Source organism: Pinus tabuliformis, chromosome X (genome assembly GCF_031772625.1).
Source record: "Pinus tabuliformis cultivar Carrire ecotype Pingquan chromosome X, CPIR1, whole genome shotgun sequence".
NCBI classification, from domain to species: domain Eukaryota; kingdom Viridiplantae; phylum Streptophyta; class Pinopsida; order Pinales; family Pinaceae; genus Pinus; species Pinus tabuliformis.
The window spans coordinates 1,543,439,248-1,543,511,336 of record NC_142308.1 but is presented as its reverse complement, the minus strand read 5'-3'; positions in this window follow the sequence as shown (position 1 = coordinate 1,543,511,336).

The following is a 72,089-nucleotide window of genomic DNA, read 5'->3' as shown; positions in this document are numbered from 1 at the left end:
GCAAATCATACAACTTTTCCAATGATACCACACCTTTTGGCATGAGGTTCTCTTTGCTTTCGTAGGTTGCATCCTGCAACGCTTTCTTGTGCTCATCTTCATCGATAACTGCATCTTTGAATACATCAACATTCACCATAAAGTGCAGTATCTACTGGTCATCATTGAAAATGCGTAAATTAGTAATATTATCAAGGACATATGGTTTATAAATAATTTCTATAGAAAAACCGTCCCTAAGCAATGATAACCTAGCAACAACATTTGCTAATGCACCGCAACTGCATTGTGTATTCTAGGAACATAATCTATGTTAAAATCTTGAAAATGCGAAATCAAATGTCATACCTCTTGTTTATAACTTTTTAGATGAGGTGACACACAATGTATAGTATCACGTACCTGTTGTACAACAATTTCTAAGTCACCTACTGCTTTGAGAACTACAACGTTGAGGTTGATGGCTCTTTTCAAACCCAAGATGAGTGCTTCATATTCTGCATTGTTGTTCGTGCACTCAAGTTCCTAGTGGTTGGAGATCACGTGTTTTATCTATCATAGGTCTACTAAAACATAACCATCTCCAGATCCATCCTGTGTTTTGGAACCATCAAAATACAAAGTCTAAAAATCATATGTACAAGAACTGTGTGCTACACTAGTAATGTTATTATTACTACTACTTCTAATTGTACAAATGTTGTTTTCACCAATTGGAGTAGGAAGGAGCTCCAACTGTGTGTCTAGAAGAACTGGGGATGGCTGAGCGAGATAACACCCTAGATCAGTTTCCAAGAAGCAGTTTCCAAAGATGAGATCTGTGAAATCCATTGGCTCATTCTCACTCTCTAAGGGAGTTACTATGTGTTTCATGTACTGCTCTAAGTTCACCCAGATCGGATTTTTTCTTCCCTTATTTGGAAGCCACAAATGTGACCAATCCATCGGAAAATACCCCTGTAACTTGTTGGACCAATATCTGCTCAATAATACACCATATTCTTCTGAACACAATTACTATATTTATACATTGGTAAACTCGTTGATCAGATGATAAACGAATAAACACATTTTTTAGTTCACTGATTGCATGGACAAGAGTCTTATCCAGCTAAATTATTTGTGCATCCATTTTATCCCACTTTGCGTTGATTTTCTTTGCGACAGATAAAGGCATTATGTTTATCGATGCACTAGAATCAACTAAGCAATTGTGTAAATTATAATTTAAAATTTCAAATGTCAACAGAAACGGAGGGCAGAGTGTGTTTACATCAAATGTTAAAGCATTAAGTACAGACTCCATGGAACTAGAAAACTTACCGAATTCATATCCCTTTTGTGAAGACGCATCATTACCTGAGGCGGGTTGTCTGAGTTTGCATAGGAGCATGTCTTGTTGGCTCGCAATTTTCGTCAATTAGAAAAGTGAGATATTCACGCATGCTTTCTTCATCTATTCAACTATATTGTAATCTAGTGTAGGAGAGATTTTCGAAATGTTTGGGGTAGTTGGATCTCTGTTACTTCCACAGTGATGGACTTACTTTTACTGTTTGCGGAAGTACTTTTCGTTGTAACTTCATTTCCAGACTTGTTCTAAGTGTTCTGTGTTGAGTTGATGGGTGGATTGATCTTCCTTAACAAATGTTATTTCAATTTATGCTTCATAAACTCTTGTGTGGGAGTCATCCCTTAGCTTCTTAAGTTGTAACAAGTGTTCTGCTTCTGGGTCGGGTCATCACTCAATGGTTGCTTTTCAACATTTCTCTTTCTAGCTGCGAGTACACAATTGAATGTGTTCACTACATGCCCCATGTTGGGAGTCTCTTCAATCACAATAGTTTCTTCCGCAGGCTTAGTTTGCTCATTAGTAAGCATTGTATCAATAAAATGTGCAACCATAGCATTCATGTTGTGGTTCCATTGTGGGCATGTTTTTTCTGAATGATATTCTTGATGAAATGAACAATATTGATCCATGCCCATACTCTCGATATTCAACACAACGTTCGAGCTTTGTGTAGACTTGGCCGGTTAGTTGTTGTTTTTGCTAGAGTTGGAAGTCCTTCTCAACAAGTTGAACTTGGGAGGCTTTCTTCTCACAGTGGTCTCGCTTGACCTTTGTTTCAATTCTGCTAACTCATTGGACAAATACTTGATAGTGTGGGTCAAGCTCTCAAGATCAATTGATTCTTTTTCCTTGGCCTTGCTTACAGGGCTTGGGACCTTTTCCCCATGTGTTTGGAGTCCTTTGTTGGTTCATCATCTGTGATGACTCCAATTGCACGCAAGTCCTTTTCAATTGTGATCGCCTCTTCAAAAGTTTCAACCAAAGTTGGTTTTGCAGTTCTTTTCACTAACTGCGTAATGCTTTTTAGTAAGGTAGATGTGAAATAGTTGATAGTTATGGAGTCATGAGGGTTTGTGCCTGTTGGAAATATGTTAAAAATGTGGTTAAACCTCTTATTGAAATATTTCACCTTTTCTTTCTACTCACTCTTGATATCTCCCAGCTCTTTTAAAAGCATGGCGAGGGTTTTATCATCAAAGAATTTCCCAAGAAATAGTCTCTTAAACCCCCTCCAATTCTAGATCGAGTTCGGAGGAAGGCTATGATACCATAAAGTTGCTTTTCCATCTAAGGTAAATGGAAATAATCCACATGCAACATCATTGTAACATACCTCAAGTGTTTGCAGATGTAGGTAGAACTTGTCCAGATGGTCCTCTTCTTTAATTTCTTTGTCAGGGTCATACTTTGTTAGTAGATTCTCTGGGTGCCTCAACATTTTTTGTAACACACTCAGCAACGTAAGTGGGCCCTGAGTCATCTAGTCCAGGTCTTGGTCTGCCATGTCTTCATCATTGTTTTCTCGTTCTTATTTAGAATATGATTGGTTTCTTCTTCTTCTTCTTCATCACCTAACCTGCAGAAAGTGTCATTTGAGAGTACCATGCTATCACCAACACCGCCGTTGAAGGTTAGAGGCTGCTATGGCTTTTCTGCATTTTCTTCAGAATCTGCTAACTCTTCAAGGGTGGCGAGAACCAAATCTTCAACTGTTGAGACCACTATCCCAATGGGGTTGGTTTTGTTCTTCTTCAGAAAATATGGAACATTATGTACTCTGAGTATCAATCCAATAGCTCTTGCAAGCTTTCCAGTGATGGGGTGAATGACCCAGATCTAGTTGTAAGATATTTCACAAGTTTGTACAGTCTCGGGCTGAGAAGAATTACTAACTTCAAGAATGTGTGTGAATATTGTTGCCTTGACCAGAGGAAGTAAGATTGGGGTCGGTGAGATTATCAACCATAAAAATCTGGCTACCTCCTTCTAGCACCAGAAATGTTGGTGGTGTTGGACTCGGAAACATTCAAGGGGTCTCCTCAATATTTGGTCCCAATTAGACCTCACATCATTTGGGATAGGAGGCCCACCTGGAATATGGCCAAGTCGATGGTTATCTTAAAGATATGCCTTGGCTCTCGCTATTAGCAAGAGAGAGGAATGCAAATTCACCTTCAAAAAGCAAAGGGGTGTGCCTAGTGAGTGTTCGATCATATGTGTATCAAAGTTCTCTCACTACGGAGGGGAGGAGAAGTGAGCCTCTAAGATATAGGTATTGTTTCCACCCTAGTAGAGACACACATGAACAATAAGGATATGTACAAAATCAAGCGGAATTTTCCATAGAGATGCGATAGTCATTTTAACCAATGTAATAAGGCATATCTGTCTAATATCCAACGGAATGGTCCACGATGATGCAACAATGATAATATAAATTATATCAAATATTCAATATGATATGTACCAAAAAAACTGACATAGTTCAACTACTTTAGCACAGATGAAAGCGAACATGAATTATAAACATTCACATAATAATCTTAAAAAATATCCATAATTCATGCATGAAGAACATGTTGGCCAATAAGGATTCTTATATTAAGTAAAAGTTCTAAGACACATGTATACAATGAACACCACTAGCTCCAATAGTGGAGCATTGGATACACTCCTTGCTCCTCAAAAGAACTAGCTCATCTCTCTACTACCTTGCAGGATGAGCAAAGGTGAAAAGTCCTTTGCTCTTCCAATGAGGGTGTTTATATAACAATGAGGAAGTGATGCTTCACCTTCCTTGTGACTCTTCATCTATCCTCATGACTAATTGACTTCTATAAATTTTCAACTTTACATGACTCTTCGTATTCCATACATGTCCTTTGGACTTTCACTTTACAATACATTTTAAAACATGAATTACATAATCCACCATAATGGTGTGGCATGTGATAACTCATGACATGACACTGCTGACATGGATTGCTTGATGATGTGGCAATGTCAAGCCACTAATGCTACTATGTGTTGAGTGTTTGTTTGAGAATTTTTTTCTTTCCACCAACGCATGGCTTGGTGGTAGGGAATATTCAATGATCTCAAGTTTTGAGTTGTGATCGCAAACTAGTGTCCCTTTGATTTCTCTTGGTTGATCAGCTTGCATACTCAACTATAAATATGTCTTTCAGCATGTTTCCTTCCTTCATCTCCTTCTTCATCATCTCACCATGTTATGATAATGTACCTATATCTACAATTCACTCATGACGAGACGACATCAATCCAAAAAACCCCTAGTCTAAGATAGTGCATATTGATCCATTGTCTAATCCAGAACCAGGGAACAAGCTGGGAGAGGGGCTCAGTGACTGTGCAGTTGTGCAGTTCAAGCAATCAAAGGTGAACCTTGAGCCCTGAGACTGTGCAATGCGCAGTCTAGGCTGGGTTGAGGAAATTGTGCAATTTTGGGAGTTAGGGTGACAAGTTGAGGGGATGAGCACTAGATGAGCCTATTGCGCAGTTTCGGAAGACAAAAGAGGTTGGGCCATTGCGCAATTTTGGAGCTCAGGGTCCCAACGGATGCACTTGAGGCCAGATACTACATAATGTGTAGTTGAGGCTAGGTTTGGCAAATGTATTGTGTAATTATGGGAGTCAGGGTCAGGGCTTGAGCACTAGAACTATGCAATGTGCCAGTCCTGGGAGGCAAGAACTACACATTTTGCAATGTCAAGAGGCAAGGTCATAGATAGATCAATGAGACTACACAATGTGTAGATCAAGGAGGCTGGGTGAAGCTAGGTTGCTTGGTCAGGAAGCTTTTCAGAAAATGGCTAAGTGCGGGATTAGTGACACTGATGTGAACATTGATAAGACTTCGATTGTGATCACACTCTTAGAATGCTTGAAGACACGACAACATATATCATCCGAGAAACATGAATAATGCATTTCGCCTAGTGTGACAACTTTATGACGAGTTACGACAAGTGCGACACCAAAGATACACTTTACAACGACTATGATGACACTTGTGTGACAGTGCTTGAAACTTTGGAAATGAGTGTGACGCATCTCTACATGGTTATAACAACTCATTTACACAAATATGTACTCTTGAAACCACCATAATAGGCTTAAACACATGGTGCGACTTCTAACATGTACGAAGACGACATTTTTCCTATCTTGCAAAGGTGACAAAAACTCCTCAAGAAAACACATTAAATGAGTTTCAATGTTTGCGATGACAATGCACAAGACCAAGGAAAGCTTTGAAATTGAGCATAGGCCAAAATTTTGGAGGGTGTTGTAGCAGTGACAACACCTTGGTAAAGGAAAGAGCATTGAAGAGACTTACATATACAATCTAATTGCTTATCTATAGCCATGATTTCCTCTATAAAATCCAAGAACAAATTGGAAGGAGCCTCAAACTTTAGAACTTGGAAAAAAAGGATTGACCTTATCCTTGTAAAGAATTATGTCTTGGATATTGTGAAGGGAAAAGTTACTAAACTGCCAAATGATGAAGGAAAATCTAATTTTGAGAAGGAATATATCACAGCCAAAAGTATTATTGTAGATTCCATCAGAGATAATTTGATTCCATATGTCATAAATCTTGACACTTCAAAAAAGATGAATGATTCCCTAGTTTGATTATACACCATCAACAACATTGGTCAAGCAACGAGTTTGAAGAATGAGCTTCGTGATGTTAATATTTTAAGGTATGCTACTATAGCCTCATATTTCATGAGGCTCTCTCAAATAAGAGATCAACTTCAAGCAATTGATGAAATCATTTCCGATAAAGAACTTGTGACTACAACAATTAATGGTTTACATAACTCATGGAATTCATTTGCATCTACTATATTTGGCTGGAAGGAGATTTCAAGATTTTAATAACTATGGATCTCATGTACTCACTGAGAAGAATCTAGAATTATATCAAAAGGAATGATTCAAAGATCCGAAGAAGGTGACTCTCAAGCATTTGCTACATGATCCAAGAAGGTTAGAAGAATAAAGAAGTTTGGTTTTCAAAGAATAAATGAAGGTAGAAGACATGCTCCTCAAGGAAAGAAAGATATGTTGAAGATTCAATGTTATCATTGTCATAAATATGGTCATTTTAAAAACCAATGTCCTGAAGGACCGATTGATAGAAAGAAAAAGGGAAAGTAGCATGCTACCACAATAAACATTGATGAACATCCAAAGAAACCTAAGAATGAAGATTCAAGTGACAAATATTTATTCTATTTTTCTACTCTTACAGGTTCTATTGTAGATAGAGATGATTTGTGGCTAGTAGATAGTGGTGCCTCAAGACACATGATAGGAGATCATGACAATCTCATAAGCTTGATGGAAAATAAACTATCTCAAAAGGTAGTGCTTGGAGACAACAATAGTTATGCAATCAAAGGTGTTGGGAAAACATCCATTGAGCTGGAACCAAGTAAAATTGTTCATCTTAGCAACATACTATATGTAACAGTTTAAAAAAAAATGGTTTATATTTCATGTTTGCAAGATAAAGGAGATAGAGTAGCATTTGTTTATGAAAAAGTCCTTGTATGCTCTAAAGGCTCAAGTATAGACTCTGCTAAAGGAACTGGAGTTTGTGAAGGAAGGTTGTATAGACTATTGAAACAACTAGTTCAATCATTAGTAACTAATGATGTTAATTCATGTTATCTATGATACAAAAGATGTGCTCACCTTCACTATAAAGCCTTGCCGGCTTTAAATCAAATGGTTTAAAGTGTTCTAGAATTACAGATGAAGCATGAAGGAGTATGTAAAGGTTATGAACTTTGAAATAATTTCAAGACGTCCTTTACAGGTAGTGAAAGTAGGTCCAAGGAAATCTTGGATCTAGTTCATTTAGATGTATGCAATCCAGTGCCTATGAAATCTCTTGGAGGATCTATACATTGTGTAACTTTTATTGATGAATTCTCACACAAGACATGGATTCACTTCATTTTTTATGGATAAATTCCTTTTGTGGATAGAAGCAATCTCCTTAGACCTAGTGGCTTAATCTAGAAACAACCAAGAAAAAATAGCTTTGCTTTCCTTAGAGAAGTTTGAAATATGGAAGAAAGACTTACTTGGGAACCAATGTGGTCTCACTTCTTCTCCCCCACTTGCAAGCTTTAACTCCAACTCCAAATGATAAAATTGGAACCTACAAATCATATGAAACAAGAAAGAGAACCAAAACATACAAATAGCACATACAAACAACTCCAAACTAGAAGCCAAGGATTCATTTTTCTACACATGCATAATTGAGACATAATGTATAGGAAAACAAGGCACTTTTGTATTAATAAAAGTAGGAGAATATTACAACCCTTGTATGCCTTGACCTTGGAAATCTATCCCATATATCTTGTCCTTCATTTGCAAAAATAGCAAGCCTTCAATCACACCTCAAGCACATGGATGGATTATGGACCTCTAGACACAAATGAGTAGCATGAGGGCATAACTAAGAGTCTCCAAAATCCAACCCAGTCCTAATAGCAAGTAATGCATTTATAGGAGAAATGAGGAGGTTGTAGATCCATTAAACTAGGGTAAGATCCACTTTAGAAGGGGATAAGCTCCATGGGATAAGTGATAAGACCTCATTTGTAGGAATTCGAGGACATCTTTAATAGAGAATGGAAACTTCCATGATAGAAACATTTAGAGGCGAAAGCCTCGAAATTATATTTATTTTTTTCCTCATTTCAAGGTTCATCACAATTGTAGTGAAACAAATATGTGTTGACCAATGCTATTTCCTTTGAGGCAACCTACACCATCGCACTTACTAAACTATGAAAGTGCGATAAGGACCTAAATTATGGTTTTAGCCAATATAATGCAGAATTTCCACAATTCTCGGGAAGATCATACATTTGGATTTGTAGGAGATGATTGAAAAGTGTGAATGGATGATAATTGACTTGGGTTCAAGGCCATTAGATTGGATGCAACAAAATTACCTACAACATTCATGAATACAAAGGATGGAGTCTTCAAAAAGTTTCAATAATTTAAAGCTGAAGTAGAAAATGTGATAGGAAAGAAGATCAAGTTTATGAGATTAGATAATGGAGGAGAATACACTTCCAAGGAACTCATTGTCTTTCTGTAAAGAAGTTGGGATTAAGAGGGAGTTGATAATCCCTTACAATCCACACCAAAATGGAGTTGTTGAAAGAAAGAACAGGACCATCAAAGAATTTGTTAATTCAATGATACATGATCAAGACTGTTAATTTTGCACTGCTCTATGATATTTCAATTACTTTAGCCCAATTCACTTCTTCAGTAAGAACCATTGTCTAGTAACAATTAATTATTCCAATTCAATTCAGTAACTAAAGATAGAACAATGAAATGAAATGACAATAGGAGACAACTAACACATCAACAAGAGACACTGATTTGGTCAAAGAACAGGGGAAAACCCCACAAGGGGGAAAACCCTTCGAAATTCTTCTTCTATTAGGTTGTATTCAAATGTTCAGTGGAGAGTACAATGAGCCCAAATCCATAAATAAGAATCAACGTCAAGTTTTGACTTATCAACAAAACAACTAACCAAAAATCAAAAACATGTGGCAATAATCAAATTTGGTCAATTGTCATAATCTGGCATTCTACCCAAGTTAACATTAGTTCAAGTGTGCCCTAACTAGTCAAAGTCAATAGTTAATTTAGCCTTACAAGGGCTTGGTCATAAATCCTCCAATTCAGCCTCAAATGCTGGTCAAAGTTAGCCTAAAACAATCCAATAATACTCATTCAAACTCGGTCAGAGAGAGAAAAAATTGTGTCCAAGTATTCAATTTCTCTTGCGGTCAAAGTACTCCAAATTCCTCGGTTTTTATGCCAAAAGTGTGGCCTAGAGAGATAGAAATTATCCCAAAAAATCGAACCAAAAATCAGCCCAGAAAGTCAAAGTTAACGTTGGTCAAAGTTGCAGAACAACTTCAAATTTTGGCCACGTGTAATTTTGTCCTTCTTTACCACATGTGTGAAGATAATTATTGCCTTAGATGTGTACGAACCAATCAGATTGAGAGAGAAGAAGAGAAGTTGTTGTGTGATGATGTCCAAATGACCTTGAGGTCACTTGTATTTATAGGTGTTGGAGGAGGGGCAATTTTTCCTTAAGTCGACTTGATCAAATGTGTCATTGTGGGCTTCACTTCAAAAATACACTTTCCCTTATCCAAATCTAGTGCTTCAAAGGTCAATTTTTGTCCTCTCGAAAAGAGGAATCTAGTCCAATGATTGGAATTTATTACCGAGCTTCCAAATTAACACTCCCTCTCATCTAGGAATAAATTTAAATTACACCATGTGATCATCACAAGTATCCTATCATCAGATCATGTCCCATCTCTGCCGACCCTCTACACTGAGCAATAGGTGAGATACAAATTACCGAACAAGGATCACAACAATCCCATTCTGCAATAAATGGGCGAGATACCATTTACTATATAAGAGGTAAGGATCACATCCATCATATTGCCTACCAATCTTCCCAACAATGACCCTCAAGAGTCATGTGGTAGAACACCTGCATCATAATCTGATCTTGGGTGAGATATCTGACTTACTAAAGGTAAGGATGACACAACCCCAAGCCTCATCAATCTGTTGGCCAAATAGGGAGGGAAAATCCCAATAATCCTGACTTGTGGGTATGATGCCAATTGGGGTATACTATGCTAGAAAAAGATAATGGGAGATACATGAATTGTCTAAACAAACAACGATCACGCACACCCTATGGGTGAAAATAGGGGACATACCCGACCTAATGTAAGAGTAGAGATCACACACACATATTGTCCAAAGTTCCCTCAACCCTAGGAGCCCTCAACACTCCATTCCCACCTTGGGAGCTCAATCGATGGGGAAGAGCTATGATCAATGTTCTTGATCAACGAGACCCCTTGTCACCAGGGGTCACATCCATCAGTCCAAGCTGCTATCTTAAGACCAAGAAATTCCGTATCGAGAAAGCCTTGGTGAGAATATTTGTTATATGCTCACCTATCAATATGTGATGGAGTCTACAGCTCCTCTTTGCACCATGTCTCAAATGTAATGATATATAATCTCTATGTGCTTGGAATTGTCATGAAATATGGAATTTTCTACCAATCTAATCCCACTCTTATTATCGTAATATATCACAGTAATTTCTAGGACCTGCTCAAACAACTCTCCAAAGAGTTTCCTCAACCAAACTACCTCACAACTAGCCATGCTAGCAACAATATATTCTTCCTCGGCTTGAATCATATAAATCATCGCTAACATATCCTTGGTACCTACATGGCTTCTTGCTTTCTCTAAAGGTCCCTCTCATGAGAACGTGTCTCTCGTCATCTTATAATGTGTCACAAACCCAAAGTGGCCTCTTCCTAGTAGGGGGATCACATGGAGGAGGATCTAATGGGTCCATGGGCTCCCTAGGATCATCAACAATGTCTCTCTCAGATTTAGGTATGGAAGGACCTTCTAAAATATCCATTTCATCACTTTCCTTCTTAGGAGGAGGAGGAGAAGATAGGTCCCTTGCTTTTCCAAGGGAAACATCTTTATCAAATGTTACATCCCTGCTAATTTCAATCTTCCTTTGAAAAAAAAATATATTCTAAATGCTTTGGAATCTTCAAAATACCCAACAAACATACCTTTTATTCAAGTGGCTTCCATCTTGTTTCTTTGATCTTTTAGCACATTGAAATATACGGGCAACAAAATATTCGGAGATGACCAATGTCAGGCTTGACACCTGTCAATACTTCTTCGGGAGTCTTATTGTCCAATGCTTGATGAGGTACCTTGTTTTTAACATATACCACTATATTTTTTGCTTCACCCCAAAGGAACTTCGGTAGCTTTTGATCATGGAGCATGGCTCGGGCAACTTCCACAATAGACTTGTTCTTTCTCTCAACCACTCCATTTTGTTCAAGATTATAGGGCACAATCATCTCCTTCTTGATACCTTCCTTCTTGCAAAAATATATGAATTCATTTGAAATGTACTCTCCACTGTCGTCAAATCTGAAGATCCTAATTTTCTTCCTTGTTTTCTTTTAACCAAAGCCTTGAAGCCCTTGAACATATCGAAGGCCTCATCCTTATGCTTCAATTAATATATCCATATCTTCCTTCATAAATCATCGATGAAGGTTAAGCAGTAGATATGACCACCAAGGGAATGTACATGCGGCAGTCCACATATGCCAGAATGAATGAGTTAGAGGATGTCATTTGTCTTATTCTTGCTAGAGGGAAGTGGCCCCCTTGTCTTCTTTCTAATGGCACATCTTGTACATACTCCATCATATTGAGCTTGCACATCAAGGATCCTAGAGACCATCTTCTTCAATTTAAGAAGAGCTTCATAATGTAGGCATGCCAATCTTTGATGCCACAACTTGCTTTGATGAATAGTATTATGGACTATTTGTAGAAGAGTTCTTCTAGCGACTCTATAGAGTCCTTCAAATCTAGATCCCAATGTGAAAGTGTGGTGAAAGCATCTCTCATATGGGATCCCACATGCCAAGTAAGTAATTTTCCTTCAATGAAGGTGACTCTAATTCCTTTGTCCTCCAAATCATATATAGATACTGAATTATTCTTCAATCTTAGCACATACATCACATCATGAAGAAAAACAGATTCCCCAGAGTCAAAATGAAATTTAACATAATGAAAACCTTTAACAAGATAAGTGGACTTGTGTTGGGTCCCTATAATACTAGTGATTACCCCATTACTATTGTAGTTATACCCTTATTTATATTGTTGTGCCCCTATTACCCCCATATTGTTATTTCTGTGCCCCATAGAATCCCTCTATTGTTATTTTTGTGGCTTTATATTATTATTGTTAGGTCGGTTGGATTATATTGTGACTCCTTAGACTCCTATATATAGAAAGGAGGTTTTGTCATTTGTATCATCCAAGAATTGTTCATTTATGTAATGTAAAGGAGGTTTCCCCTCGAAGAGGCTGAATTCTAAGGCGTGATCTCTCTTTTCTATCTTTTTGTGAGCTGGTTTCATAACATTTGGTATCAGAGCTTTGGATTCTAGGGTTTCGCTGCTCCAAACAGGTCATCGTGGAATTTTCACTATAACTTTTTTTACGTGGCGTTTCAGAAGTCGCAAAAAAAACCCATTTGAGAAGAATTGGCGCTGAAACTTGGGTCCGAATTTCAGAGCTTTTCGCATGATATTTTCGGAGATATGATCTGAGGAAGTTGGCTTTTTGCAGACTCCTGAATTACATTCAAAATAGGTGACTTGGGGAAAATCGTCATAACTCTCTCTCTGAGGATCGGATTGAAATTTCATAAAAAGGTACAGAAAGAGGACGGACTGTAGTTTCTTGTATGTGTGTTTCAGATTCAAAGGTTGAAACAGTGACTCGTGGTACATCGTACAAGTTCGCTCTACTGAACCAGTCTAAAAGCAAGTCACTGTGGGAGATTTCACATAACTCTTCCTTGGAGAATCCAATTTGGCTTAGACTTGTGGCATTGGAAAGAGGATGCAGAAGGCTACTGTAGGTAGCAATTTCAGAACTGGATGATCCGAAATTACAGAGATACATCAGATTCAATATCAGGCTTCTATAAAGTGAAAAAAAGGTGTGTAGTTTTTTTTTAATTTTTGTGTAAGCTTGGTTTAACGGAATTCAAAGGGCATAGTAAAGCATTATTATCGGTAACTGATGCCCCGAGGAAAGAAAATGCAAACACCTAGTAAGGAACCTGAAAGCTCTAGCATGACTCATGAAGAAGAAGAAGAAATGCTACATGATATATCAAAATTACAAGAACAAGTGCAACAAATGTCACGCTCACAAAAGCTAACAGAAGCTAAGATAAGTGGCGTGGAATCTAAGATAAAGGGCATGGAAGCTAAGATGGATGATTCAAAGACAGATTTGAAGAGAGACATGGTAGATTTGAAGACAGATATGGAAGAATTGAAGAAGTTGCTACAAGAAAGGGTCACTAATGGTGAAAAGGTAGTAAAGGAAACTCATGATGAGAACAAAAGAAATGTTAATCATGATACCATAGATGCTAATGTTGGATCGAAGACTCACCATGTTCCAAAAATCGATATGAGGAAGTTTGATGGCAAGGATCCCGCCACATGGATATTACAGATGGAGCAATTCTTCGATCTCAATAATGTGCAAAACACACAAAAGGTACGTATGGCAACTTTATATTTGGAACCAAATCAGTTTGTATGGTATCAATGGCTTTGTTCTCGTAAACAATTTATCACTTGGGCAATTTTTACGGAAGAATTGATAGCACATTATGAGGATACAAAAAGCAACACTTTTTTTAGCCAATTGATAAGTCTCAAACAAAAGGTTCAATAATGGAGCACATTGAGGAGTTCCAAAAATTGAACATAAGGGTAAAAGATATTCCAGAGGAGCATAGGATTGATGTGTTCATAGGGTCTTTAAAGGATAATATCCAACATGATGTGCGCCTTTGGGAACCTGATTCATTAGAGAAGGCATTCAGGTTAGCAAGAAAAATGGAAAGCAAAATTATGGCAACTAGGAAGCATACCATTCACAACTATAAAGACGGAAGTGTTGTTGCCCATAGTCTTCCACAACCTACAAGGTTGACACCACAACAATTGGAAGAAAAAAGAGCAAAAGGGCTTTGTTACAATTGTGATAGCAAATACACAAAAGGTCATAAGTGTGCTGAGAAGAAATTATTCTACATAGATTGTGAAGAGGAAGAAGAAAAGGAGCAAGAAAGGTCAAAAGAAGAGGATATATTCCAGGAACAAAGCCTAGATGAAGAAAAATAAATCCGACCATATCTTGTAATGCATTGGCGGGAATTACCACTCCTCAAACCATCAAGATAGAAGGACAAATCAAGAAGAAAAAGGTAATAGTGTTGATTGATTCAGGAAGCACCCACAATTTTATTCATTGTAGGGTAGCAAAAGAATTGAATTGCTTCCTATATCCAGCACCAGAGTGTCAAGTGATGATTGCAAATGGAGGAACAATAAATTGCTCTGGAAAGTGCCATAATATCAAGCTATCCATGGGAGAATATGTATTGACTAGCCCAATGCTTTCCATTCCAATGGGAGGTGCTGATGTTGTACTAGGAGTCCAATGGCTACAATCCTTGGGTACAATAGCTTTTAATTTTCAAGAACTTTTCATGAAATTTTTGTGGAAGGAAAGGAAGTTGAATTAAGGGGTATTGCAGGGAAACCAGGAAAGATAATCAGCTCTAATGGCATGACAAAGCTTCTAAAAAAGGAGCAAAGAGGTGTAATTGCACAATTATGTTCGCTAGATGTTTCCACATTGGAATCATCTATTTCTCCAGATCTCCAAAAAGTCCTGGACAATCATTCCAAGGTATTTGAGACTCCCAAAGGTCTCCCACCTATGCGTGATCATGATCATGCTATTCATCTGATTCCAGGAAGTGTTCCTCCAAACATCAGGCCGTACAGATATCCCTATGTCCAAAAAAGTGAAATTGAACGTATGGTTGCAGAAATGCTAGAGGCTGGTATAATTCAACCGAGTCAAAGTTCTTTCTCAGCTCCAGTAGTATTGGTGCACAAGAAGGATGGATCATGGCGCATGTGTCCAGATTATAGGGAGCTCAACAAGCTCACTATTAAAGATAAGTTCCCCATTCCTGTCATTGATGAATTACTGGATGAATTGCATGGATCAATTTACTTCACCAAGTTGGATCTTCGTTCAGGATATCATCAAATCAGAATGAAGATTGAAGACATTCCGAAAACGACATTTAGAACTCATGAGGGTCATTATGAATTTTTGGTCATGCCTTTTGGCCTTACCAATGCACCTTCAACATTTCAAGGTTTGATGAATTCAATTTTCAAACCATTCCTTAGAAAATTTGTGTTAGTATTTTTTGATGATATACTAATCTACAGCAAGTCTTGGAAGGATCATGTTGAACATGTTGACAAGGTGCTACAACTATTGGAGGAGAAACAATTATATGCAAAAAGATCCAAATGTTTCTTTGGAGTCCAGGAGGTGGAATATTTGGGTCATATTGTATCTCATGAAGGAGTTAAGGTAGACCCTAGCAAAATTAAAGCCATTAAGGAATGGAAAATCCCCACATCCATAAAGCATCTGCGAGGATTTCTTGGGTTGACAGGGTATTATCGCAAGTTTGTTAAGAATTATGGGAGAATAGCAGCACCTCTAACAACATTATTGAAGAAAGATTCATTTTCATGGACTCCGGAAGCAACAAAGGCCTTTAAACATCTTAAAGAGGCAATGTGCCAAGCACCGGTCTTAGCTACACCGGACTTCACAAAAACCTTTATTGTGGAATGTGATGCTTCAGGAAATGGAATTGGTGCTGTTCTAATGCAAGATGAAAGACCCATTGCTTTTGAAAGTCGTCCAATCAAGGGAAAGTTTTTAAGCAAAGCTATTTATGAGAAGGAAATGTTGGCAATACTCCATGCACTTAAGAAATGGCGACCCTACCTAATGGGAAGACACTTCAAGGTAAAAAGGATCATGATAGCCTTAAATACTTTTTAGAACAAAGATTATCCTCTGAAGAGCAACAAAAGTGGGTCACAAAGATGTTGGGTTATGACTTTGAAATCATCTACAAAAAAGGGAAGCAAAATGTGGTGGCAGATGCACTCTCAAGAAAGGATGAGGATGTGGAAGCATTGTTGTGTGCCATTTCTATTATCCAACCAGATTGGATAAACGAAGCAAAGGAGGAATGGAAGAATGACGAAGAAGTGTGGGCACTTATTCGAAAGCTACAACAAGATTCCAGTACTTCTGATACATTTAGCTGGCAAAATGATTCGTTATGGTACAAAGATCGCTTATACCTCTGTAAGAATTCCCAGCTAAAACAAAAGATTCTTATGGAATTGCACACTTCTCCCTTAGGAGGGCACTCAGGATTTTTAAAAACTTACCACAGGGTTAAGAAGGAATTTTTTTGGGATGGCCTTAAATCAGATATTCAAAAGTTTGTGGCGGAATGTTTGGTTTGCCAACAAAATAAAGTTGAAACAATTAAGACACCGGGTCTATTACAACCTTTATCCATTCCAAGCCAACGTTGGGAGGAGGTTTCAATGGATTTTATCACAGGTTTACCCAAGTCTGAGGGAAAGAGTGTCATCATGGTGGTAGTTGACAGACTTACCAAGTATGCACACTTTTGTGCATTATCACATCCATTTAAAGCCAGTACAGTTTCTACTGCATTTATGGAAACAGTTCAAAAGCTACATGGAAACCCAAAGATTATTGTAAGTGACAGAGATCCCATTTTCACTGGAAATTTTTGGACAGAATTATTTTCTTGTCTTGGTACTCAGTTAGCTCATAGCTCATCTTATCATCCTCAATCTGATGGGCAAACTGAGATAGTAAACAAATGTTTGGAAGGATATCTTCGTTGCTTTGTATCTGATAAACAGACACAATGGGTCAAATGGTTGCCTCTGGCTGAATGGTGGTATAACACTTCCTTCCATACAACAAAAAAATGACCCCATTTATGGCACTTTATGGGTATCAACCACCATCCATCACATCATATTTAAGAGAAAATTCTAAGGTTCAGGCAGTGGAACATCACATCGAACATCAACAACAAGTCCTCCAACTCTTAAAGGATAACCTCGTGTTGGCACAAAATAGAATGAAACAACAGGCAGATCAACATCGCAGTGAAAGAAGTTTTGATGTAGGTGATTGGGTATTCCTACGGCTACAACCATATAAGCAAATGTCCCTAAAGCAAGCTAAGAAGGATAATAAATTATCACCAAAGTATTATGGTCCGTACAAGGTGTTGCAAAAGATTGGTACTATGGCATACAAATTGGAGCTTCCTGCAGCTTCTCGATTGCACCCAGTTTTCCATGTTTCATGTTTAAAGAAGGTTATAGGCGACAAGCTCCCAGTTCAAACAATATTGCCAGAACTTGACGAGGAAGGAAAAATTATATTGGAACCGGAAGCAGTCACAGAAACAAGAACTCGACAGCTACGAAATCGATCAATTTCAGAGTATCTTATCAAGTGGAAGAACTTATCCGCTGAAGATTCCACATGGGAGGATGAGAATTTTATGCAGAAGTATCCAGAACTACTCAAGCGTTGAGGACAACACTTTTTTGAAGGAGAGGGGCATGTTGGGTCCCTATAATACTAGTGATTACCCCATTACTATTGTAGTTATACCCTTATTTATATTGTTGTGCCCCTGTTGGATCCCTATAATGCTAGTGATTACCCATTACTATTGTAGTTATACCCTTATTTATATTGTTGTGCCCCTATTACCCCCATATTGTTATTTCTGTGCCCCATAGAATCCCTCTATCGTTATTTTTGTGGCTTTATATTATTATTGTTAGGTCGGCTGGATTATATTGTGACTCCTTAGACTCCTATATATATAAAGGAGGTTTTATCATTTGTATCATCCAAGAATTGTTCATTTATGTAATGTAAAGGAGGTTTCCCCCTCGAAGAGGATGAATTCTAAGGTGTGGATCTCTCTTTTCTATCTTTTTGTGAGCTGGTTTCATAACAACTTGTCTCCAAGAATAATCTTCAAATTGGACTCCCTCTCTACCAAGCTAGAGAAAACCTCCTTATACCCAGAGAAATAATGAGAGGCCCCACTATGAATCGACCAACTATCCCAAGTATCTAGGGGAGAGGAACTAGAAAGTGCAAAAATAAGGATATTTTTAGATTGACTGCTAGTAGCATTACTTTCATAACTAGAATTTCTTCACTTCTTTTGAGGACGGTGATATTCATCGTGATCATTTTGAGCATATCTTCTTCTTCTTCCATCTCTCCCATTACTTCATTCCTTCGATCATCTCTCCCTCATTGATTGTTGAACCTGTTATTGTTGTTTCTAGTGTTGTCTCTTGGAGCATTATTCTTTTGAAGGGAATATCAAGCATAGTGACCCTTCTTGTGACAATTGTAGCATTAAATGTGCAAGAATTCCTTGTCTCTTCCATTCCTCCTATTATAATTTCAGGGATTTCGCTTCCTTGAACTTGATGCACCTCCTTTTCCTTTCTTTTTGTAGTTATGAGTGATGAAAGTAGTGGGCTCTCCTTCTTCATGCTTTTGTATCCCACCTCTTGAGATCATCGTGGATTCTTCTTAAGTGAGTTTTCCACCGAGATCATAAAATGATGGGAAACTATTTTTATTTCTTATGGTGATAATGATGGTTTCCCAAATAGGAGGGATACCTCTAAGAGTTATCAACAACAATTCCCTATCAGGCACAGTTTCCCCAACTCTCTACAATTGATCTTTAAGACGAGATATCATCATGATATAGGATTGCACAGATTCTATTTTATTCATATTCATATCTTTGAGTTGATATTTCAAGGAGATAATTTCATTCAAATTGGTAACTTCATACATGCCATCTAGCTTATCATACATATCCTTAGACTTCTTCAAATTTCCAACATAGGCAAGTAAGTGATCTTGTAAACCATCGGCTATAATTTTCTTTGCTCTTATTCACCTTTCTTGTCCTTGTTCTTGGTAGCAACAGGAGCATATTCGGGAGGCTTAGGAACCTTTCATTGTATGTATTCCGAGACATCATTTCCATCTGATATGATTTTCAACCTGATATTCCAAGAAAAAAAGTTATATGAGTCACCGCACTTCTCATTTTCCTTGAAGTAAGAGGTACACATCTTGAGTTGATTAGATAGGCTCCTTCAAATTTTCCAAAGAAGATTTCTCTATATCATCTCCTTTGGTCTTGTTCTTCACCTTAGCTTCGATACCATGTTAATTTTTCATTTCTTTGTGATATTTCAATTAATTTAGCCCAATTCACTTCTTCATCAAGCACTCTTTTTCAGTAATAATTAATTCTTCCAATTTAATTCAATAACTAAAGATAGAACAGTAAAATGCAATGACAATAGGAGACAATCAACACATCAACAAGAGACACATATTTGGTCAAAGACAAGGGAAAAACCACACAAGAGGGAAAACCCTTTGAAATTCTTCTTCTATTAGATTGTCTTCAAATATTCAAAAAAGAGTAAAATGAGCCCAAATCCATATATAAGAATCAAAGTCAAGTTTTGACTTATCAACAAAACAACCAACCAAAAATCCAAAAATGTGCCAATAGTCAAATTTGGTCAATTGTCATAATATGCAATTTTGCCTAAGTCAACAATAGTCAAAGTGTCCATAACCAGTCAAAGTCAATGGTCAATTTAGCCTTCCAAGAGCTCGGTCAGAAGTCCTCCAATTCAGCCTCAAATGTTGGTCAAAGACAGCCCAAAACAGTCCAAGAATACTCAGTCAAACTTAGTCAAAGGAGAGAGAAAATTTTGTGGTCAAGTATAGAATTTCACTTGTGGTAAAAATGCTCCAAATTCCTTGGTTGTTGTGCCAAAAAGTGCGGCCTAGAGAGAGATAAATTCTCCCAAAAAATTGAACCAACAATCATCCCAAAAAGTTAAAGTCAGTGCGGGTCAACACTGGTCAAAGTTGCAAAACAACTTTAGATTTCAACCACCTGTAATGTAATCCTTCTTTCCACACGTGTGAAGAGAATAGCTTCCTTATATCTATATGAAATAATCAGATAGAGAGACAAGAAGAGAAGTTATTGTGTGATGATGTTCAAATAAGCTTGAGGTCACTATTATGTATAGGCGTTGGAGGAGGGGCAATTTTTCCTTAGGCCAACCTAATCAAATGTGTCATTGTGGGATTCACTTAAGAAATAAACTTTCCCTTATCCAAATACAATGCTTCAAAGGTCAATTATGGTCCTCTCTAAAAGAGGAATCTACACCAATGATTGTAATTTGTCACTAAGCTACCAAATTAACAAAGACTTGCATATGTTTTTTTTATGGATTGAAGCATCAATGACACTAGTCTACATTCAAAATAGAAGTCCTCATCAAATTTTGTAAGATAAGACTCCTGAAGAAGCATTCACGTGATAGAGACCATAGGTTGAAAATTTGAGAATATTTGGTTGTCATGTTTACATTCTTATTCGCAAAGACAAGAGGAAGAAACTAGATCCTTTAAGAAAGAAAGGAATATAGAGAGTCATCAAAGGCCTTAAAATCTATGTTCCAAGACAAACATAGGTTGAATTCAGCAGGGGCATGATCTTTGATGAGAATGTTTCTTATTGGAAGTCTAAATAAGTTCCCATGGAGTCTGATGTTGATGAAGAACATGAAGCTCTTAAGGAAGAGGGTTCTATTCCATCCAATTCTTCAGGACATCTAGTAGATCATCAAGAAGAACCCAAAGGGCCTAGTGAGTAAGTGGACCCACTTGTTTTGAGGATGAGTAGGAAGCAGACATCTGTTGCACTTAGCATTGTCGAGGTAGAGTATATTATAACCATATTAGTGATTTGTGAATCAATGTGGCTTCGAAAGTTACTTGTAGGACTATTTAATCAGGTGTTGGAATCGACCGTGATATATTGTGATAATCAAAGCTATGTGAAGCTTACAAAAAATATATTTTTTCATGACAGGTTGAAGCATATCAAGATAAATTACCACTTCATTCATGACATGGTGCAAAAGGGAGTAGTGAAGCTCCATTACATCTCTATTGATGAGCAAACAACTAATATTCTTACAAATCCTATGTCCAAAGCAAAGTTATATACTTTAGGGACAAGCTTGGACTCATTGAGAATACCTCCTGTTGGAGAGGTAAATCCCCTCTATGGATAGAGGCGATCCCTACTAGCCCAGCAAGGGTCTAGCAACAATCACACAATGCTGCTATGCATGTTCCTAATTACAATTAAACAAGAGGTAAAGAGCACCTACTTGGATTCCAGCGCTGTCGTTTGACGAAGAGATGCTGCCTTCGCTCCTTCGCTTTAGCTGGTCACAATCCTCTGCGATCCCCGCGAATAGATACCTGCACACACGAAGAGGAAACAAACGCAAGCGTGAAATCTAATAAAAGCAACCATACATCAGTCAGAAAAGATGTAATTCACATTTAACCATTGCATGTACAAATGAGAATGGAACAATAGTAGCAGTCATCTATTATTAATCAAGATAGAGAAGAGTACAACCAAATGTTCTGACGTCGGTATCCTTCTCATGAGGGGCCAGTCAGCAAGTGTCTCAAGCATTCACCTTTGGAAATGATTCTCCCAAGACAAGAAACTCTCTCTCACACAAGCAACACAAAACAACCTTCCCTAAGCTATCAATCACTTCCACACCTAGCACACCAAATACCTATAGTAGCAGCAATCTGAGCACTATAAGCTCTATACAATCCAAGCTATTCCAAAAACTCTCTGCTCATGGTAATGGTGGAAGTTTATATAGGAGAAGGAGCCTCCTAAAAGGGTGGAAGGATGAGCTTATCCTTGAGGGAAATGGTTACAAAGGGTCGAACAGACATGCCATAGAAGGGAGTCGATACTCACAAAGCCAACAACCACACCTGGAGTTATCTGGAAGGCTGGCTGTTGGAACAAATCCGCCCAAACAGGATCAGCGCGGATTATAAGGCGACTGACGCGCTGACGTCGCGCCTCAATAACTGGGAAAGTCATGTCAGCGCGACCAAATACAAAGGAGAGGTGCGCTGGCTCATAAAATGCGACCAGCGTGGAAAAGTGATGTGCTTCCGCGCTAGCAGCGCACTGAATACACTACGATTCGCCAGTCAGCGCGGATATTTTAGAAGCAGACACGCTGATGAGGAAAACTTTGGAAAAGTGGGTTTTGGGCCAGTTCAGAAGGCATGAACTTGATTATTGTGAATTCTTGACACAGTAGGGTGACTGACAGAGAGACAGTGACAAATTACTGTGTAACAGATGCCCCCTAAAGCATGAAGACCGAGAGAGTGGGAGGGGTGAATTGCTTTACAACACTTTGCCGAACTGGAACACCACCAGGAAGGACCGAAAATCTCTGATAATCAAGTACATGCAGTCTAGGCATGGGCGCAGCCATCCAAAAGACATGTTGAAAGGTCTGTGGAATGGACGCAGCCACCCAGTTAGTAGAGACCAAAATAAATGATAAGGTATGGTCGCAGCCATCCATCAATGAGTCATGTAATGATCATCCACAAAATCGCAACCTGGACCATAACAGACAGGGATCCAGGGTTTTGCGCTCCGTCCCGATCCGAACAAAGTACAAGTTCAAGCATGTGAATACATGGGTTGAAGTCGAACACGCATGAACATCGTCTGATTACCAGTCAATGATGAAAACTGTTAACAGACGCGAGAGGTACCACCAATAATGACAATGGCCCTCAAGGTACTATAGGTACAATCCGCGGCATGTGAATCAATGAGCTGGTGTCGAACACCCACGGAATCATTCGATCGGAGGTCAATGATGTAAACCTCGCGTCGAACACGAAGAACCTGCCATTAGGGCATGCAGGCTCTAAGGCATCTGAAGGGAGTCTCTAAGTCACCTTCCTGGATAATGAGCTGAAGTCGACAGGAAGTGACCTTGATCGAAGGTGGGCCATAATGATTCCCACATCATCGACGCGAGACAGAGGTCAAAATAATTCGTGTGAGACAGCAGATGAGGTTGTACTATTGCAGAGGTCAACTTCTCTTGAACATATCGGCGGCACCATAACAGATTTGGCAGTATTTGACATCGAATGAGCGGAGGGTATGGTGATGATGGCAATGAGCAGATGAGAGGTCAAATAGGATAACCCAAACCCACGGAGGCCAGTGAAAAACAAGATGAGACGGGCCCACCCAGACACGAAGCAGAAGAGTGCCATGTTCAAGAGCGACATACTGCCGACGCAACTATGATTACAGTTCCATTTTCCCCACCATTTCTGGCAGGTACCCCGGTTATTTTTTGGGTGACAAGCTTGACGGGGATAGCATATGCTTGAAGAGCGTCATTTTGACGATGCCCAATGTCATCAAGTGTTTAACGAGCCTGACAAAGGAAAAACTCGGCGTCTTTTCTTGTTTAGAGAGTCTAAAAAGACAACGGAAAAGAAAACTCCAGGGGGGTCCTTTTTCGTAAAGTTGTGTCTCTCGAGCCCGAAAAAGTATAAAACAATGCTCGAAAGAACCGCCCGACCATTACGATCGAGGAGTACTTTTCGTAAGTAGTGACTTCGACCCGAAAAAGTAGAAAAGCGGTCAGAAGTACGTCGTTTTGGAGCCAATAACGAGTTCGAAACGACAAAAACCCGGCAATCTTTTTGAGTTTAAACGGTCGAAAAAAGAGCTTTAAAGGCGACCGCCTCTCGTTCCTTTTAACGAGTCGAGAGGGGGACTCGGCAATCTTTTCATCTTTAAACGGTTAGAAAAGAGCTGAAAGCAGACCTCCATTTTTATTCTCTTTAAAGAGTCAAAAAGGGAAAAATACTCGGCAATCTTTTCACATTTTACGAGTCAAAAAAGAGCTTAAAGAAGACTCGTCCTAGAGGAACGAGTGGTATAAAGGGTAGCAATTGGTTCCGGTAATGGTGGAACTGCTCAAAACATGTAATGGTTAAGAGGCTGGCTAATAAAACCATTCATCGCTGCGGTTCCTCAGGAAAAGATAAACAACCAAGTGAGAGCATATGATCGGCCTAAGAGATGGTAGCAATGGAATGAGACAACCAAGGCTCATCTAGCAGAATTCAGCGGATAAAAATGGCAATCACGAGATGTAAATCGGGTATGGGTTCATTTTTACACAAGCTTGAACCATGGAGAACTTTGCTTGGATTCAGTTTCATGTTTACACAAGCTTGAAACGAAAAACTATGCTTGTTATAAGCTCGCATGCCCCCAGCATAATGACGCAAATCGAGGTACATGCCCCCCAAGCTTCATTGCATTCAACAAAGTGGATGGAATGAAGGTTCACTCTCGAGATCGATGAAAGACTCGACTTGTATTTTACGAGATCTTAATAAAAAGACTCGATTTTGAAAGGGAGGTGTTTCATTTTTTAATGAGGTTGACACAGTAAAAGAACTATCCTCATAACCCTTGTTTTATGTTTTAACGAGCTTGACACAAGATCAGGAACTATGCTCGGACCAGACCCAATTTCATTTTTTAAGGAGCTTGACATCGGAAAGGAACTATGCTCCAACCAGACCTAGTTTCATTTTTTAAGGAGCTTGACACAGGAAAGGAACTATGCTCCATCCAGACCTAGTTTCATTTTTTAAGGAGCTTGACACAGGAAAGGAACTATGCTCCATCCAGACTTCATCATAATGAATGGGAAGTGGAGGCCCCCAAGAAAGTGGCTCCGGAGGGAAGGCCGACATCTTGGAAATCAGGACCTAATGCCCCCAGGACACTATGCACGATGGTGTCATCACTGGGTACGGGCACGGGGTAGGTGGCCACGTAGTTGATTTGCAGCGAGGCAGATGCAACTTGTGGATGAAAGCCAGGAGGGAAGGACGAGTGCGCCGGAGGGGCTTGTGGACGAATGAACGATAATTGATCGAACGTCACGATTCTTCCATCGTGTGGAAAACAAACCACACGGAAAAGTGAAGAAACAAGGGCTCCCATGGCATACACATAATCACGACCAAGGAGAAGACTGAAGTCTAAAGAACCTTGGGTAACTGAGATGTCTATATAGACAGTCTTGCCCCCCAAATTAATAGGACACTTTGGAAGGATCCCTAATGGCTGACTCGTTCCTCCGTCAAACGCGGTGAGATGCGGTGCGACAGGTACAAGCGATGGGGAACCCAAAGCTCGCCAAGTAGTAACGGGCATAAGACTAACCGATGCTCCTTCGTCTAACACAGTGCCAGGCAGCGCCTTATTGCAAGCATAGGCGGTGACCTAGAAAGGCACGTGGGATGGAAGGGGAGGGGTAGTCAAACGACTCCAATCAAAGGAAATGACCGAACTACTTGGTGGGGGAACCATATGGTTGCCCCCCTGCTCGGAAAGAACCGACTCTGAATCCTCGGGAGAGGTTGGGGTGGGAACACCATTATCAGGCTCCGGAGGATTTGCCGAGACGAGAAGAACATGAGAATTTTGCTCTTCCGAAATAGAGTGCTCGAGAGGGGGGGAACTCGAATCAACACTCTTTTCGACCAACGGCGGGTCTGGAGCAGGCTGGGGACAGCCAGGTTCAGGAAGAGGAGCCTGGACAAGAGAGGAATCTGAAGCAATCTCTTTGTCAACAGGGGCATGATCTACAGTTGTAGAAAGACGTTGATAACCAGCGGGAAATTGGTTTAAAGGAGCTGTAAGATTTTCCAAGACAACGGAGGCTTCATCCATGAGCGGACAAAGGTGAAGGGGATGATTGCCTTCACAAAGTTTACAGGGGATTCGAATCTTCCCTTTCTCCTTACCCTTCCCAACTGATGAGGTAGCATCACTATAATCTTTAGTGGGCGATGAGGGGCGGACCGGATCGTGAGACCAAACTTCTAATACCCTGGGAATGCCAGGACAATCACGAAGTAGATGGTCCTCCTTGCATAATCGACAAGGAAACTTGACCTTCCGCGGAGGAGCAGAAGGTGACCCGACTTCAGGTGTACTGGAGTGGATAGCTGGACTTGAGAGGGGGACTGTGTGTGTAGGCTCTCCCTTAGGGGACTTCTTCTTCTTGGTCTTCCTCTTCGTCTTCTTAGCCAACTGGTTACTCACATCGAGAATTTCACCAGGCGAAGTACAAGAGGACGACGTAGAAGTAGGCGTCGAAGGGGAGAGATCCACCTTAGGATCAACATGATGTTGTTCAGGTGGAGGGACTGATGGACTAACAGCCGATACGGTAGGGACCAAAGAGGTTGAAAACAACCACACAGGCAACCCGACAGTTAACCCTGGTAGGGACAACGTCGCCATATACGGAGCACCAACATTCCCAAGAGGAGGGAATTGTCCTGGATTCCCATCAGAGGGGGAACCGGGGTTAGTGAATCCCGGAAAAGTTGCCATAGCAAACGAAAACGAAACCTACGCAAGCTAACGCACACAAGATCTAACCAGGTGATGTTATCGTGGCCGAATAAACTTTTAAGACACAGGAACCAAACTTGACCTTTTCATGTTTCAAGAGTCGAGAAAAGGACAAAAAGATGACTCCAGTCTCCTTCGAATGTTTAATGAGCACGAAGTGACAAGAAGCTCACTGGCACCTTTTCATTTAGGGAGTCCGAAAAGGATCAAAAGTGACTGCTCTGGAGACTCTAGGTAAAGGGTTTACCAAGCGACCCGTAAAACTGCTTATACACCTTAGCAATCGTATGAGAGCCAAGGACTTTCCGTACTGCAATCAATCTTCCTGAATGCTGTGTCTGGTGCGTTATGGTTCACAAGGCGGCAGACTCGGCTTCCTATGGATAAAGGATAAAAGCCTAGTGGGGTCTCCCTATATACGCGACGGTACGTGGGAGCACAATCCGTGTTAGACCACTATCGAGTCACAGAAGGAGGAATCACCCAACCGTAATGTGAAACAATAGTGACTATGTTTAAAGACGCCGGAACACGTCTCTAACCTAGACCTCTAGATGTTTGCGTTTAGTTCCAGTGCGTTTTTAGATTCATTCGGTTTATTTTATGGTTGATCTTGAAATTAAGTTTCGATTTCAGGCCCTATCGTATGGTCTCTCACAATTTCCTAGATGCAAGCTATATGCCGAAGAATACCATTTTGTTCGATGAATTCTAACTATGAGAAGGTTAAGAGCTTTTGATCAAACAAAACGAATACAAGCAAACCAACAACCTAATGCAGCTAAAAGCGAGGAAAGGAAACTTTTTCTTTTGAAAATGCGAATCAATGAAATGTTCTTTTCCTTTTCAATTCTTAAAAGCAAAGCTACTAGTTTGATTTTTTTTTTTTAATGGCACAAAGCATCTAAATGAATTTGGAGGAACCGGAACACCAAGCAAATCACTTAATGAAAGCACACAAAGTTCCCAAAACATCCAACAAAGGCTTCCAAATCAAAAGGAAAACTAAGTTCCGTGCGAGCTATGTGATCTAAGCTCGACAAGGCAAGCGAGGATTGCAAGCAAGTAGGAAGCGAAAACCACTCGGAAACACAACCCAAGACACTTCAACAATCACTGAACAAGTGCAACAACAAATCTGAAGTTGGCTGGTTCAACAAGAAAACAAGATCCCGACGGAAGGCTTGACACACACACGGCCACTAGATGCCCTAGGGCTAGAGTGCGAAATCAATGGAGAAAAGCAAACACCCGAAGGATGAGAGTTACAACCAGTCAATCAGAGACTCAACACAATCCAGCAACTGTAAAAGTGATGGCAGAAACACAAACCAAGCAGCGAAAGCAAAGAGGAAGGTATTTGCAAAAATGAAAAAATGAGAAAAACGAAACCCTGTGGAACAAGACTTCGCAAGCAAGCAGCTCAGAGTTCAGATAATGAAAAACAAGTCATAAACCAAGTGGAGAGAAGAGGGGAAAGCTAAAGCAACAAGTTCAGGAGGCTAATCTGGACAAAATCAGGTTTTACAGGATCAGCTCGGGTGGCCTTCAGCAACTCGGCGCTGACAGGAGGTGTCCCGTAGCAACTTTGCGACGTCAGCGTGGAAATACACCGGTAAAGCGCGCTGTCTCAGAAAAACGAGGTCAGCTCGACTATTAATCACATAGACGCGATGACAGGGAGGACAAAGAAGCAAGTGTGCGACGTCAGCGCGGAAGCACACGGATAAAGCGCGCTGTCTCTGAAAACGAGGTCAGCGCGACTATTGATGGTACAGGCGCGATGACAAGGACAACACAAAAGAGGGGACGCGACGTCAGCGCGTCTGTTTTGAATTAAAGCGCGCTGAGGGTAAAAATCCAGTAAAACCAAAGCAAAAACTTCCCAAACCAAAGGTAAAGACCTTTTAACAGTTAAAACACTTCCCAGATGCACCCAGAAAGTTTATAAACAGAGAAACAGTCCCAGAATCTCGAAAAAAGAGAACAATCAAATTCAAACACAAAAGTGGACTCAAGAGACAAAAAGGCTGATCCCCAGTATGGTTGCCAAATGGTTGGAGAGGTAAATCCCCTCTATGGATAGAGGCGATCCCTACTAGCCCAGCAAGGGTCTAGAAACAATCACACAATGCTGCTATGCATGTTCCTAATTACAATTAAACAAGAGGTAAAGAGCACCTACTTGGATTCCAGTGCTGTCGTTTGACGAAGAGATGCTGCCTTCGCTCCTTCGCTTTGGCTGGTCACAAGCCTCCGCGATCCCCGCGAATAGATACCTGCACACACGAAGAGGAAACAAACGCAAGCGTGAAATCTAATAAAAGCAACCATACATCAGTCAAAAAAGATGTAATTCACATTTAACCATTGCATGTACAAATGAGAATGGAACAATAGTAGTAGTCATCTATTATTAATCAAGATAGAGAAGAGTACAACCAAATGTTCTGACGTCGGTATCCTTCTCAGGAGGGGCCAGTCAGCAAGTGTCTTAAGCATTCACCTTTGGAAATGATTCTCCCAAGACAAGAAACTCTCTCTCACACAAGCAACACAAAACAACCTTCCCTAAGCTATCAATCACTTCCACACCTAGCACACCAAATACCTATAGTAGCAGCAATCTGAGCACTATAAGCTCTATACAATCCAAGCTATTCCAAAAACTCTCTGCTCATGGTAATGGTGGAAGTTTATATAGGAGAAGGAGCCTCCTAAAAGGGTGGAAGGATGAGCTTATCCTTGAGGGAAATGGTTACAAAGGGTCGAACAGACATGCCATAGAAGGGAGTCGATACTCACAAAGCCAACAACCACACCTGGAGTTATCTGGAAGGCTGGCTGTTGGAACAAATCCGCCCAAACAGGATCAGCGCGGATTATAAGGCGACTGACGCGCTGACGTCACGCCTCAATAACTGGGAAAGTCATGTCAGTGCGACCAAATACAAAGGAGAGGTGCGCTGGCTCATAAAATGCGACCAGCGCGGAAAAGTGATGTGCTTCCGCGCTGGCAGCGCACTGAATACACTACGATTCGCCAGTCAGCGCGGATATTTTAGAAGCAGACGCGCTAATGAGGAAAACTTTGGAAAAGTGGGTTTTGGGCCAGTTCAGAAGGCATGAACTTGATTATTGTGAATTCTTGACACAGTAGGGTGACTGACAGAGAGACGGTGACAAATTACTGTGTAACACCTCCCTCAGTGAGAGGGAGTGCTAATGAGATAGCAGTAAAAGGAAGACATTATCCTTGGGTCAAATATGAATAGATTAGGGAGAGTGGTCCAGCAGAGGAAAATCATTCTTCCCGTATCAAATATGTTGACAAGAGTAGGAAGAATAGTCCCATGATCACTTAGTTGAGTGGGTGCATTTCAACAGCAAGCTTAGATTACTCTCCAGAAAGGTTGAGTGATCTCCTTTAGCATCATGGCCTAGAATGAGGTCTTTGGGTTTGGGACAATATTACTCAAATAAATTGAGTGTATCCATAGGGTTTCACCACAAGTAAAAGAGATTGACCATGATGATGGTGAACCAGGACTAGTCGATATACCATGGGTTAGAGGTGTCGACCATAATCATGGTGACTAGTTGATGTTAAAGATGCACCATGTGTCATAGTCGTTAACTAGATTATGGTAACTTGTTGATGTTGTTGGTTTACCATGAGTCATGGTTGGTAACTAGATTAAGGTAACTTCTTGATGTTGTTGATTTACCATGTGTCACAGTTATTGACCAAAATATGGTAATTGAATTTGTTATAACCTTTTCTTAGAGAAATTTTTCAACATGCGAACATCTAGATAGTCATTATGAATACCTCCCTACCTAAGAGGGACTGTTGAATTTTGTAGTTATGGTCAGCCTTCATAATTAATATTTTATCACCTCAAACATATAGTAGAAATGTAAGATATGTTTTTTATGTCATTTTTTTGTAAGACATGCATCAAAAGAGAAATTTTTCATTTTTGAAGTTTTAATGTTTGGCTGCAAACTTATCAAGTCGACTCTCTTGTTAGCACTCCATAGTGTCCCAAGGCTGAGAAAGGAGACCGATGGAGGTAACCTCAAACCAACTTTGGATCTGGTAGCTAGCCCTACCAAATCAGAGAGGGATCTCTCAAGAATCTCATAGCCAATGAAGTGACTGGAGAGGAAATCAGATGTTAGGCTAGATACTAAGCTCACTAGGGTTTGATTTTAGGGTTTGTTGGATGAAGCTCATAGATCTAAGAACTAGGCTAGGGTTTCAAATGATCAATTGCAGAGATATAATGGGGAAAGGTAGGTATGATCAGTGACAGAAGTAGGTTGTCATTGTGGTATAGGGATGAAAATATAGAGGATCATAATGATCATGTAGCCATGAATTCACTCATCAGAAGAAATAGAACACTAGCATGAAAACCTCATCAAAACAGACATATAACTTATGAATTCTAATTAAACGCCTATGAGATGATCAAAAGAAAGCATATATATGGTAGTAAGGAGAAATATATATTCAATTTGATGATAAAGCATAGGAAAAACATTTTCACAAAGCATGCCACAAGAATCCCAAGATAATAGTTCCAATTGCCCGTTGTATTACTACAAAAAGGTGTACACTAGCTCCAAGCTATGATTATCAAGCATCCAATCCTCTCTATGACTTAGATCAGGCTACATATAGATTAAAAACGACTTTCCCCTCTCAGGGGTCGAATCCATCAAGATAGGAATAGTTTACATCATTTTCTCTAACGAAACCTAAAACTAGGGAGGCTAAGAAACAAACTCCCCATTTAGCATTGACTGGATTTACTAGCATTAATGACCATCATAATTACATAAAAATTACATTTACAAGCTCTATTACACTTAGTTACATCATGTAGAAACAAAAATTAACTAATTAAATCATGGAAAGTCAATTTTAGCTGATAAAAACCAAAAAATGACATTGTTGACAGAAGCACAACGAATTTCTTCAAAAGTGCAGCGTGTTTGACAAAAGCGCAGCATGGATTTGTAGGAAAATTTGAGGGGGTTTTCTTGGTCCATTTTCTGATCTGGAAATTGGTTATGGTAACTTAATGTGTCTACTTGCCTCCCAAAGTGTTAAACTTGTAAAGATCCATTTTATAGGCCTCCAAAAATCACTTTTCCCAACACTGCTCTAGAAGCGCAGCATGGGGTCGGACCAAGGTTAGAATCTTAATGCCTCACACCTTGCATGAGGTAGTTCAGTGGGAAATCATTGCAGAGGAGGAGATCATGAGTAGTGAACATAGTAAGTCAACAAGGCCCACAGGATCAGGAGTACTAGGTAGAAACAACATGGAACGTAGAAATTTGCAAGGAGGTCTTGCGCTCAATCATCAAAGGTGGCCAAGAAGAAATCAAAGAACACCATATAGGCATCCAACTCAGCATATACACAGGGTGCCGCAACAAAATCGTCAACCACAACTGCACCGGCCTATGCGACAACACCAAGTCACACCACCTCAGCACCGATCTTCTTTCCAGCAGAGTTCTAGACCAACTCCCGGTTCAATTGGTAGTAAGAACCAAGCCCCTAGGAGGGGGTGTTGGACTTGTGGAGGTCCTCACTATGAGATGGATTACCCTCAAAAGACAAGTAATACCAACTCAACTAAGAATTAAACTACAATGGGGGATCTGGGGAAGGCTCATCGCATCCATGCAGTGATGAACAATCGCCAGGTCGAACACCAGTCCACTGTGTTGGAAACCTCAGGTAATATTGATGGTATGAGTTTTTTCATTTTAATAGATCTAGGGGCTACTGATTCTTTTATTTCTCTAAATGCATTATCAATGATTAAACATAAAGAAACTTCATAGTATGAATTTAGACATGTAGAAATGGCATGTGGTATGAAAAGAAATGTAGGAAAGATGGTAAAGGATTGTGGGGTGGACTTGGGTGTATGTAAGACCAAGGTATCCTTATACTCTACAATTCTAGGAGCTTATGATGTAGTTATAGGAATGGATTGGTTGGAGCGACATGAGGCACTCCTAGACTGCAAAGACAAGATTATACATTTCATCGACGATGATGGCCAAAGAAAATCATTAAGGGGAAAGAACCGAGGGGTGTCCCTGAGGTTCATCTCCTCCATGCAACTAATGAAATTTAGGTGAAATGGATGTCAATTGTTCTCAGTGGTAGCTTTAAACGAAAGGAGTGACTATGAAGACCTTGATAAACACCCATTCCTTGTTGAATTTAAGGATGTATTTCCCGAAGAAGTACCCGGCTACCCCCAAAAAGGGAAATTGATTTCACCATCGACCTTAAACCAGGCACGGAGCCTATTGTAAAGGCACCCTACCATATGTTGGCTCTAGAGCTAAAGGAATTACAAATCCAATTAAAGGAATTATTGGACTTGGGGTTCATACGACCTAGTATATCTCCATGGGGAGCCCTTGTGATTTTTGTTAAGAAAAAGGATGGGTCTTGGCGACTGTGCATTGATTACCACCAGTTGAATAAAGTGACGATAAAGAATCAATACCCTTTGCCAAGGACAGATGACTTATTTGATCAAATGAGGGGGGAAAATGTGTTTTCAAAGATAGATCCGAGGTCAGGATATCATCAGTTGAGAATCAAAGAAGAAGATATTTCGAAGACAACCTTTAAAACAAGATTTGGGCATTATGAATTTGTAGTTCTACCCTTTGGACTGACAAATGCGCCGAGTGTTTTCATGAGTTTGATGAACGGAATATTTCAGGATTACTTAGATAAGTTTGTACAAGTCTTTATCAATGAAATTTTGATCTACTCAAAGAGCCCAGAAGAGCATGACGAACACTTGAGGATAGTTCTACAATGTCTTAGAGAAAACCAATTGTACGGGAAGTTGTCAAAGTGTTCCTTTTACCAAACCAAGATTCATTATCTTGGACACATTATCTCTGGGGAGGGTATCGCAGTAGACCCAGTAAAGATCGAGGCCATCATGGAATGGCCAACACCAACCAATGTTCATGAAATACGAAGTTTCATGGGCATGGCAGGGTACTATCGTAGATTTGTCGAAGGGTTTTCAAAAATAGCAAACCCCATTACCGAGCTCCAAAGAAAGAACAAGAAATTCATCTGGACTGAAAAATGTGAAGAGGCATTCCAAAGGTTAAAGGTGTTATTAACGACAACACCAATTTTGAAGGTGCCGGATATGGAACAAGAATTTTTGGTTTGCACTGATGCCTCCAAGGAAGGGCTGGGTTGTGTGTTGATGCAAGAAGGAAGAGTAATAGCCTATGCATCAAGGAAACTCATAACCCACGAAGAAAACTACGCAACCCATGATCTAGAAATGGCAGCAATTGTTTATGCACTAAAGATTTTGAGACACTACCTTCTGGGAAGGAAGTTTGATCTTAGGACTGACCATTGTGGGCTACAATACATATTCACTCAAGATCACTTAAATGAAAGGCAAAGACGATGGTCTAAGCTAATTAGTGAATATGATTTTGATATCACTTACATCAAAGGAACAGTAAATAGGGTAGTTGATGCTTTAAGTAGGAGGCCGCAAATATTCTCAGTGATTCCCTTAAAGACAAATTTGAGGGAGAATACTGGTATCAGGAGGTTAGCAAAAGTTTGAGGGAGGATGAAATGAGGGTCCCAAAATATGAAGAATACCCCCTTGATAATGATGGGCTACTACGATTTTGGGGAAGGATATATGTACCACCAAATGAAGATATACGCCAATTAATCTTAAATGAAGCACATCATGCAGTATACATGGCACACCCTGGTGTTAAGAAGATGAGTGCGGACCTGAAACCACTCTTCTTTTGGAAAGGGATGAAGAAGGACATCGTGAACTTGGTAGCAAGATGCTTAGAGTGTCAGTGAGTAAAAGTTGAACACAGGCATCCAGCAGGTTTATTGCAGCCCCATGAGATACCAAAATCTAAATGGGAAATTATATCAATGGACTTCATTGTGGGACTACCAATGACCTCAAGAAGACATGATTCCATATTTGTGGTAGTGGACACGTTGACCAAAAGCACCCATTTCATACCAGTTAAGACTACATATAAGGCACCAGAAATCGCCAGGGTTTTTATTAATAAGATTATCAGATTACATGGAGTGCCAAGGAAGATCATATTTGATAGGGGAGCAATGTTTACTGGGAGATTTTGGACTAGTTTCCAAGAAGCTTTAGGAACCTAGTTGAATTTCAACACTGCTTATCACCCAGAGACAGATGGGTAGACAGAGAGGACAAATCAAATCCTTGAAGACATGCTTCGGATGTAAGTGATGGACCAACAAAAGAGATGGGAGGAGTTTTTACCACTTGTAGAATTTGCTTACAATAATAGTTATTAGAGTTCCATCAAGATGGCGCCATTTGAGTTCTTATATGGAAGATCTTGCAGAAAACTCTCAGTTCGGACCGACTAGAGGACCAAGGATTAATAGGACCTGAAGTGGTGTAAGAGATGGAAGAACAAATGACCATGATTAGGAGGAGGCTAAAAGAAGCGCAAGATAAAAAAAAGAGCTATGTTGATGCTCATCGGGTAGACCGAAGTTATGAAGTGGGGGATAGGGTGTTCCTAAGAGTAAGGCCCCAAAAAAGCTCTATAAAATTTGGAAAGGGAGAAAAATTGTCTCCATGGTTTGTGGGACCTTTTGAAATCTTAGAAAGGAAAGGGCCGATGGCATATAGGCTTGCATTACCTCCATCTTTAGCACGTATGCATGATGTGTTTCATGTTTTTATTTTACGTCATTATATTTCAGATCCTTCGCATGTTATTGACTTGGGTCATTTGCAGGTTTCGGACGAGGGAACAGTGATGACTGAACCAGTTTGCATACTGGACCAACGAACTTTGCAGCTTAGATGACGGTTAGTGGACCAGGTCAAGGTCCAGTGGGACAATTATAGTCCCAGTTCAACTACTTGGGAGGACGCCGAGGAGATGCGTCACTGTTTTCCCTACCTATTCCAGGGACTTCGAGACAAAGTCTATTATTAAGAGGGGGTGTATGTAGTTCCCGCTCTAGTTGACTGACAGTGATATGACACTAACATTTATTTAGCCATAAGGCCCACACATTATTCTTTGAGGACCTCAGGTTGAGGATCCGGGCACATGACACTATTATTAGTGATTGAGATATTCATGGTTGTGATGTTTATGTATGCTTTCCATTTATATTATGATAGCATGAATGGTTATGTATCTTATCTATCAGTATTAGAATGATTGTAACATTAAATAGTTAAGTTTGGTCTCTATTTGAATTTATGATGATTAGGGCAGTAAAGGATATGTATGCTCTCTATTAAAAGCATGATGATGATAAACTTGATGGATAGGTATATTTCTATTGATGTTACAATGTTGATAGCTTAATGAATATGTATGTTTCCATTGATGTTTAATGATGATAGCCATGATGAATGTGTCCCCTATGTTACCTGCTTTCATTAGTTCGGGCTTACAATGAGTAATGATGTGAATGACTAGAAGTTGTCAATGATGCTATTATGACAATGACTAACATTGAGAAACCTTGTTACTGATGATTATTGAGTATGGCAGGAAACCATCAGAGGCACTTGCATACGACGAGTTGATGACACCTGGTTTGATGAAAATTCATATTATTTTATCTTTGAAATTCTAAGTTGATTTTGAAACCTGCCATATATGTTTAACTATATTCTGATGATATGTTAATGGTTGCAGGTATAAATTAGTTGCTTGACCGAATGACTCACATATGGGTGATGGGGTTGTACAAGTGGACGAAACTACATGGGAGGGGTGGGACAGTGTCCCTGATCTCACCCACTATCACTCCCGTCGTGACTTGGGCTGGAAGGGTTGAAACACCTTCGCCTTGAAGATCACGATGCCATGAGGGTAGTTCCCAAAGTTGGGTCGCTCATGAGGATTTTACCGGGAGGTGCGCATCAAGGCGGATTCCTTGATCCCCGACACCATTAGTCTCACTATAGCATGCAACATAAGAGATGATAGTGGTCTATGACGTTACACCTATATTTTCCCCTTGTAGTCACTGAATGCTTGAAGGGATAGTGGTGTGGCACCCTTGGAACTTCAAGAGAATTTCTTGAAGGGCACGACCAACTTGGCACCCTTGGCATCACAAATAAACTATTAGGGGTGGCACCCTTGGAACTTCAAGGGAAGTTCTTGAAGGGCACAACCAAACTTGGCACCCTTGGAATCATTAAAAATAAATTAAATAATAGATATAATCAAGGAATGAAAACTAGATAAATTTACATCAAGGGTAAATGATGTTAGAAACTGAGGTAATTAAATCAAAAATAAAACTTGGGTTAAGAGGATCATAGGAAGAAATAAAATAGATTACCTTAAAAACTCTACCCTTCCCATGTTGGAAAATACTAGGAAGATTATGTGGTTTAATTAGGTAAAAAGGGGAAAGAGGGACATAATTGTAAGGATAAATATTAATCCTAAACTAATTAAACCTAATTAAGAAAAGAGGAAGGTGAATTAAAATAAGAATAATAAATTAAATTTAGAGAAATGTAGAGAACCTCCATGTGGCAACAACCAACATAAGAATATCCATCTAAGAGATAACCTGAGTTAAATTAGGGAGTAGATAGGGGATAAAGAGACAACTAGGAGAAAAAATAGGAAGCTTGTTGAGGTGAGTAAAATATTAGTTTTAAATAAAAAAAATTAAGTAAATAATTTTGGGAGACCCTTGATGAGAGAGTGACACATCGGTGGGTGAATAATCAAGCTATTGAATTATAAAAAATAATTAATTATGCATGACATGCCAAGTGTCACCTATGAGGACTCCTATAAAAGAAGGGGCAAGCCATGGGAGAAGGGACTTTTGGTAACCCTATTTTTGGATGGATGAGGTTATGTCAGAGTAGTGATTATGAAACTATAGTGAGTTTGGTGAGGTAGAGGAATTTAGAGAGGGGAATCTTGAGCCAATGAGTGCTCTCCTCTACCAGCTAGTGCAATCCTCCATTGTACAACCCCATTGTAGCTTGGGGGTCCGCGGGGAAGAAGAGTACCCAAGGAGTAGGCTGGGAGGTTAATTGGTGGGTCTTCGCATTTGGATCAAGTACGTCGTCATTCACTCGTAGAGGTGACTGGCAACAAGGGAATACGAGTAACAGCAAGGCAAGCGGAGTCTCACCTTCTAGTGAATGGTACATATGTGTTTCAATACTATTTGATCTTAGTTAAATGTATGTAAATGTTATGATATGTTTTCTGAAATGAGTTTTAGGAAAGTGTTAGACAGTGCTGAATAAATTTGAATTTCCAATGTGTTTCTCTTCTAGTTTTATTTTGCTGTGATTTATTTGAATATATGTATATATATATATATATATATATATATATATATAGAGAGAGAGAGAGAGAGAGAGAGAGAGAGAGAGAGAGAGAGAGATATCTATATACTGGAAGATTTTGGACCTTACATTTTCCTTCCAACTTGTGCACTAACATGGAAACCCAAATACATATTTGATTTGTACTCACCAAAATATATCCAACCATGCAAGAAATTCATCATTTGGAGGTCCTGGGAAGAAGTGCAGCGTGAGCTCGTTGCGCTTCTGTACATCACAAAATTGCCAAAATACCCAAAATTTCAAAATTTGACAAAAATTCTTCAAAATTGCTTGAAATTTGTTTCTTTGACTCCTTTGATGATGGCTTAGACAATCAAGGATGCATCAGCAAGTAGATCCAAGTTGTCTTTCTTCCTTAGCTTCATTAAGGTTTGCCTTAGCCTCTTTTTCATGTTTTTTACCCTAATCTTAGAAACGCCTAATCTGAGAAACACTTTTTCTTGTGCAGTAGTGCCTTTCCATGTGCCTCTGAAGCTTGGTGTCCCTATTATCCTTCTTTAGAAGCATATCCAAGTGTTCATTAACCCTTCCAAGTCACAACTCCTTGTCTTTCTCAATCTCAATTGAAATGGTGTCTTCAAAGTCTTGTTGACCTAGTGGAGGAGATGGCTCACTCCCTAGTGCTTCCTTTCTTTTCAGTCCTCTGGTCTTTGGCATCCTTGGCGCTATATGAGGCCCCTTATCTTCAATCTTCTCATCATATATCACACTCTTACCTTTATCATCATCTGCCACCAAATCAACCCTAGGTTTAGAAAGCAAAAACTGATTTACCTTAAGTTTCTTGTTCTCCTGCTATAAGAATGCAATCATGAATTTTTCTTTTGCCAAGTCATCCTTAAGCTCTCTAATTTCTACTTCCTTTTCCTTTATAATCTCCTCAGGTGACTTGTGTGCCCCATGCTCTGCCATGTCATCCTCAAAGTGTGTATGCTCATCATCATGCAAGGGTGCATCATGTTGGTGTTCTGAAGGAGCAAACACAAGCCTTTTCCCTCTGCTGTAGGTTTTGGTCACCTCTACCCTAGGTATCTTTTCCACTGATGCCCTAGGTGACTGTGCAACTGGTTTTCTTGAAGATCCAACCTCTTGTGGCTTTGGTGATGGTGATGGTGTACCTTGGTTGCTAGGTTGACTAGTAGCAGGCAAAAGTGAAGCTGATTGGATGAATGCCTCCCAAGGCATGTTGATCTCTGAAAGTTGATGGAGGACAATGACTTTGACCAAGCCATGGTGAAACAAGTTAGATTGATGATCCTTCCCTTTACTTTGTACCTTCTCTATCATCTTGACAAGGCTTCTATACAAATAATGAGGCAAGTTTAGAGGTTTGACTGTTGTGAAGTGCATTAGGAGCCTTATGTGGTACTGATAAAGTCTTGAAAACCTTCCTTCATAGGTAAAGTACCTCATTATCATCTTCATTAATGGAGCATACCTGTCAAGCAATTGTCTAAAGGGAAAAATGTGTTTTGGAGCATCCTTATAATGTGGCTTTAGGAAAGCTTTGTAGTTCTCAATGTCTAAATCCATCCCTTTAAACCAAATTTCTCCATGATTTGGAATACCTGTAGCTATGGCAATGGCATCTGCTGAAATGATGAAGTCTACCTTGGCAATGTTGGCCTTATCCTTCTTAAAAGTGGTGTCAAAAATGATTTTCAATTTGGCATGGCAACCTGCCTCCTGAATCTTTTCACAAAAACCTAGACAACCCACATCCTCAAAGGCTTTCTTGATGAAAGGTGAGGCCATGATTTCTTTGACCTGTGATGGCTCATACCTAGACACTTTCCCACCCTTATTATACTTTTTCTTCTCAATGTCATTGTTTCCAATTTCCATGGTTAAAACCCTAGCTAAGTGGGAAGGAAAGGGATAGGGTATGACTGCAAAACAGGGGACAAGGGACTGTGGTGTTGAAGGAATGGAATGGAGGGGTTAGGGAGTGTGTAAATTTATGGGAAAAAATTAGGGGATAGGGATAGATGTTAGGGAGTGTAGGGAGGTGGAATTTCTTAAAAACAGTTGGGGGAAGGTGTGAAAATTACAAAAACACAATCCTAGCCTAGGAAATTGTTAATGGGGCAGCCTAGGCTAGGGTTTGTAGGGAAATGTAGGAGATGAAGGGGAATAGGTGAGGGAAGTATGAAAGGTGTAGATGAGTGTAGGGGAGCATGAAACTTAGGGTTTTACCACTGATTTGACACAAATTCACATGGAAATGAAAAACGCAGTGAAACCCTAGGAGAGGGAATTTCACTGATTTTTTTTAGAAGATAGATGCAAGAGAAGAGTGCCAACTGATACTTACTTGTCCAAGAGGTATTGAAAGCCTTGAATTGCTGAGATGAAACCTTGTGGATGGTTTCTTTGCCTCCAATTCGAAAATGCAGCAATGGATACTAGAAGCGTAGCGTAGGAGGGTAATTTAGGATTTCAAGGAAGAATTTGGTTGCTCTGAAGGCTGGAATGCAATTCAATGGTGGAGAGAGCTCTTATGAAAGTGAAATGAACAATTTGAATGCTTTGAATGGTCTTTTATAAGCTAGAGGTCGATTTTTGCTTAAGTCATGGAGGTGACATCATTGATCTTTTTTAGAAATGATGTGATGTGACTGCAGCATGATCTTATTTGAAATGAAATGTTACCTTTACCTTTATTCCTTTTGTTCCTAAGCTACTAACTCCCTTTAATGATGACTCAAATGATGAACATGACTCCTTTTGCTTTAAATGAATGGCATTATGATGACAAATGAAGTGGAAACCTAGACCATGACCTAAATGATGACATATTAACCATTTCATGACCTAAGACACCTGAATGAAGACATGACCATGATGAGTGATGAAGACTATGAGTAGGTGGAGGGAGTAGCAGTGACCTAGACACACCAACCAATGATCAAATTTTATTTGAAAATTCATTTTGAAACTATAAAATTTTGACCTAGGACCCTATCAACTATATGAAAGAGTACATTTGATCATTGTGACTATTAGACACTAAAATTAGCTCCAGCTGGGGATGGAAGCTCCTTTACGAGGTGTCAAGAACATCGTAGATCAGGTAGCCTCATCCATTGGGTGATGGAGTCAAAATAAAACACTTGACACTCAAAAGACTGACTGACTAAACTTAATAAAAACTGAAATTGACTTGACTTGACTGAAAAAAATTGACTACTAACTGAACTTACTTACACATGGCAGCAGACCATCAAGATCTTAGGGCCTTCACCTCGGGTTTCAAATCCTGATGATAACCACCACCTGCTAAAGATATATATACAATCATGTGATATGATCCCTCCAGTGTAACCAATCCAGCAAATGGCTACTTACTTGAATCATGCTCGTACTTTCCTTGAGCAGGCAGAAAAAATAAAATAAATAAATAAAATAAATAAATAAATAAATAAATAATAAAAACAAATAAATAAATAAAAATAAAAAAATAAATAAATAAATAAATAAAAAATAAAAAATAAAAAATAAAAAAAATAAAAAAATAAAAAAATAAAAAATAGGCAACTCCAAGTGTCCACTAAACATGTGCTCATGATCCATAAATACAAGAAAAATCATCTTCCCAGATGGCTGCAACAAATTGGCAAAAGGGTCTATAATAATCTAGAACATTACCATATCTTGAAAGTTAGCAGAAATACAAGCACACTCTTCATTTTATGAATCTGAAGGAAGATAATCATGTGCAAAAGGCTCTAAAACAACCTCTTCAATGTCATTACTTTCCTACAACTCATGATGGTCAAATTGAAGTCTAACATCCTCAAAATATGAAGCTACATGTATGAGTGTTTCTTCATGTAAATCTAGATTGAAAGTTTCTAGAGCAACAAATTCATCAAATATTTGGAAAAGATTACCTTCAATATACTCTTCCACAACTGGCACAACAAGATGCAATTCTATATCACATACCCTTTTAATCCCATCGTCTTGGGCTGCATTCTCATGCTGTTGCTTCTCATTACTTTTGAACTCAATGGATGAATGATGAATCTTAGGGATCTTAATGCAAACCAACTCAGAATTAGGATCTTTATCAAGGAAAAGAGGGCATTTGAAATGACCATTATAATATGTATCTTGTGCATCAAGGTTGTTAAACTCTACTAATTCTCCCTTATGATCACAAGATTGTTGTAATTGTAATCGACTGCAAAATATGGAAGATGACTGTCATCATTGAGATCCTACTCAGTTTCACTTTCATCTAATGGAGAAGACATATGTTCTTCTTAGTGATGGAAAGGGTTCTCATACAAAGCCTCTAGGATCTCTTCATCCATGAAATATTCATCACCATAAGAATTCTCTATATTTTGAATGAAAACCTCAGAATGTTCACAACAATCCTCAACCAATGACAAAGAAGGATGAGACTCTCTATATTTTTCAAAAAATGTTGAATGAAAATCTTTAAGAGAATAAATACTAGCAGATGGAAGACCTTCATACCAAGATCGTGCTTTTCCTTCTAAGGTTGCCATGAACATCTTCATCATACAATCTTCAGGAAATTGAGCCCTCAACTTGCGTGCATGCATGTGAAATTTAACGAGATGTAGAGCAACATCATCTCCTTTCTCATCTTTGAACTTTGGCAAATAAGTCTACCAATCTACACAAGGCATGCGGTTTGGAAAACCTAGAATGTGATCTCGTTTTAAAGGAGCATACCTTCTGGATATAGAACTCATCTCAATTTCTGGATCCTGCTACCAGTGGAGTCTTTGGATCAAGTTGGAGTTTCCAAGTGAATGGTTCAGCCTTCATATGTGTCTAACCATTGTCCACCATCAGCAAATCAGATCTAAACTTTGATGATCTTTCTCAGGGAATATGAAATTTTTCGCTTCCCTAGTATGGTCGCCAAAAATGTTAGCACTCCACAGTGTCCCAAGGCTGAGAAAGGAGACCGATGGAGGTAACCTCAAACCAACTTTGGATCTGGTAGCTAGCCCTACCAAATCAGAGAGGGCTCTCTCAAGAATCTCACAGCCAATGAAGTGACTAGAGAGGAAATCAAATGTTAGGCTAGATATTAAGCTCACTAGGGTTTGATTTTAGGGTTTGTTGGATGAAGCTCATAGATCTAGGAACTAGGCTAGGGTTTCAAATGATCAATTGCAGAGATATAATGGGGAAAGGTAGGTATGATCAGTGATAGAAGTAGGTTTTCATTGTGGTATAGGGATGAAAATATAGAGGATCAAAATGAGCATGTAACCATGAATTCACTCATCAGAAGAAATAGAACACTAGCATGAAAATCTCATCAAAACAGAGCATATAACTTATGAATTATGCTTAAACACCTATGAGATGATCACAAGAAAGCATAGATATGGTAGTAAGGAGAAATATATATTCAATTTGATGATAAAACAGAGAAAAAACATTGTCACAAAGCATACCACAAGAATCCCAAGATAATAGCTGCAATTGCCTGTTGTATTACTACAAAAAAGTGTACACTAGCTCCAAGTGATCTGAAATGTTGGGCAAACTTGTTAATTCTATAAAAGCTCCCTCATCAGTATTAAAAATGTGTTTAGGATCATCTCAAATTAACCAAAATGTGAAGGATTATGTGTCAAGTATTGTTATGAAACCAGCTCACAAAAAGATAGAAAAGATAGATAAACGCCTTAGAAATAAGCCTCTTCAAGGGGGCAACCTCCTTTACATTACACAAATGAACAATTCTTGGATGATACAAATGACAAGGTCTCCTTTCTATATATAGGAGTCTAAAGGGTCATAATATAATCAGAGCCGACATAACAATAATAGTGTAAGGGCACAATAATAACAATAGTGGGCTTCTATGGGGCACAATAATAACAATATGGGGACTACATGGGCACAACAATATAATAAGGGGGTGTACTAATAACAATAAGGGGTTACACTAGTAGTGTAGGGACCTAACATGCCCCTCTCCTTCAAAAAGTGTTGTCCTCAAAGCTTGAGTAGTTCTTGATGCTTCTGTATAAAATTCTTGTCCTCCCATGTGGAATCTTCAGCGGGTAAATTCTTCCACTTGATGAGATACTCTTAAATTGATCGATTTCGTAGCTATCGGGTTCTTGTTTCTGTGACTGCTCCAGGCTCCAATATGATTTTTCCTTCCTCATCAAGTTCTGGCAACATTGTTTGAACTGGGACCTTCTGCAACTTTTGAATGAGTGGCCACACTTCTTTGTCCTTCTTCCATTCATCCCTTCCACATCCTCATCCTTTCTTGAGAGTGCATTTGAAACAATATTTTGCTTCCCTCTTTTGTAGATGATTTCAAAGTCATAACCCAACATATTTGTGACCCATTTTTTTTGTTCTTCTAAAGATAATCTTTGTTCTAAAAGGAATATAAGACTATCACGATCAGTTTTTACCTTGAAGTGCCTTCCCATTAGGTAGGGTCACCATTTCTTAAGTGCATGTAGTATTGCCAACGTTTCCTTCTCATAAATAGCTATGTGTAAATACTTTCATTTGATTGGATGACTTTCGAAAGCAATGGGTCTTTCATCTTGCATTAAAACAACACCAATTCCATTTCCTGAAGCATCACATTCCACAATAAAGGTTTTTGTGAAGTCCGGCGTAGCTAAGACCGGTGCTTGGCACATTGCCTCTTTAAGATGTTCGAAGGCCTTTGTTGCTTCTGGAGTCCATGAAAATGCATCTTTCTTCAATAGTGTTGTTAGAGGTGCTGCTATTATCCCATAATTCTTAACAAACTTGCGATAATACCCTGTCAACCGGAGAAATCCTCGCAGATGCTTTATGGATGTGGGTATTTTCCATTCCTTAATGGCTTTAATTTTGCTAGGGTCTACCTCAACCCCTTCATGAGATACAATATGACCCAGATATTCCACCTCTTGTACTCCAAAGAAACATTTGGAGCTTTTTGCATATAATTGTTTCTCCTCCAATAGTTTGAGCACCCTGTCAACATGTTGAACATGAACCTTCAAAGACTTGATGTAGATTAGTATATCATAAAAAATACTAACACAAATTTTCAAAGGAAGGGTTTGAAAATGGAATTCGTCTAACCTTGCAATGTAGAAGGTGCATTGGTAGGGCCAAAAGGCATGACCAAAAATTCATAATGACCCTCATGAGTTCTAAATGTTGTTTTCAGAATATCTTCAGTCTTCATTCTGATTTGATGATATCTTGAACGAAGATCCAACTTGGTGAAGTAAATTGGTCCATGCAATTCATCCAATAATTCATCAATGACAGGAATGTGAAATTTATCTTTAATAGTGAGCTTGTTGAGCTCCCTATAATCCGGACACATGCGCCATGATCCATCCTTCTTGTGCACCAATACTACTGGAGCAGAGAAAGAACTTTGACTAGGTTGAATTATACCAGCCTCTAGTATTTCTGCAACCATACGTTCAATTTCACTCTTTTGGGCATAGGGATATCTGTACGGCCTAATGTTTGGAGGAACAATTCCTAGAATCAAATGAATGGCATGATCATGATCACGAATAGGTGGGAGGCTTTTGGGAGTCTCAAATACCTTGGAATGGTTGTCCAAGACTTTTTGGAGATCTTGAGAAATAGATGATTTGAATGTGGGAACCTCTAGCGAACATAATTGTGCAATTACGCCTCATTGTTCCTTCTTTAGAAGCTTTGTCATACCGTTAGAGTTGATTATCTTTCCCAGTTTCCTTGCAATACCCCTTAATTCAACTTCCTTTCCTTCCGCAAAAAATTTCATGAAAAGTTCTTGAAAATTAAAAGCTATTGTACCCAAGGATTGTAGCCATTGGACTCCTAGTACAACATCAGCACCACCCATTGGAATGGAAAGCATTGGGATATTCAATACATATTCTCCCATGGATAGCTTGATATTATGGCACTTTCCAGAGCAATTTATGGTTCCTCCACTTGCAACCATCACTTGACACTCTGGTGCTGGATATAGGAAGCAATTCAATTCCTTGGCTATCTTACAATGAATAAAATTATGGGTACTTCCCGAATCAATCAACACTATTACCTTTTTCTTCTTGATATGTCCTTCTATCTTGATAGTTTGAGGAGTGGTAATTCCAGCCAATGCATTACAAGATATGGTCGGATTCATTTCTTCTTTATCTAGCGTTGGTTCCTAGAGTATATCCTCTTCCTTTGACATTTCTTTTTCTTGTTCTTCCTCCTCTTCACAATCTATGTAGAATAATTTCTTCTCATCGCACTTATGACCTTTAGTGTATTTTCTATCACAATTGTAACAAAGCCCTTTTGCTCTTTTTTCTTCCAATTGTTGTGGTGTCAACATTGTAGGTTGTGGAAGGCTAGGGGCAACAACACTTCCATCTTTATAGTTATGAGTGGTAGGCTTCCTGGTTTCCATAATTTTGCTTTCCATTTTTCTTGCTAACCTGAATGCCTTCTCCAATGAATCAGGTTCCCAAAGGCGAACCTCATGATGGATATTATCCTTTAAAGTTCCTATGAACACATCAATTCTATACTCCTCTATAATATCTTTTACCCTTATGTTCAATTTTTGGAAGTCCTCAATGTGCTCCATCATTGAACCCTTTTGTTTTATATTTATCAATTAGCTAAAAAAAGTGTTTCATTTTGTATCCTCATAATGTGCTATCATTTCTTCTGTAAAAATTGCCCAAGTGACAATTTGTTTACAAGAACAAAGCCATTGATACCATACAAACGGATTTGGTTCCTAATATAAATTTGTAATACATACCTTTTGTGTGTTTTTCACATTATGGAGATCGAAAAATTGCTCCATCTATAGTATCCATGTTTCGGGATCCTTGCCATCAAACTTCCTCATATTGATTTTTGGAACATGGTGGGTCTTCAATCCAACATTAGAGTCTATGAAATCATGATTAAAATTTCTTTTGTTCTCATCATGAGTTTCCTTTACTACCTTTTCACCATTAGTAACCATTTCTTGTAGCAACTTATTCAAATTTATCTTCAATTCTTCCATCTTAGCATCCATGCCATTCATCTTAGCTTCCATGCCATCCATATTAGCTTCCATGCCATCCATCTTAACTTGCACGCCATTCATATTAGCTTCCATGCCATTCATCTTGGCTTCAATTACCTTTTGTGAGAGTGAAATTTGTTGTACTTGGTCTTGTAATTTTGATATATCATGTTGCATTTCTTCCTCTTCTTCACAAGTCATGCTAGAGCTTTCAGGTTTCTTACTAGGTGTTTCCATTTTCTTTCTTCGGGGCATCAATTAATGCTAATAATTCTTCGCTATTCCCTTTGAATTCCTTCAAACTAAATTTTCAAACCAATCTTATGCAAAAAAAAATTAAATAATTAAATAAATAAATAATAATAATAATAAAATATAATAAAATAAATAAATAATAGAAAAAATTACACATCTTTTTTTCACTTTGTAAGATCTTGATATTGAATATGTTGTATATTTGTAAATGTGGATCTCCAATATCTGAAATCACTTCTTGCAGTAGCCCTTTGAGTCCTCTTTCTAACCCCACAATTTTGATCAAGATTGGATTCTCCATGGAAGAGTTATGCCAAATCTCCCATGGTGACCTGATTATAGACTAGTTCAGTAGAGAAAACTTGTACAAAGTGCCACGTGTCACTGTGTCTACCTTAGTACCTGAAACTGAAATATAGAAAACAACAAGCCATCCTTTTTCTAAAACTTTTTACGAAATTTCAATTTGATGCTCAGAACAAACGTTATGACGATTTTCCCCAGGTCACCTGTTTGGAATGTAATTCGGGAATCTGCAAAAGCCCTAACTTCCTCAGATCATATCTCCACAAATATAGCGATACAAGCTTTGAAATTCAAACCCGAAGTTCAAAATGATTTCTGCTCAAATGGGTTTTTTTTTTTAGCTTCTGAAACGTCGCAAAAGAAGTTATAGCGAAAATTACACAATGACCTGTTTGGAGCAACGAAACCCTAGAATCCAAAGCTCTGATACCAAATGTTATGAAACCAGCACACAAAAAGATAGAAAAGATAGATAAACAACTTAGAAATAAGCCTCTTCGAGGGGGAAACCTCCTTTACATTACACAAATGAACAATTCTTGGATGATACAAATGACAATACCTCCTTTCTATATATAGGTGTCTAAGGGGTCATAATATAATTAGAGCCAACATAACAATAATAGTGTAAGGGCACAATAATAATAGTAGTGGGCTTCTATGGGGCACAATAATAAAAATATGGGGACTACATGGGCACAACAATATAATAAGGGGGTTGTACTAATAACAATAAGGGGTTACACTAGTAATATAGGGACCTAACAAGTATTGAGTGTCTTTTAGGAGCAATTTACGAGATTAATTGGTTGTTTAAAACACAAATATAACAAGTAAAATGCATAGAAGTAAAACACAACAAACTCATAACACAACGTTGATTAAGGAGTTCACCCCTCCTGGGCTACATCTCCTTGGACCTGCTTCAAAGGCTAGGTCCTCTTTGGATTAATGGTAAATTCTCTGATTACATGCACCTGAAATGATCCAATGGCCTTAAATCCTACACCATTGGATTCAGAAAACCCAAAAACCTGAAAAATGAGTTTCCAAGATCTGCAATTGGACTTCAGCTAATTTAGGCTTGACCTCCTCTCCTGGTGGCCCTAGGCTTCCTTAAACTTCAGCGTAGCAAAATCATGTATAGAAGTGCTTTTCTGCCTCTGCAACCTGTTCCATTATGTTGAGAGCATCCAAATCATCTAGGAAGACTCTTTCTGAGCCAATATTGGTCGAATAATGAAGAAGTTATGGTCTCTTCAGTTTTCCCTATGAAAACTCCACCAAATCTGGAGAAACTCTAGTTAACTCCGCCAAATTTGGAGTTATCTCTGGATTTGGAGTTATCTCTGGATCATATCACCGAGATGGACGATGTCGTTCAGGTTTTGATCGATTCCGAGCACTTTGAGTTTTGAGCAAATTTTTCCCCCTAATCCAGATTTCGATCACCAAGCTATGATTATCAAGAAGCCAACCCTCTCTATGACTTAGATCAGGCTACATATATATCAAAAACCACTTTTCCCCTCTCAAGGGTCGAATCCATCAAGATAGGAACAATTTACATCATTTTCTCTAACCAAACCTAAAACTAGGGAGGTTAAGAAACAAACTCTCCATTTAGCATTGACTAACTTTACTAACATTAATGACCATCATAATTACATCAAATTTACATTTACAATCCCTATTACACTTAGTTACATCATGTAGAAACCCAAATTGACTAATTACATCATGGAAAGTCAAGTTTGACTGATAAAAACCAAAAAATGACATTGTTGACAGAAGCGCAGCGAATTTCCTCAAAAGCGCAGCGTGTCTAACAAAAGTGCAGCATGGACTTTGTAGGCAAATTTGAGGGGGTTTTCTTGGTCCATTTTCTGATCTGGAAACTAGTGATGGTAACTTAGTGTGTCTACTTGCCTCCCAAAGTGTTAAACCTGCAAAAATCCCTTTTCTAGGCCTCCAAAAATCACTTTTCCCAACACTGCTCTAGAAGCGCAATGTGGGGTCTGAAACAGTGGTAGAAACCTGTTTTTGAGCATGTTTTTTTACTTTTCCTTCCAACCTATGCACTAAAATGGCAACCCAGGTACATATCTGACTTGTACTCACCAAAATCTATCCAACCATGCAAGAAATTCATCATTTGGAGGTCCTAGGAAGAAGCGCAACGTGAGCTCGCTCTGCTTCTGTGAATCACAAATTTGCCAAAATTTCAAAATTTGACAAAAATTCTTCAAAATTTCTTGAAATTTGTTTCTTTGACTCCTTGGGTGATGGGTTAGACAATCAAGGATGCATCAGCAAGTAGATCCAAGTTGTCTCTCTTCCTTAGCTTCATTAGGGTTTTCCTTAGCCTCTTTTTCATGTTTTTTACCCTAATCTGAGAAACCTTGTTTCTTGTGCAGTAGTGCCTTGCCATGTGCCTATGAAACTTGGTGTCCCTATTATCCTTCTTCAAAATCATATCCAAGTGTTCATTAACCCTGCCAAGCCACAAATCCTTGTCTTTCTCAATCTTAACTGCAATGGTGCCTTCAAAGTCTTACTGACCTAGTGGAGGAGATGACTCACTCCCTAGTGATTTCTTTCTTTTCAGTCCTCTAGTCTTTGACCTCCTTGGCTTGATATGAGTCTCCTTATATTCAAGCTACTCAACATCTATCATACTCTTACCTTTATCATCATCTCCCACCAAATCAACCCTAGGTTTAGAAAGAAAAAACTGATTTACCTTAAGTTGCTTGTTCTCCTGCTGTAAGAATGCAATCATGAATTTTGCTTTTTCCAAGTCATCCTTAAGCTCTTTGATTTCTGCTTCCTTTTCCTTTATAAAATCCTCAGGTCACTTGTGTGCGCCATGCTCTGCAATTTCATCCTCAGAGTGTGTCTTCTTGTCATCATGTAAGGGTGCATCATGTTGGTGTTATGAAGGAGCAAACACAAGCCTTTTCCCTCTGCTGTAGGTTTTGGTCACCTATGCCCTAGGTATCTTTGCCACTGATGCCCTAGGTGACTGTGCAACTAGTTTTCTTGAAGAGCCAACCTCTTGTGGCTTTGGTGATGGTGATGGTGTACCTTGGCTGCTAGGTTGACTAGTAGTAGGCAAAAGTGAAGCTGATTGGATGAATGCCTCCCAAGGCATGTTGATCTCTGAAAGCTGATGGAGGACAATGAATTTGACCAAGCCATGGTGAAACAAGTTAGATTGATGATCCTTCCCTTTACTCTGTACCTTCTCTGTCATCTTGACAAGGCTTCTATACAAATAATGAGGCAAGTTTAGAGGTTTGACTATTGTGAAGTGCATTAGGAGCCTTATGTGGTACTGATAAAGTCTTGAAAACCTTCCTTCACAGGTAAAGTACCTCATTATCATATTCATTAATGGAGCATACCTGTCAAGCAATTGTCTAAAGCGAAAAATGATTTTTGGAGCATCCTTATAATGTGACTTTAGGAAATCTTTATAGTTCTCAATGTCTAAATCCATCCATTTAAATCAAATTTCTCCATGATTTGGAATACTTGTAGCTATGGAAATGGCATCTGCTGAAATGATGAAGTCTAACACGACAATGTTGGCCTTATCCTTCTTAAAAGTGGTGGAGAAAAGGCTTGTCAATTTGGCATGGCAACCTGCCTCCTAAATCTTTTCACAAAAACCTAGACAACCCACATCTTCAAAGGCTTTCTTGATGAAAGGTGAGGCCATGATTTCTTTGACCTGTGATGCCTCATACCTAGTCACTTGCCCACCCTTATTATATTTTTTCTTCTTAGTGTCATTGTTTCCAATTTCCATGGTTAAAACCCTAGCTAAGTGGGAAGGAAATGGATAGGGTATGATTGTAAAACAGGGGACAAGGAACTGCAGTGTTGAAGAAATGGAATCGAGGGGTTAGGGAGTGTGTAAATTTATGGGAAAATTTTAGGGGATAATGATAGATGTTAGGGAGTGTAGGGAGGAGGAATTTCTTAAAAATAGTGGGGGAAAGTTGTGAAAAAAGACAAAAACATAGTCCTAGCCTAAGGAACTGTCAATGGGGCAGCCTAGGCTAGGGTTTGTAGGGAAATGTAGGAGACGAAGGGGAATAGGTGAGGGAAGTATGAAATGTGTAGATGAGTGTAGGGGAGCAGGAAACTTAGGGTTTTCCACTGATTTGACACAAATTCACATGGAAATGAAAAACGTAGTGAAACCCTAGGAGAGGGAATTTCACTGAATTTTTTTTAGAAGATAGATGCAAGAGAAGAGTACCAACTGATACTTACCCTTCCAAGATGTATTGAAATCCCTGACTTGCTAAGATGAAACCTTGTGGATGGTTTCTTTGCCTCCAATTCGAAAATGCAGTAATGGATACCACAAGCGTAGCGTAGGAGGGTAATTTAGGATCTCAAGGAATAATTTGGTTTCTCTGAAGGCTGGAATGCAATTCGATGGTGGAGAGAGCTCTTATGAAAGTGAAATGAACAATTTTAATGCTTTGAATGGTCTTTTATAAGATGGAGGTTGATTTTTTCTTCCATTGGGCGATGGAGTCAAAATAAAACACTTGACACTCAAAAGACTGACTGACTAAACTTAAGAAAAACTGAAACTGACTTGACTTGACTGAAAAACTTGACTACTAACTGAACTTACTTACACATGGCAGCAGACCATCGAGATCTTAGGGCCTTCACCTCGGGCTTCAAATCCTAATGATAACCACCACCTGTTGAAGATATATATATACAATCATGTGATATGATCCCTCCAGTGTAACCAATCCAGCAAATGGATACTTACTTGAATCCTACTCGTACTTTCCTTGAGTAGACAGAAAAAACAAAAGATAGGAAACTCCAAGCGTCCACTGAACATGTGCTCATGATCCATAAATACAAGAAAATTCATCTTCCCAGATGGTTGCAACAAATTGGAAAAAGGGTCTATAATAATCTAGAACATTACCATATCTTTAAAGTCATCATAAATACAAGAAAGCTCTTCATTTTTTGAATATGAAGAAAGATCATCATGTGCAAGAGGCTCTAAAACAACCTCTTCTATTTCACTACTTTCCTACAACTCATGATGGTCAAATTGAAGTCTAGCATCTTCAAAATCTGAAGCTACATGTATGAGTGTTTCTTCATGTAAAATTGGATTGAAAGTTTTCTAGAGCAACATATTCATCAAATATTTGGAAAAGATTACCTTCAATATACTCTTCCACAACTGACACAAAAAGATGCAGTTCTATATCGCATACCCTTTTAATCCCATCGTTTTTGGCTACTTTCTCATGTTGTTGCTACTCATTACTTTCAACCTCAATGTATGAATGATGACTCTCAGGGATCTTAATGCAAACCAACTCGGAATTAGGATCTTTATCAAGGAAAATACGACAGTTGAAATGACCATTATCATATGTATCTTGTGCATCAAGGCTGCTAAACTCTACTAGTTCTCCCTCATGATCACAAGATTGTTGTGAATTGTAATCAACTGCAAAAGATGGAAGATGATTATCATCATTGAGATCCTGCCCAATTTCACTTTCATCGAAGAGAGAAGACACCTATTCTTCTTGGTTATGGAAAGGGTTCTCATACAAATCCTCCATGAACTCTTCATCACCATAAGAATTCTCAAGATTTTGAATGAAAACCTCAGAATGTTCACAACAGTCCTCAACCAATGACAAAGAAGGATGAGACTCTCTTTATTTTTCAAAAAAATTTGAAGGAAAATCTTTAAGCGAATAAATACTAGTAGATGGAAGACCTTCATACCAAGATTGTGCTTTTCCTTCTACGGTTGCCATGAACACTTTCATCATACAATCTTCAGGAAATTGAGCCCTCAACTTGTGTGCATGCATGTGAATTTTAACAAGATGTAGAGTAGCATCATCTCTTTTCTCACCTTTGAACTTCATAAAATAATCTTTCCAATCTACACAAGGCATGTGGTTCAGAAAACCTGGAATGTGAACTCGTTTTAAAGGAGCAGACCTTCTGGATATAGAATTGATCTCGATTTTTGGATCTTGCTGCTAGTGGAGTCTTTGGATAAATTTGGAGTTGCTAGGTGAATGTTTAAACCTGCATATGTGTCTAATTAATGTCCACCATCAGAAAATTAAATCTAAACTTTGATGATATTTCCCAAGGAATATGAAATTGTTCACTTCCCTAGTGTGGTCACCTAAAATGTTAGCACTCCACAGTGTCCCAAGGTTGAGAAAGGAGACTGGCGGAGGTAACCTCAAACTAAATTTGGATCTGGTAGTTAGCCCTACCAAATCAGAGAGGGCTCTCTCAAGAGCATCATAGACAATGAAGTGACTGGAGAGGAAATCAAATGTTAGGCTAGATACTAAGCTTACTAGGGTTTGATTTTAGGGTTTGCGGGATGAAGCTCATAGATCAAGGAACTAGGCTAAGGTTTCAAATGATCAATTGCAGAGATATAGTGGGGCAAGGTAGGTATGATCAGTGATAGAAGTAGCTTGTCATTATGGTATAGGGATGAAAATATAGAAGATCAAAATGAGCATGTAACCATGAATTCACTCATCATAAGAAATTAACGCTAGCATGAAAATCTCATCAAAATAGAGCATATAAGTTATGAATTCTACTTGAAACCTATGAGATGATCACAAGAAAACATAGATATGGTAGTAAGGAGAAATATATATTCAATTTAATGATAAAATAGAGGAAAAACACTGTCACGAAGCATACCACAAGAATCCAAAGATAATAGCTGCAATTGCTTGTTGTATCACTGCAAAAAAGTGTACACTAGCTCTAAGCTATGATTATCAAACTTCCAACCCTCTCTATCACTTAGATCAGGCCACATATAGATAAAAAACCACTTTCCCCCTCTCAGGGATCGAATCCATCAATATAGGAATAGTTTACATCATTTTCTCTAACCAAACCTAAAACTAGGGAGGTTAAGAAACAAACTCTCCATTTAGCATTGACTGACTTTACTAGCATTAATGACCATCATAATTACATCAAATTTAAATTTAAAAGCCCTATTACACTTATTTACATCATGTAGAAACCCAAATTGACTAATTACATCATGGAAAGTCAAGTTTGACTGATAAAAACCAAAAAATGACATTGCTAACAGAAGCGCAACGAATTTCCTCAAAAGCGCAACGTGGACTTTGTAGGAAAATTTGAGGGGGTTTTCTTGGTCCATTTGCTGATATGGAAACTGGTGATGGTAACTTAGTGTGTCTACTTGCCTCCCAAAGTGTTAAACCTACAAAAATCCATTTTCTAGGCCTCCAAAAATCACTTTTCCCAAGACTGCTCCAGAAGCACAGCGTGGGGTCTGAAACAGTGGAAAAAACCTGTTTTTGAGCATGTTTTTTTACTTTTCCTTCCAACCTATGCACTAACATGGAAACCCATGTACATATCTGACTTGTACTCACCAAAATATATCCAACCATGCAATAAATTCATCATTTGGAGGTCCTGGGAAGAAGCGCAGCGTGAGCTCGTTGCACTTCTGTACATCACAAAATTGCCAAAATACCCAAAATTTCAAAATTTGACAAAAAATCTTCAAAATTGCTTGAAATTTGTTTCTTTGACTCCTTGGGTGATGGGTTAGACAATCAAGGATGCATCAGAAAGTAGATCCAAGTTGTCTCTCTTCCTTAGCTTCATTAGGGTTTTCCTTAGCCTCTTTTTCATGTTTTTTACCCTAATCTGAGAAACCTTGTTTCTTGTGCAGTAGTGCCTTGCCATGTGCCTCTGAAGCTTGGTGTCCCTGTTAGCCTTCTTCAGAAGCATCTCCAAGTGTTCATTAACCCTGCCAAGCCACAACTCCTTGTCTTTCTCAATCTCAGCTGCAATGGTGTCTTCAAAGTCTTGCTAACCTAGTGGAGGAGATGGCTCACTCCCTAGTGCTTCCTTTCTTTTCAGTCCTCTGGTCTTTGGCCTCCTTGGCTTGATATGAGGCTCCTTATCTTCAATATTCTCAACATATATCACACTCTTACCTTTATCATCATCTGCCACCAAATCAACCCTAGGTTTAGAAAGCAAAAATTGATTTACCTTAAGTTGCATGTTCTCCTGTTGTAAGAATGCAATCATGAATTTTGATTTTTCCAAGTCATCCTTAAGCTCTCTGATTTCTAATTCATTTTCCTTTATAATATCCTTGAGTGACTTATGTTCCCCATGCTTTTCCATGTCATCCTCAAAGTGTGTCTTCTCATCATCGTGCAAGGGTGCATCATGTTGGTGTTCTAAAGGAGCAAACACAAGCCTTTTCCCTCTGCTGTAGGTTTTGGTCACCTCTGCCCTAGGTATCTTTTCCACTGATTCCCTAGGTGATTATGCAACTAATTTTCTTGAATATCCAACCTCTTGTGGCTTTGGTGATGGTGATGGTGTACCTTGGCTGCTAGGTTGACTAGTAGCAGGCAAAAGTGAAACTCATTGGATGAATGCCTCCAAAGGCATGTTGATCTCTGAAAGCTGATGGAGGAAAATTACTTTGACCAAGCCATGGTGAAAAAAGTTAGATTGATGATCCTCCCCTTTATTTTGTACCTTCTATGTCATCTTGACAAGGCTGCTATACAAATAATGAGGATATTTTAGAGGTTTGACCATTGTGAAGTGCATTAGGAGCCTTATGTGGTACAGATAAAGTCTTGAAAACCTTCCTTCACAGGTAAAGTACCTCATTATCATCTTAATTAATGGAGCATACCTGTCAAGCAATTTTCTAAAGGGAAAAATGTGTTTTAGATCATCCTTATAATGTGGCTTTAGGAAAGCTTTGTAGTTCTTAATGTCTAAATCCATCCCTTTAAACCAGGTTTCTCCATGATTTGGAATACCTGTAGTTATGGAAATGCCATATGTTGAAATGATGAAGTTTATCCCAACAATGTTGGCCTTATCCTTGTTAAAAGTGTTGGTAAAAAGGCTTGCCAATTTGGCATGGCAACCTACCTCCTGAATCTTTTAACAAAAACCTAGACAACCCACATCCTCAAAGGCTTTCCAGATGAAAGGTGAGGCCATGATTTCTTTGACCTGTGATGCCTCATACCTGGACACTTGCCCACCCTTATTATACTTTTTCTTCTCCTTATCACTATTTCCGGTTTCCATGGTTAAAACCCTAGCTAAGTGGGAAGGAAAGGGATAGGGTAAATAGGGGAAAAGGGGATGTGGTGTTGAAGGAATGGAATGGAGGGGTTAGGGAGTGTGTAAATTTATGGGAAAAATTTAGGGGATAGGGATAGATGTTTGGGAGTGTAGGGAGGTGGAATTTCTTGAAAACATTGGGGGGGAGGTGTGAAAATGACAAAAACACAGTCCTAGCCTAGGAAATTGTCAATGGGGCAGCCTAGGCTAGGGTTTGTAGGGAAATGTAGGAGATGAAGGGGAATAGGTGAGGGAAGTGTTTTAGGGAAGTATGAAAGGTGTAGATGAGTGTAGGGGAGCAAGAAACTTAGGGTTTTACCACTGATTTGACACAAATTCACATGGAAATGAAAAACGTAGTGAAACCCTAGGAGAGGGAATTTCACTAGAATTTTTTGAGAAGATAGATGCAAGAGAAGAGTGCCAACTGATACTTACTTGTCCAAGAGGTATTGAAAGCCCTGACTTGTTGAGATGAAACCTTGTGGATGGTTGCTTTGCCTCCAATTTGAAAATGCAGCAATGGATACCAGAAGTGTAGTGTAGGAGGGTAATTTAGGATTTCAAGGAAGAATTTGGTTGCTCTGAAGGATGGAATGCAATTCGATGGTGGAGAGAGCTCTTATGAAAGTGAACTGAACAATTTGAATGCTTTGGATGGTCTTTTATAAGCTGGAGGTCGATTTTTTCTTAAGTCATGGAGGTGACAGCATTGTTCTTTTTGAGAAATGATTTGATGTGACTGCAGCATGACCTTATTTGAAATGAAATGTTACCTTTACCTTTATTCCTTTTGTTCCTAAGCTACTAACTCCCTTTAATGATGACTCAAATGATGAACATGATTCCTTTTGCTATAAATGAATGGAATTATGATGACAAATGAAGTGGAAACCTAGACCATGACCTCATGATGACATATTAACCATTTCATGACCTAAGACACCTGAATGAAGATATGACCATGATAAGTGATGAAGACGATGAGTAGGTGGAGGGAGGAGGAGTGACCTAGACACACCAACCAATGATCAGATTTTATTTGAAAATTCATTTTGAAACTATAAAATTTTTACCTAGGACCCTCTCAACTATATGAGAGACTACATTTGATCACTGTGACTATTAGACACTAACACCTCCTTCAAGTCAAGTTGGCCACAGTGAAGAGACACCCATTCAGAGAGGCATAACGTTATATATAGAGCACTCGACCTCCTCCACAAGGCACCATTCGATCTCTCACACAAGACATATTATGGGCATCTAAGAGAAGAAGAAGAAGGACGAATTATATCAAGCATATTTATCTATCTCTTGACTTCGTACATGTGACTTTCTAGGCATATTGTGGGCAACAAGTTGAAATTCTGAGTAGCAGGGCCAAAATTTTGGGCAATAGGGCTGAATTTCTAGGAAATTTATGGGAGGTCAAAATTCATCCAAAGTAGATAAGAGAGGGCCAAGTTTTTTGGACAAAATATTTACTTGATAAGAGTGTTGCTTGATCATGTTTAACCATAACATTGTTGGTCAATTTGACTATCATAGTTGACTAGCAGTATTAGGTGTAACTCCTTTTGAACTGGTGGTCTTCTTTAATGGAAAGGTTGTTGGGATTTTGCCCCAAGTGGTTTTTCCCAATGTAAATCTTGTGTTGTTTTTTTGCATTGTGATCTCTACTGTCTTTATGCATTTATGGCTGAATTTCTAAAGTGTAATTGCTTATTGATAAACTAGAAGTGCTAAAATAACATCTACATCAGTAGAAGTAATTATCAGTATTTCAAAAATTAGTTCTTGTATCGATTACGCTTGAAAAATCAACATGTTACTCCTACATGGATGAGACATCATGGAGGTTAAATTATGATTGCTCAATATGTTATTTGGATAATTATGGGAAAAAAAATGACAATAATGGTGCGGGCTCAAAGGAGAAGCAGAGTATGGTGAATAAGATGGGAAATAGGGGAAGTCTGGATTGATCCTAAGAGGGAAATCACAAAGCCAAGAGAAAAAAACTATTGCACTACAAAATCTAGGCAAAAAATTGATCCATATTTCAGAGCATGCTGCATCTAGTGGACGATTACTGAAGCGTATCAAGCTAAGTCTCATTGTCATCATCCTATTGCAATGATTCCAAATTAACTATATGATCATGCGACCTATCCGAGGAAGGAGGAGAGGATATTTGATAAGAGGAGGTGGAGCTACAAATTATCATGTTAATTGAGTTGTAATAAATCCACATGTTTGTGCCTGAATGATTTGTTGCCATCTCAGTCATATCGAGGTGAGATTCAATGATATTCATGGGAATGGTGCATAGGAACTTGACCATTGATAAACATTATTCTTATTGGGCAATGAAATGCCTAATTTTCTAAGAAAACAATTATTTTGTTTTTTTATCATAGAACGTGGATCAGTTTGATTTGTGAGAGGTAACTTTCATTTTTCTCTTTGTTGGGACTACTAACTTGCATTATTTAACTTGTCTAACTCTCATTTCATTGTAATATTTTAATTTAAAATAAACATTATTTATGGAAAAACAACCATACACACTAGTTGGAAGTTGCTACTCCAAATGAGAGTGGATCTACTTGGGATCTTCCATTAAGAAACTCCCCCCTTTACTGATTCCAGTCATGATACCTATCCAAATGTAACTATTGGACTGGGGAATAATCCCACTAAGCACCTTACTTTATGGGTTACCTGTCATCATAGTATCCAAGAAATATGGGACTTGGAGAATGTGTATCAACTATAAAGAACTAAATAAGATCATCCATCTCTCCCCAAGATCAATTACTTGCTAGATTAGTTGTAGCATCTGAAGTGGTTTGCTAGTTCGATCCCATACTAGGATACCACTAGGTACGAGTTAAATAAGACACCTTGAGGTCTACCTTTAAGACAATACAAGGTCTATATGAATGGCTAGCAATGCCTATTGGTTTTTGTAATGCACTAGCTACATTTATGTGTTTGATGAATTGTGTATTGCATCCCTTCTAGATTCATTTGTAATAGTGTACTTGAGTGATATTGGATTTAAGATTCATCTAGGAAGAGCATATTTCACATATTATGCACATGTTAGAGACTCTAAAAAAGCACCAATTACTGGAAAAACTTAAGAAACATGAATTGTCTTAGTAGTCATTGGTGTATTTGGCATATGTTATTGGTGGAAGCGAACTTGAGATAGATCCTGCAAAGATGGAGGCCATCCTCAAGTGGCCAAATTCTACTATCACCAAATCTAGGATCTTTTTTTGGGGCCAATACCTATAGGAATTTATAATATCATTTTTAGTTGTGGCCACACCTTTCTACTTATGATCATATTGTGTTGTATTGAAGTCATTTTGCATAATTTTGGCATCAAGTTATGCCATTTTAGCATCACTTTTATGTAATTTTGGAATTCAAATTATGATGTAACTATTAATAATGATTTTATTATTTTAATCAATTTAATAATTATCGATTATTTCATTAACTTTATTTCTTGAATTTATTTCCTCAACTTTTTTCCTTTTTTTTGTAAGTTTGTGTTGTATTGCCTTAAAAAATCATCCAAACCACATCAATCCATCAATTCTCATTAGGCCATATGTCATCGGATAGGTGGTCTCAACCTGCCCAGCGAGAAACCATATGTTTTTTATCACCTACCAATGGAGTAATTAGTCAAAAATTCAAGAAGTGTCAATATTTCTAACATGATCAAAATATTTATGCATCAATTGTAGAAACAGAAATTGAAGATAATTGTGCTGACTCAAGTATCTAAAGAGGTCACTAGAACAATATCTTGAGCACTTGATCCTAGAGGGTCATGTGAAGTTGGTTTACATTGCAGGTGGAGCTCAATATGGGCAATATTATCTTCAATTTTGTCTAGGTGGTAATTCTAGTTACGTTGGTATCTTTTAACATCCTCCAGACCAACAAATATGTTGTATCTCTTAACCTACTTATCCATTAAAATCCTTCCCAACATAGTCTTCATTTTCTAATAAAGAGTTGGTGCTCCAAAATAATTCTTACTTCGTCCTCGGGTATGCCCCAGGTCAGGGATCTAAGTGGCTACATCTTCCATGATCTCTGAATCTATCTTTTATTAATATTATGTGACTCCAAGTTTTGTATTTCATTTTGGAGACCATTGCATGTTAGTTTTAAGCAACTTCCTGAGTTTTATGGTGGGCTCTGCTGCAGTCTTGAGGACCACAACCCCCTCCACCAGGCCTACTACATGTTTTTCGACATTCCATGCTCAACCAATTACAATAAAGCACGAAAATAGGGCTCCCAGACCATAGCCCTCAAAGAGAGGGAGCATAATTATTAGACCAACTATGTTCTATACCACTAATTGTAGGCCCTCCGGGAGTAATTAGACTCAGATTTACGTGATAGCACAACCAACTTAGGAAAACGGTACACCCCTTTGTTGTGAGTCTTCGTGTAAATCTATGTAGTAACGACCACCCATGTTGGACACAAACAATAGGGTCATGCCCAACCATACCTCTAACATTAATCAAACATAAAACCTATAAACTAATGTAGCAACATAGAGGGAACCCAATCTAGAACGACTAACCACTACCTAGGGTGACACAACTAGGAAGATAAGCAATGATTTTCAGTGCATGCACTACATCACAGTTATTTCTCTAGTAACAATTCAGGATTTTTTTTCAATTTTATAATAAATGAAAAAATCAAAATTTAAGTGGATCTTTACACATTCTCAAAGGTAGAATTATACAAAATATGACATCGACATTAATCATCTACAATAGAATTCCTCTTCATAATACCATAAATCATTGCTTTTGCACTCAGAAATCTAGGTCTTTGTATCATCATAAACTTCAAAAAACAAAAATTATAATTTAAAGCATATATAGATCACATCATTCTCCATTAATGTTCATGTTATATGGCCTTCCAGTGCTTTCACTCAAATGTGAAGCATATCCATGTGTCATATGTTCATTAATGCGAAAAATAAGCTATTTGATAAATAAAAATATAAAAAGCCAAGACTTCCAATTCAAATTTTATGATGGACTAGATCATCTTCTCCTCAGACGCATGAGCCTAGATCAAATTCAACAAGTTTGTTTCCTTGTTTATCCCACATGTGCCAATAACTAGGAGCCATCAATAATCCTTTCTTGGACAAATAATTTGTAGCCATGTTCTTTTTTTTGTGACTAAGTTGAGCCTAGGTTTGGGCTAGCCTATTTATTGGATGGAAGAAGATTGATCCACCCACAATGGGATGCTTATCACCAGGATTGTGCGAGGCTCAGTCGAGCTTGGACACCCCTTGGGAAGTTTAATTCCCCCAAAGTGACTTGCATCCTCAACCACTACCCTTGAGGTTTGAACCCATGACCTAGTGGGACTAAACCACATGCAAACCATTTGGTCTAGCCCTCAAGGGTTTCGTAGCCACGTTTTATTCTCTTTAAATGCGCTTAAAAGAAATATCAAGAAATGTGTTTTTAATATTAGAGATTTAGAAAAATAGTATTTATTATTAAATTTATTACTAGAACCCCAAGGGATAGCTCAATTGGTTGAGTTCCTGTTGCTAAGTACCTTGTCAATTGGGAGGTCACGAGGTCAAATCTCCTCGATGCCCTTGGGGTTAGGCCTAACCAGATAAGTCGACGGGTAGATCCCTTTGGGTGGATATGCCCGAATTATTACCCGTGGATGTAGCCGCCACTCAGTGACCATGAACCACAGTTGAAAAAAATAAATCATTACTATTATTATCAATTATTTGATATTTTTTAATTAATTTTATTATTAATTATTTAAATATTGTTACTATTTTTTTTGTAGACTAGGCACGTGGGACCACCCAAAGGGGATTTGAACCAGTGACCTATCACAAAGAGTGCCTTAACAATGCACCCATTCACCGTCAATTCAAAGCCTAGTAGGAAATATTATTACTAAATTAATTATTATTGATTACTTATTTTATTTTTATTTTTGTATGAACCATTTGGGGGAAATCAATAACTAGGTTGAATCCTACCAGTTCAACATAGACTCAAAACTCTTGGTTTTCCACTATAACCCCAAAATTTTCATGCAAAAGTTGTGACTACACGTTGAGGACTCTCAACAAATTCAAACAAAGGTGGGCAACATTAACACCATGAACCCCAACCATTTAGTCTAGATCTAATAGGCATTGAATACTTAATCATCATTATTATTATTGTTTAGTACTAATAATTTTATAATACTTCGTAATTTATAAAGTTGACTATTAATGTATTGATCATGAGATAAAAAATATGCATATAAGAATGCAATACCCCACTAACAATTTCAATCAATTTTACACCCTCACTACTACCTGTGAAGTAACCATGTAATTTTTTCAACTTGTAAAAGGGACTTCCACAACCACACCAAGGGAATGTCAACTTTGTACATAATATAACATGAAAAAATGTGTACACGTATAAGGAAATGAAATTAATTTAACATCACGAGTTATTAAATTGTATTAAATTGTTTTAAGTTCCCTCCTCATCTTTTCAACACTCATCGTCCTCACTTTGTAAAACTATAATAAAATAACATGAATTTGATAAAACTTATGTATATCTCATTTAAATATGTAATTAAAAAGCATGGTTAAATTTTTGTTAGTACCCTCCCATTCCTCCAAGCTACACCCGTCGTCATTATTTTACTGGAATATAATCTATTTCAATCAACGAATATATAATTCGAGCTATATAAAAACTATAAAATAAACGCATAATTATATTGGGTATGGGATGTATATCTTCCATCATTTGTTCATGACACTTCTTTCGGGAATACTTTAATTCTTCCTCAATATGCTCATGACTATAGTCCTTGTATCGAGAGGTGCTCTTCATTCTAGTATGGCAGATATGTTGTAATTTAAACATGAACATTTTGACTTAGTCAAAATAATAATAATAATAATTTATCATTGGCATTTTTTAGGCCCCAGGTTTTGACAACCCATGATTTTTCCCATGATATTTGCTATGATGAATCCTATTTAAAGGCTTGAGGAAATCCATTATGGAATGAAAGAGTATCAACTTACATCCATTTTAATTCTAGATTTGATCCATCTCAACACTTGGTAGATATGGATTTAAGACGGATCTAGGCTCGTTCATCTGTAAGCATCAAGAAAAAATATATTTAACAATCACATATATTAAGCTAGTATATTATCATAATAAATAAGATTATAATAATAAACTTAAAATGTGCCCTCTAATTGTCAGCCTCCAAATAATGTGTAACTGCTAATTTATTTATATCTATTTGTGTAGTAAATAGAAAGTGTTACTTCAAAAATGTCGTGACCTTTGGTTTCATCTTCAATGACCTAATGTCTCTTCTCATTCTAAAATTTCATATTATCATATTTACATATTTATAAAATATAATTTAACCAAAACCCTAAGGATTAGGTGTCTAACATTTCCCACCATAATTTGAATGGGTGTTAGAGAGCCCAAAAATCATTTTGAATTTTTTAAGCTTTCCTCTTCCAAGTAATTTGGTGAATATGTTTACAATTTGCTCATTTGTGGAACAATGTCTTAGATGAATAGTATTGGCCTTACATGATATAAAATCAATGATTCTTCGTATTATTAGATTTGGATTGATCATGGAATCTAGGATTCTTGGCCAATTTGATTGCAGAAGTATTATCAATCAGAAGAGGAGTAGAATTCACTTGTTTCTCTTGTAAGTCTTCAAGAATTTTCTTAACCCACATGATCTACATTTTTTCTTTTGCATTTCCCATATATTATGCCTCTATCATGGAATTTGTTGTAACTAACTAACCTCTAGGAGACAACTCTTGATCCTCTTCTTAATAATTTGGTGAAGGTGTTTGTAATTTTCTCATTTGTGGAACAATGTCTTAGATGAATAGTCTTGGCCTCTACATGATATTGAATCAAATGATTCTTTGTGTTCATGTGTTTGGTTTGATCATGGATCTAGGATTCTTGGCCAACTTGGTTGCAAAAGTATTATCATTCATAAGAGGAGTATAATTCACTTGTTTCTCTTGCAAGTTTTCAAGAATTTTCTTTAGCCACGTGATCTCCTTTGTTGTTTCTAAAGTTGCCACATATTCTACCTCTATCATGGAAATCTATTGGAACTAATTGACCTTTAGGAGACAACTCTTAATGTAAGACTCATAGTATAGTGATGGGCCTCCCAAACAGGTAAAACAAAGGCCCATATATCCATTCCTAGGCACATACAAGCTATATTAAACCTACATATTTGTACTTAATGATACACTTTCCTAGCTTAATGAGTTCTTAGGAGAGTTAATGAGGTTTTTCATATTTTATGTGCCTAACATGTTTATTGTGCAAGATTTTGAAGAGATTTTGCATAGATTTCCAGAAGATCTAGCTAGAATATTCATGGGACTTGTTTCATGCTACAGAAGAGTCTCAAGTCTATTGGCTAAGGGAATTTAATGGCCCTTCCTACTATTGTGAGGTGGCCTAGGAAACAAGATCCCCTTTTTTAGGGATTTTTGGAGGGAAATATAGTCCTCCTCTCAAGGAGGACACTCCCTAATCATTGTATAAATAAGAGGCTCAAGTAGCCCAATAGACATGTAGAGAAGTGTGTGAAGAATAGGAGAAAAGTCTAGATTAGTGTTTTCAAACAAGTTTTGTAACTCTGTAATGTACAAGCAATTCTTCAATTAATGGAAGTGATTTTCTATTCTAGCTCTTAGTTTGGCTTTCTTCCAAGTCAACTGAGCTTCCTTGGGTCAAGTACCACCACAGGTGCTCTAGATCCCTCTTGTATCATTTTTATTGATATTATACATCTGTTTATATTTGCAAATCATTCTTGAAAGTTACTTTTGTTTATAACACTCGTGCATGGTTAATTAGGATTTTTTCATGAACAGTCTTTTCTTGCAGATTATTTTAGCACTTGGTTATGATAGTTGCAGTAGTTGCATTAGTTAAATGACATTTCCTCTTTGCATTTACTTCATTTCCTTTGCTGCTACTCATTTATTATTCATTGTCTGTTGTTTTCTTGCACTGTAACCTATTTTTCAACTAGAGAAAACACACATATTTGAGTTTTTCTAGGTTAAAATTGCAACTGGATGTTGTGATGCTTCAAGCAAGTTTATTTTGTAATTTTCTAGCTTCTCCGTAGCTTCCTTGATTCTCAAAATTGCATTCTCCTTGGTTACCTACTCGTTGGATTGTCTCCTGTAGCAAAACATGAACTCTTATAGAAATTTGTAACTAGCCTTCCAAACTCACTTAGAATTGCATTCAATTCATGATTTGTCGCCTTTCATATATTACAACACTCATGGAACCCAAATAATGGAACTTGGAGGTATAGAGACCTTGTAGATGCTTTTGATTGTCTTGCTTTAGAAAATTGTTTTTTATGCAAATTAGAGTTTAGAGTTTACATAATTTCATTTCAACAATGTCTTTTCCTTTCCTTGAAAGATAGCACAAAGGTGTGCAAGTGTGCCTTCCTTCATTGAAAATAGCCTAGGTTTGTGTGCCATTTTTCTTTTCACAAGTCAATTCCTGCAATTGTAATTTTCGTGTAACATAGATTAGTTAACTTGGTCTTTGTACATATAGCTTTCATTTTAACATTTCCACCTACATAAAACTCAACAAGGGAAAGAGATAGTGTTTGATGTACATATAGTTGTGGCCCCTCTTCAGTTTGTACAAACCCCTAGTTGACAATTAAATTTAAGACCCTTGGGAGTTGCAACATTGTTGTTGCAATATTGAGAGCCAATACTTTTTGGCATCGTTGTTGGGGAGGTGTCAAATTATGTACTTCCTTTTTATTTAGTTTATTTTCTCTTTCTTTCATTTCATCTCTTTCAAAAAGAAAAAACACAAAATCATCTTCTTATCAAAAAATTTATAGAAAAAAATACATTCTTTTATTTTATACCTCGAAGAATTAGTGACAAAACATGAAATATTCTACAAAAACCCCCACTTCCACTAGCATCCATCCTTTTTTAGCTAACTATGAGCCTCCTCCCCTCTCCACGGGCTTTGAGTCCCTTTTCTTTGAGCAAGCGGGGATCTTTGAGGAGCTTACAGAAGGAGAAAGACCTTCACACCCCACCAACACTATGGTTGAAGATAGACAACCAGAAGTGTTCACATTTCCCATTAGAGAAACAGATGGAAGGCTAAAATGAAAAACATCAACCCAATTATCTTCCCACACTTCTATGGTTTGATTACAAAGGATCTTGACACTTTCATGTTTGAGTTTGTTGTGGTATGCAAGACTTATGACTATACAACTGACGAGCATAAGCTTAAATTTTACCCTACCACTCCTAAGGATGCAACCCCTCAATGGCTCATGAGCCTAGAAGGAAATATCATCATCACATGAGAAAAAATGCCACAAGCATTCAACAATAAATACCCAGAATGTTGCAAAGCATGGGATACCAAAGATGAGATATTCATAATGATGCAAGGAGAAAATAAATCCTTGGAAGATTCTGTGGACAGATTCCTACTGAATTATTGAAGGGCATGTAATTGCACCTTGGATCTAGTCTCCTTGAAGCTAGTTCTATTACGAGGAATTAGGGAAAATCTAATGGAAACTCTCAACTTACTAGCCAATGGAGAAATATATCAACTCACTTATGATGATATAACAAAGGTATTCAAAAACCATTCAACGGTTATTATAAAAGGAGGTAGAGCAACCCAATGATCGCTAAGTCCTTCCTCTTCCCTCATTACTAAAAATGAGATAATATGTATGCTAGAGGACATGAAGACCAAAATATTACATACATTTTCCATGTATATGGACACCTTATAGATAAAAAGAAATAAGAGGAATCAGAAAAGGCATTAGCCATATTTTTCCCTCAATGCACTAAATGATGCCCTAGGAATGCAAACCTTTGAATATCATATAAATATATTATGTATGTGAGGAGAACCATTCCAATGATAAATTTCCATCTTTTTCAGGTATGAAGTTGTGTACTAGGGAGCATAAGGGACTATAGAGTAATTGTGCTTTGCCAATCAAAAGATGCAACAATATCCTAGGAAATTCAAATAAGGTATGAACTTCCCCTCTCCTTTTAATGCTAATTATAATTCTCATTATCAACCTTGGTTCCCTCCTAACCCTTCATCATGTCCTATGCCCACTCCTTGGCCATATCCTCCTCAAAATGTTGCTCCTCCCTTCTAGCCATATCCTACTCAACCTCCTCGATTGGGTAATCTAACACAAAGATGGAGGCCTCGGGTAGTCCAACCACCTACTTTTATGTCTCCCCTGTATATCACAAAATCACCCCAAAAAATTCCTCCAAAGAAACCACTGATGGCTTCCCAACCAAATCTAAATCCCAACAATAAGCAAGCTCAACCAATCTACAGTGGAGAAACTGCCTACCAAACTTATGTTGTAGAAATATAGGAAATCAACCTTAGGTCTGGGAAGGTCCTTCCAAATGTTCATCCACCTCCTCTAACAAAGAATATTGAGGAAGAGAAGGAGGATTTTGTACCTCAAATCACCCAACCAAAACCTTCCTATCCTGAAAGGTTGACAACCCACAAATCACACCCTCAGAAGAAGTTGAACTTCTAGGAGAACTGAAGAATTTGTGTGTCAAAATACCTCTCCTTCAAGACATAAAATATGTTCCTATCTATAACAATTTCATTAAATAGGAATGTCTCAGAAGGCTTGGGAGAAAGAAAAGGGATGCCCCTACTATTAATGTCATAGGGAAACTAGTTGATCTTATGCTTGGGAAAGTAATCATCCCCAAGTACTTAGACACTAGAAGCCCAATAGTAGATATGCACATCAATGAAATTGTAGTTCCAAACACTCTCATTGGTGTGGGAGCTGCAATCAATGCCATGAATAAGGAAAACATGCTCAAACTTAAACTCCAAGGATATCTAAGAAATACCTCTATTGTGCTACAACTTGTTGATAGATCCACAGTAGCACCTGAAGGTATCATAGAATATGTAATGGTATTTATTGATTCTTGGGAGTCTCCCATCGACTTCCTTTTCCTCCAGTTAAGGACAAATTTTAATGGTTATCCAATCATCTTAGAAAGACCATGGCTATGTTGAAAATGCAACGAGGAAATATTAATTTAATTTTGTCCTTGAATTAAATTAGGAATGAAATTGTAATTCCACATCACATGACAACTTGTATTAGTTAACTAAAATAATTTTACTTAGCCGGCTTAGTTAATTCATGTTTAGGGTCTAACTAGATTCGTGTAGAGTGTCTCCTACATTATAGGACTCTAGTTGAGTATATTTTGAGTTGTAATTAATTAATTTAGTTTAACTAAGTTAAAGTGAGTTAAACTAGTTTCAATTGTTGGAGGAACTAGTGGGAGATCTAGTAGTGTCGTGTACCTACAATGATCAACCAGTTAACTAATGATTCACTCATAAATAACTCATGTATGTCAGATCTTAGAGTTACCCAGTTGAGATTCGATTTCGGGGACAATGTACTATCAGTTGTATAATCATCTAAATTATACAGGTGGTGCACGCAGTAAGAGGAAGGCCTATAAGAATTGTGCAATTCCAATTGATGAATTTCCCTAATAAACATGGGCTAATTCCCAAGGAAACAACGCAAGGAAATAGGGACTTGGGCAAGCAAGAAATTGGTTAAGTATTGGCCTGGGCTTGTCTAGGAAGTTGTGAGAAAGATAGAGATAGTGCAGAGTTTGCTCGGGCTTGAGTAGAGCATTGTAATTTAATCATATTTTCTTACTAATGAAACATATAGAGCAACAGGGGTTTTTAGTTGTGGCTCTCCCCAGGAAATCATTGTGTGATGTGTTGATTGAATTATTTCTCTTGTATGCTTTGTGATTTCGCGGTCATTTAATTGTTTCCAATGATGAGTAGAGTAGATTCAAGTCTATTGTTTTAGTAAATTATAATTAGTAGTTTGAATCTACAAGGAATTTCTACATGGTGTCAAAGAAAAATCACTCCAGAAGAGGAGAATATGAGTTTTTCTTTTGCAGGTGAAATCGAATTTGCAGTATCATACTTCAGAGCCAGCAGGATGTCATTATACATATTGAGAATCGAATATGCCCTTGAGGGAAGCTCGAACTATATTGCTTGGAAGGTGTTATCACTTAGAACTAAAGAAAAATTTTTATGCATATAATTGTTTGTCCTAGTCCAAGTACAAAGGTCTGTGTCAAGTCGATTTCGTTTTATATGTCTTACTTAGGATTTGAGTGTTAAAGTTCTTAACTTAAACCATACTCGACTCCCATTGGTTCTAATTCATCCATCATTGTTCCATAGTCATGTCTTATCCATGTCCGAGTCATCGTGTCTTTTAGTGATTTCGCAGCATAAATCCTATTGGCCAATTTCGCAGCGCAATTATGGTTTAGCAATTTCGCAGCGCGTCATGATTAGGCCGTTTCGCAGCGCATTATTAGAATTTCAAACTAACAGCGCTGCGAAATCATGGATTCGTGCTTTTTGCAGCGAATCTTTCCTGAAAGGTCAAGTCTGTTATCCGAGTCATCAGTTGTGTCCACTCATGTCAGTTTTTGTACCTCTCGTATCATGTTTGAACACTCATTTGCCACTATCCCACTACTAGCTCTGTCAACATGCACAGAAATATCATTCCTAAGGGATTTTACCGTGCATGTACTTAATGATAGTCGTAAGTGCTGCATAAGTGACAAAGAATTTGAATTTCAAGCGAGCCTGATTACAAGCGAGCCTGATTTCGAGCGAGCCTGATTACAAGCGAGGCTGAATTAAAAAGAACTGAACTACCATTGCAGCTGAAGCTGTTAGACTCTGTGTGTGTGAATATTTTGAAAGGAAAATGGAGAGAAAAGAGCACAGATCCAGCAAATGCCAGAGGACTGAACCTGAGGGCTTGGATATAGCGTTAAGGGATGAAGGTGTGAAGAAAGCATTCAAAGATGCCGGCTGCTGGAACTTCTGCAAGAAGCTACAAGGAGGACATGCGCAGGTAACCAAAGAATTTGCGCTTAATTTCACTGGGTTAAATTCAAAGATTGCTATGCTAGAAGTTCAAGTTTCTCCAGAAGCCATAGCTGCTGTGACAGAGATCCCAAGAGGACGAGAAGAGTGGTTTAAAAAATTTAAGTTTGATATGAACCCCTGTAAAGAATTTTTAAAGGAGGCATATGTAAATGAAGATTTAACAAAAGCAGTGCCCAGAAATTATGTAAAGGAACATTATGCTCTTCTTCTCACTTGCATTCAGAAATACTTGACCTGTGAAGGAAGGTACAATAAGGTTTATTCTTACCATTTCAAACTGCTCTTGCATTTCACGGGAAAAATCTCCATAGACATTCCTTTCTATTTGTTTCGCACTCTGAGTAAAATGTGTGATAAAGTGCAGCTAAGGAAAGAGGACTGTGAAACCTCTTTGTTTCATCATGGTTTGGTTAAGTTGCTAGTGTTAGATGGCCTCCAAAGGATAGGCAGAGACTGGAATTCATTTATTTTCATGGCTGGATTTCAAAGCAAGACTGGCCTTACACCACAACCAGCCAGAGAATTAACAATAGCTGAGCTCCAAAAGGAAGCAAGAGCTAAAAAACAAACCAAGACACAGCTAAGTAAACCAGTGAAGCCACTAATCATTCAGGATCAACCTCAGCAATCAACAAAGGGAAAAACTCATGATAAGAAGACTGTTCCTGAAACAAGTAGAGCTGAAGCAGTTTCAAGAGTAAGGACAAGAACCAGATAAACAAAGAAAAGGGCAAAGCCATAGCTGTTGAAGAGAGCCCAACATCCAAGGCAAGCTTGAATGATTTATTACAGGCCATTGAACTCGAGCAGGTTGAACCAGTTCATATTGATTTGACTCAGTCATCACCAGAAACTGCCAAGAAATCTAAAGCCTCAAAAAAGCTCAAGTTCGATGAGCCAGGTGAGGAATTCATTGTAAAACCCAGAAGACCTATCACAAGGAAGCAAGTAAAAGAAGCATTGTCAAAGATAGAGGCAATCGAGAGAGTTAGGCAAAATAATGCAAGCAGAACAATCATCACATCTCAAGAAGATAGTATAGCAGTCATGAAGAGCCAATTAGAAGCAGCCCAATATGAGATTGCCAAATTGAGGCAAGCAGTTAGAAAACATGTAGATGTGTATACAAAATATCGTAAAGCTCTGTGGGGT